The sequence below is a fragment of the Malania oleifera genome, chromosome 13, assembly GCF_029873635.1.
Source record: "Malania oleifera isolate guangnan ecotype guangnan chromosome 13, ASM2987363v1, whole genome shotgun sequence".
NCBI lineage: Eukaryota > Viridiplantae > Streptophyta > Magnoliopsida > Santalales > Ximeniaceae > Malania > Malania oleifera.
The window spans coordinates 78,342,810-78,397,182 of record NC_080429.1 but is presented as its reverse complement, the minus strand read 5'-3'; the positions used below and the strand labels follow the sequence as shown (position 1 = coordinate 78,397,182).

Genomic DNA, 54,373 nt, shown 5'->3' with positions numbered 1-54,373 from the left:
TTTCTCTCTAACTTTCTTTTCCCCTTAATCTCTTCCCTTTCTATCTCTTATTACCTCTTCTAATATAAATCTTCCTACCTCCACATTTTCTTTCTCCTTCTACAATTTCTATTATTTTTACTATCCATATCCTTAGATTTTTTATGGAAGTTGACATAATAAGTCCATTCATAACCAATGTTGTAACACCCCGACCCCGAGGGGCCTGGGATATTAACTCTTTACTACTGATTTACAGTGGAAGCAAATAAACTCGATTCTTATTAAACTAGAGCGCTAATTATTCATGTTACAATCACTTATTTCAAAAGAAGAAAATTACACAAACGTAAATATCTGAAATCATACTAATGTTTCTAAGTAAATCTTTATTTTTCTAATCCCCACCCGCATGCTTGCTAAGCCTGATTTCCGACATGTCCTTCAGAGTTATCTGAAATAAAATATGATTGGGGTGAGACGACGCTCAGTAAGTAAATAAGATTATTATTAGTGTGTGGCCAAAATGAGTTTTTAAAGAATTTCGTAAAATAATATTTAATACTATAACTTCAAGACTGCTTTTAGAATAAACATAAATTTAAAAATTCCTGCATAAAACTTTTGTTATCAATTTTAACAGTAAATTTTTACAATCATATACTATAACTGTTAAATTAAACTTTTAACTTTAAAACTGTAAAAATATTTAATGATAAACATACATATACTTTTCCTTATACGTTTTCCTTAGATCGTCATTTAAGTACCAAAATGATCCTTTTCACGTAAACTTACACTTTCCCTTCAAATCATCAGTAACTTTGTACACGTAATTAAATATGTATAAACATATATTGTAAAAACCACCCTTAGGCCTGTTTGCCGTAAGTCATGTTTATCCCCATGACTGGGTTGTGCGGTCCGAAGACTGGACTTAGCTGGCTGGCCGACCAAACTAAATCAACGTACGTAAACTTTAAGTGAGATTTTCCTTATTAAGTCTTGGTCCGGAACCAGGTGTGCACTCAGGAGAAATCCACTAACATAAATAACCACTCTGTAAACAGTGTGGGTGCACTCTGATCCGTATAAACTTTAAGCTGCGGTACCGAGCATCTGTAACTTTGAACTTTCGTTGTCATAAGGGGTTTGAAAATCATCTTATTATAATTTATGCAATTTAAAATAATATCGTGAAAATCTCATCTTTACTCATATTTACATAAAAAATGTAACGTAGAAATAAACTCATGCCACACAATTTTTGTGTTATAAATATATATAATTTTATTTTTGAATAGAAAGAAATGCTGAAAATTTACCCGAGGGGATTGGAACATTTCTTAACCCAAAAATAGATGCAAGTATATTAAAGATAGAACTGGTATAATTAAATATGCGTAAAAATAAACTCATGGAAATTTTGTGGAACTAAGTAACATAATTAAAATTTACGTACATAATAAACTCGGGTATGAATTTAAAATAAAAAGAAACTAACATAATCAAAATTTACTTACCCTCTTCTTTTACCGTGTGCTACGAACACAATAACTATCTTTAAGCAATGAGATCGGAAAGAGTGGGTGAGTGAGAACTTACTCAAAATTCTCTCTCCACCACAAATTCTTTCACTCACTAATCCTTCTCTTCCTTGGAAAATTGTTGTGAAAAATGAAGGTTGAGAGCTCCCTATTTATAGGAAAATTTTGGGGAAGAAATGGAATTTATAAAAGTGTGGGGAGATGGGTGAAATTATAATTTTTAAAAATTAAAGAATGGGCAAGGTATGGGTTGAGTATGGGATAGGGATGGAGGCCATGTGGGAGTGCTTGCCACCATTCCCACTAAATAATTTTTTTAATTAATTACTTACCTAATTAATTAATCAATAACTTAATTAATTATTCTATTATTTTATTATTTTTTTTTAATCATCATTATCATTATTATTATCATTGTTATTAATTTTAAACTACTTTTAGTATTTATTTATTTTATTATTTATTTTTGAACAAGAATTAAATTTAAATTTTAAAAACTCATGTGGGCCCCACACAACTTCGAGACCCGAATGGATCCTACGTAACTCGAATAACTCTTATACGATTTTATGCATCCTACATAGCTTTGAGACTTGTGAAAACCTCCATACGGCTTCGAGACTCATGTGGGCCCCACACAGTCTTGTGGGCCCCGCATAAGATACCTATATTATTATTATTTTATCATATATTTCTACAAATTATATCAGTTAAAACATTATTTTATGTACTTATTTACGTATATAAACAGTGTCTTGTGGCTTCGGGACTCATGTGGACCCCACATAGTCTTGTGGGCCCCACATATGATACCTATATTATTATTATTATTATCTTATTATGTATTTCGACAAATTATGTCTGTCAAAACACTATTTTATGTATATATACTTATTTACGTGTACAAATAGTGTCTATCCTATTTATCCTATGAAATTCCATTTTGACCAGGCCGACCTCCAGGGAGCGACTGAGCCGCAATGGTCTCTGAGCACTCGCTAAGATAAGGTCTTTCTTAGGCATCAAATATGGAATCAAGGATCCTACAGAAAAACACTTCTGTATTGATATTAACTTAATGACTATTTTTATTATTTTATTATTATTGTACTTTAATCATATATATATATTTTTGGGTCATCACAAATGTACTATCTACTCATTTAAATCAATACCAACACTTAAAAGGGGCTTGATTTTTTTATAAAACAAGTAGCTTGAACAATAAGAGATATTTCGTAGACAATGTAATGGAGCAATCTAAATGTGAGCTGAGATAAAGCATGCTACATAGGAATGATTTGAATTTCCTAACCACAAACAATGTGTTCATTTTTTTTTATTGAAGTTGACATAATAAGTCCATTCACAACCAGTCCACTATTTACCCATTTAAATTAACACCAACACTTAAAAGGTGCTTGTTTTTTTATCAAACAAGTAGCTTAAACAATACGATATAGTTTTTAGATAATGTAATGGAGCAATCTAAATGTGAGCTGAGATCAAGCATGCTATATAGGAATGATTTGAATTTCCAAACCACAAACAATGTGTTCATTTCAACTCTTTAGTTTGAAGTGGGATAATCATGTGACTATATTTGACTACACCTTCAAATTTTATTGCTTAGCCTCTAAAGTAGATATCAAATAGAAGGAATGCGTAATGTTTGCCTTATACTGGCAAGGGATGAAACAACCTCCAATTTTAAAGCTTGTAGCCTCTTTACAACTTAAGATGCAATTAAGGAGGACAACCAATCCATCCTCCTAAGCCCTTGCTTAATTTGAGAGGCACACAATGATGGTATATTTATTGATTCCTTCCATATTTTGGGGGGAGGGGGGATGATGTTGGACAAATGGCAATATGGTTAGACAAGTTTAAGCCTAATTAGAGGCCCAATATCAAGAAGCAAAATTAAGATGATCATATTATATTTTAATTAGTATTTTACTTATTTTATATCAAGGTGAGGCTAATTTTAATTATAATGTCTTAGGGAATTTATTGTGATATTTTGTTATAACTTTCATAAGTTCTATTTTATATAAATTATCATGATTTAATAGAGCAAATTGAATAGGATTTAACTAATTATATTCAAGTGGAATTAGTATTTTCTCCAAAATTTTCGGTTTTTTTCCCTCTTCCTTTCTTACTTTCTCCTCCTAGCCATGCCCTACCATAGGGGTTATTATTTCACTTCCTTTTTTTTGTTTCCCTTTTCATTTTTAAATGTGGATATAAAATTACATGAAAAAAATTATATAAATATGAAATTTGCAACACAAGCCGCTATGTCAAATTTGCTATTTGTATACATTATGTACTATAATCCAAAAACAAACCCCAACTTTGAAGCCATTGCTTTAGGGTAAAAAATGTTTTGTGTTTCCAATGGACTTAATCTTGCCAATTTGTACCTCCATATATATTAAGCCTCCTCCCAAGAACTTTCTCTCTTTTTTGTTCTCCTTGATCTCCATAAAATTGCAAGACTTGGGAAAATTCGATATGGAATTTTTGGTGGAGGGACATGTGGACCACTGCAATACTCAAGAATAAACAAATTTAAGATACAATAAAATGTATTTGACACTATTAAATACCAGCAATGAAAAAAAAATGTTTATACTACATTTGGGAGTATAACATTGGAGACTTGGAATTAGATTTGTAAGGAAGTTAATAAATTTAACACAATTTTGTTTTATACTTTTTCCAACTCCTCACAATTACAAAAGCTAAAGCTTGAACTACATGCCTCCAAATGATTTGTTAGATGTTCTTGCAATGCATAAGGGGTATCAACAGACTTGAAAAATCAGCCCTTAAAGAGGAACAAACCACAAAATAGAAAGTCAAATATGTGAAATTTGCCATCTTACTTATGATTTATATAAGAAAAAGTGACTTACTTGAGTCATAAGTCACATAAGACCTCTTTTAGTCATCCTAAGAACTCCCTGGGTCAACTGTTTTATCTTTGTTACAAATTTAATTGTCACGGAAAATGAATCATTTCTTCCTACTACTCTAAACACTTGTGATTAATTAATTTTCAACTTGTTTATATTGTAAATGCATGTCGTATAGTGTGGAAATCCAATAGTTACATGCTACAAGTATGATAGGAATAAATAACTAAGGTCACCTAATTAAGTTAAGGATACATAATAGTTTGGGTCAAATTTGGGTCAGAGAGATTATCCACTATAGGCTATAATGGTCCTTTGAAGGAAGTCGCACTTAAAGGGTAGTGTCCTAGAGGCTTTGTTCAAATTAGTATGGTAAAAAAAAAGTATTTGTGATCAAGAGTTTATACGACATGCAAACCAATTGCTTGAGCAATTTTGGTTAGTAACCAAATACTCAAACCTATATTGAGTGATATAATGGTGAACAAAACTACCCTTACAAAAAGAGTTAAGTTCCATAATCAAGGATGAAGGCACACAAGTAGCAAATGTCTCCTTACATGGTATGTCAATTATAGATGGGGGTCTAAAAAGTAATTCCTTGTCAAGATAGTCACACTTAAGAAAAGATTAGGGATGCTAAGGCCATTATCTACCCCATAAATAGGATTGATAAGAGATTGTTTATGCTTTTTTTTTTTGCCACATCTTATACTAGAAATATCATTTTGCCATTTTATCCAATCTCTTAGCTACCAAAAAATCACTCATCAATAATTGTCTTCTTATTTTCCTCTCTGCACTTATACAAATCTTTCACTTATTTCATTCCTTTGCTATACTCTTACTTGGTTTCTTCATTTGATTTATTTTCTATCCTTTTACTTGGTTTCTTTATTTGATCTATTTTCTCCCATTTTTATTTTATCTCTCTATTTGCTTGACAAATCTTCTTCCTTTTCTTTTCTATTCTTCATATTTGCTTTTTGTTCTATTTCTTATCAGTGAATTGGACCTAGTCCTTGATTCTCCTTGATACATAATTTATATCATCTATATTCTCAAAAAGAGGTTGTCTACAAAATCCTTTTTAGCATGCTAGTGGAACTAGCGTTGTTCCAACTTCTAGAAAGATTTACAAGAAATTCAATGGGATTCCTATTTAAACCCCATTCAAGTGACAGAGGCGAAAAATAATCAAATTAGGCAAATGATTTGAACTTAATACTAATGCATTAAAAGGTTGGAATCCATTTGTTGTTGCTCCTAACTAACTCAATTACAAATGTAAGCCTTACATAATTATCGAAACATATAGTAAAAGAGAGTAGCTACACCACCTTCTGTATAAGCTGAAAAGCAAGAACATTCATGTAAACTGTTATGGAAGATATAAAGGTTGGCTTGTAATCTATAAATGAGATCCTCCATGGAGGAACCCCTAAATACAAGCATCTTGCCAAAGGTGCATAGGCTAATGACTCATTGCATATGCCTATGACTAGAGTAATAGTAAAAACATGTAACAACGACAATCCCCCAAAAGCCCACACAAACATTTAAGAACCCTATCCTCAGTTGTTACTTGACCTCATTATCCACTTCCATAAACATGAATGCTAGCATTTGATTTCATGGTTATTCATTCAAGGTGTTTTTCCTAAACATCATGAATCGGTTTACCTAGCAAGGTTCTCTTCACGTGCATGGTCCTAAAAAATGTATGAATATTGCACCCTCCATTGTAGAGATGTGATGTAAATTAATCCATTGCAATAGATTTTAAGGGGTAGATGACCAATTTTGCGATCCTTTTATACAACTACTAGATGAACAAATTGTATCACCTTCGTTACCAACAAACTTGTAATTGCTAAGCGCCGAGAGACGCAATATTGCTAGTGACGATAACCAACCTAAGTAAGACTAACCTTAATGTATTTAAAAAGAGAGGGGGTAGTGGATGCCTTACAACAATTGAGAAAAAATGTATGCTAGTAGCTTGCTTGCCCTATTAGAAGCCCTATTTGAATATGGTGGATAAAGCACCGAGCACATCATTTTCTCATTGGGTACAAGGTGCTAGAATACTAGTACTTAGGAAAGGATAACAAGTCACCAACAAAGCACATTGCTTGATTTTTGGAGTTGCATTGTAACACCATCAGAAGTGATTGCTTTAAAAGTAAGATTTTTGCTTACTCCTTAATTAAAACCAAATTTTGGTCGGTATATAAACTTATAGCGTATATAAACTTATAGCTAGGCCGATTTCACTTTTCCCTTATGGCAATTCTATTCATGTCCGCATGCCCTTAGGATTATTAGTAGTTTGTATGCATATTTTCTTATTGCACCCTAAATATTCGTCTTCAAGGCATGGAGTCATCACTTATGCTTTCCTATCTCCCTATGCATAGTGTAATAGTCTTGGACCCGATGAGGTATTGTCTACTTTGGTACACTAGCCTCATGAGTTTGTCCTATAAAAAGCATTTCACATAGTTAGAGCCCAAATCATCCTTATAAGTCTAAGATCTCCATAGTACACATCCGATGTGGGACCGTGACATGCTCTCACGTCCGATCTGTGACGCCTTTGTTAGATTGGTTTATACCTCTATGTAGTATCCACCCACATGATCGTATCCCCAGGGTGGCTCTGATACTAAATGTAATGGTCTTAGACCCAACTTTAGTGAGGTATTGTCGGCTTTGGTTCACTAGCCTCATGGGTTTGTCTTATAAATGATGCCTCACATAGTTGGAACCCAAACCATCCTTGTAAGTCTAACATTTCCTTAGCACACATTGGAAACGGGACCATGACACATAGCTTATTATGGTGTACTGAGTATAGATACGTAGCTCCATGAAAAACTCCTTAAACTTTCATTATAATGCCCATTAGAATAGTGTTTAGTACTTCCAAATTGGCATTATCATCAACTTCCAAATGAAAAATAGATTTGCTTAGTTATATGATCCAAGGCTATTAGCACATGAGTGTTTAGGGATTCGACACTCAATAGGTGATGAGATAAATATATGTGTCAACTTAGAGTTTACCTATCTCTTTAAGTTTAACGAAATCCCCACTAACCTTTTATTTAACCTAACTAGAGTGAGATCACCTAATTAACTACCATTTATAAAACTCTAAGTAAAAATTAGGTCATATGGTAGTGCATTTGGTCTACGAAACTAGGTCAACTCTACAAGTATAGTTAAATATGGGGATTGTATTAGTGCCCCTATCACTAAATGGTGCCTTGAAGTATGAACATTGATAAAATTGAATTAACTTTTTCTTTTTTATTATCTTACCTTTCCATTTGTTATTAACTTTCCTTATTATCGTCCCAGTAGTCTAGTTACACAATAAGGATTATCTCACCATAGGAAATCCTAACAAGGCACTAGTAGGCTCATTTGGGGAGTTTGTCATTGAATTCATTTATATCATTATTCATTTACACAAAAATCAATTCAACAAGTAATTTGCACTAAGGATATTAGGGTCAACATGCTATCATAGTTTATATAGTCATTCTTCAATTTTACGTATCCTTTTTAGAAAATGAGGATCATATTACCATAAGAAAAATCACAGTGGAACACTAATGTGCTTATTAAAGGGATTTGTCATCACATTGATTTAAAGAATTGTTGTCATAATAAATATTACATTCAAGATAGAAATGAAATTGTGAATTCAAAAAAAAGAAGAAGAGGAAATCAATATTATTGGAACATTAGGCAAGATGATTTTCACTTATTTTCATTCCAACTTCACCTTCACATTTTGAAACTTCAAATAAACTACCCATTTAAGGATTTGAGATCTAAAAACTAACAAATCTAAACAAATGAAACCAATAAAGCCAAAATATTTATAAAAAAAAACAATATTATATGTATAACTTTTTTATTTATCTAATTTTCATTTTTAAATTTTTTTTAGCACATCTAAACAAGCAAGATAAATAAATAAATGCAAGATTCCTATAATTTGTAGATGTCAAATTTTTTTTTGTTAATTTTTGTTCTTTTTAGCTTTAAAATAATACAAGAAAAAAAAAAGCAAACAAATTTAAAAACAAAAAAAATTAAGAAAATGAAGCATTCTTCATTTTTTTTTTGTACTTTTATTAATTATGACATAAATAAAAAATAATAATAACAAAGTAGCCTAATGATGATAGAGGAAATAAAATTAACTACAATTTTTTTTTAATATTTTTTATTTTTTATTAATAAAATAAATGTAAATGAACAACAACATCAACGATGATAACACATAGGATTTTCTGCTTTCTTTTTAAATTTTTTTAAAAAATTTATATAATTATAATGAAAAAGGAAAAAAAATTAATAAGTGACAATGAATTTTTTTCAATTTTATAATAATCATAATGATAAAAAGTAACAATAAGATACAAAAAAAAAAAGCTTTTTTTTTTCATTTTTTAAAATCTATCTTTTTTTTCTATTTTCCTTTTTTTTGTTTTTATAATAAGAAAATAAAGACCCAATAAAATAAAATAAATAGTAAATAACTAAAAAAGGAAAAATTAAATCAATAGAAGTGGAAAACACTATTCATCAGCTTGTTCTCTCCACCTCATTAACTATCCTCCAAAAATGTTCACACATACACTTGCATAAACAAATGGTTACACATAGCTTGATGGCTATCTTACAATAAAGGAGGAAATATATATATATAGAGTGAGAGAGTGAGAGAGAGAGATGGGCAGAGAGAGATCTATAAGTAGGGGAAGTTTTGCAAGTTACTGGAGTGTTTACAGTGTCTTAGTATTCTCTTTAAAGCGATCTCCAAAAAATCCCTTAAAAAGTCTCCAAAAAGCTCTTTCCTTCTTCTTTATTCCCTTATAAGCACTATATATAGTGCTTGGAATAAAAAGGGATAGGGCAATAAATATTATTGATAACTTGATCCCCAAATTTGAAAGATACCCTACTATATACAATCTCCCATTCATTTCACAAAATTTTACTTTATACATTCCTCTTATGCAATATGTGATTTCAAACACAATTTTCCTTATGTCTAATTGTGTCTTTGACTTTGTGCATGTTTGCAGAGGGATGAATCTAGATACAACTCGTTAGGTTGGGGCTAATGATGCACAAGGGGCCAAAAAAATCTATTTTTAGTAAATTTTCCTTGAAATAAAATGCAAACCAATTCCTTAAGGTAGATAATTAGGGTCTAGAATTAGCCAAAATGAACATATACACTCATACCAAGGCCATGGACTCAATCCACTATGAGAAGTAGTCAATATTAACTGCCAAAAATTCCTCTAGATAGTTGATTTATAAAACAGACTAAAGATATATCCATACCCTAGCAAGAAAAGGGCATAGGGTTGGCTATTAGAATCAATGTTGTTTTTGTGAGCTAGCTATGCTTTTATATCATTAGTCAGCACCATGCATTTTTGAAAAAGCCTTCAACATCTTTTTATAGAATTTTATAACATTACCCCTGACCAAGAGTATGTAGTTCTACCCTTGACTAAAAGTGTATAGCCATGGGATTTAACTATGAATTATTCTTGTGTATGTCTTCATAGATTTTCTAGAAGACATAATATGCTTCCTCCAAGGACGAGTTGGAAAAAAAAAAAAAGGTGTATGATTGCCTATAAAGGCTATTTCTATAGAGTACCAAGCTACTTTATGAATGCTTTTCCCCTTACCTTATCCTTGTCTAGAAGCAACATTCCGTCATTGATGTGAAGATATGATAGGGCTTGGAGGTGGTTTGACACACCTAGACCTCAATCTTGTAATGCTTTTACTCATGACAATTCCCAAGAAAATTGTGGGTTACAGTCCTATAATTGTAGATGTGGTTAGCTTGGAAAGTGGATATGCCTTTGAATTCTCAATCCTTTGGATATGTGAATTTCAAAGGGTTGGAATTAAGCATCATCTTTATTTACCTCTCTGAAAGATACTTCCTTACTTTCGAAACTTATATTTCAAACATCTACGACACCTAGTTGACCACTAACTTCGAGTCATTAAAGACCTTATATAGGTAGCACTAATAGACCAAGTTAGGTGAATTTGGTCAATATTAATTCATACTCAAATTCAATGTTCTTCACTTTGAACTCATGTTGCAGTATATACTCCATGTTGCTCTAGTTAGAAGAAACAAAGATCAATCAAATTTGCATCTTCTATGATAGAGGATCTATTTGTACAAAGAGTCCATACTAACTTTTCCCTAGTCTATTGCTCATCTAGGATTGTGTAGTCTACTAAAATTTCATAAAAGAAATAACCTTTTTATGGTCAACCTTGACTTCTCTACACATAAAATTCTCTTTTCTTAAATACCCACTTGATTAGCTTTAAGGAAGTCTTCGAGTTCTCCACACTTGCTTGATAAGCTAGTCTTTTAAGAAGATAATGGTGTAGGTTTGAAAGTAGCACCTCAACTTCCTCACCAAAATGATATAGGAATAAGTCAACTTTTGTACATGTTGGTTTCTCAATTATGGCCCTTTTAGCACAAGAGTAACAAAATAGGCAAGTTGATGATGTTATTCATCTACCCTTGCCGGGGTAAAACTAACAACAAAGCTAGAAATTTCCAAATACAAGTAGAGGCATTCACCAAGCTTAAGTTAAGTTAGTAAAGGTGATTATAAAATAATCTTTTGAGATCATTAAAAAAGCATTCTAAAATTGCTCTATTTATATAAACTCTAAGACCTTTTAGACTATAATAAAGAATGGAAGGCACATTTTAGCAGCCTCAGACATAAACCAACTTAGAATTGGAAATTTATCTATGAGATTCTACACCACATGGACATTTTGGGATGATCTTATATCCAAAAAAGCTTCCACTTGCTTTGAGTTTACTTTAATTCCCCTTTTTTGTAGCCATATATATAATACAAAAACCTTTTTAAAGGAAACATCAAAGGCGTATTTAGCTAGATTAAGTTGTATCTATAGCTCCTTAGCTCCTTAAGATGGTCTTGACATAAATTTTCGTGACTTCCAATATGGACTATCAAGATTCATGTTAATACTCTATCATAGGTGGCTTCCGTAGAAAGACATGGCAGTAGTAGGTCCCACTTAGAGTGACATGATGTCTTCTTCATATACTTTGGACTTGTGAGAATATTTTTGTAGCCAAATAGGTATCCATGAAGCTTAATAACTTGCTTTTAGGGATTATGTCCACAAGCTAATCAATCTTAAGCAAAGGGAAGTTATCCTTCAAGTTGGCTGTTGAGATTTGTAAAATTGATGTAGATTCACCATTTCCACTAGGTTTGATAGCTAAAACAACATCAATGTATCAATTAGGTAGCTTATCTCTCTTAGGAATCTAACTCTTAATAACTTTTAAACCTCGTTATAAATTAGATTAATTGCATTTATTGGGAAGGTTTGCTTCTATTGTTTATGGGTCAAGAGGTTGGATCAACATTTATCTTCTACAACAATACTTGAAACAATACCGAGTATGTAATTCATAATACATACATAGAAAATTTTTTTTCCCAAAAAAGAAACAAAACCAATTCCTCTTTTAATGAATATAAGTTGGAATCAATTAGATAGTTCTAATTAGATCATACATGTTTAGTCTGATTTGGCTTCAGTTCTTATGAAGGCTTTTTATAGTTGATGCTTCATTTTTGGTCTCCCTTTTTGTTTTTCCCATGTAACACTATCTCACCATCAACTAGAACCCAAAGATCCTTAGTGCTATGTTGAGTAAGGCAGAAAAAAAAGAGAATAAAAATCAAATGGCATCTCCTTTAAAGAGTTTAGATTGAGTCAATCTAGATGTTATTACATGCGGAGGGAGTTTAAACAACTAAGAAGTCATCCATGATATTGACCTTCCTTTTGGTAGTGCCAAATGACACTAGTAGGAATATCATTTTTGGGGGTTTGCTTTACGTCTCTTGTGAGGTTGGGGAGAGGGGTCATAACTCGCTAGACTTACGTGTATCTTGTTAAAGATATTCTAGTACAATACACCCATCAAAATTACGTTGTCAACAAGAAACCTCTTCACACCTTAGTATATAATCGCCAAAATCATCATTGACATCAAGATTAGGGAATTATAATCCTTAGAGGCCTTCATGTATAAGAACAATTAAGATGATGAGTCCCCAAGGAATTGAGATGGAAAGCTCCGTCTTTACATCTTGGTTCCTTAACTTGAAGATTTTTATTTGTGGTGTTTCATGCACATGGGGAATCTCCTCCTATAGGTCCTGTAGATATCCCAAGATGGTTTTTATTAGGTTTCCTATCTTCCTCTTTGAATTGTCCTATAAATCATTTTATGAACTTCACTAATTAGGGCTTCTATTGCATCCTTCAAACGTTGGCAATCTTTGATGTTATAATTGTCTAGTTTGTGGAATTAAGAATATAGATTACAATGCATTTGTGTAGCTAGATCTTAGCTAGTTGGATTTTGGCCTCCAAAGTTAAGACTTCCTTAATTTGCATCAATATTTAGCCTTAGAAGTGTTTAGAGGCATGAAAATTTTAAATCATTTCTCTACATCATTTTCTTATTTCTCCCCCATCCATTCCTCCTTCTAAAGTTGTGAGTTCCTTTAATGGTTCTTTTCTCTTATTCATCTTTCCTAGCTTAGCTTTGTGCCTATCCTATATGACCTCTTACATGCTGCAATATTTCTCCACTCTCTTCAAGAGATTAGACAACTAATTTGGGAACTTCTCTAAAATGGAGAAACAAAAGTTGGGAGGTCAAAGACTATACATTTGAACATCTTTGGTGTATAAAAATAGAGACTTGGCATTGAAGAGCATTATCATCTCATAGGGATTCTATTGGTTCTCTCGTTTAACCTTTATGAGATTAAAAAAAGGGTTTTCATATCCTTTTGTTGCTAATGAAAAAGTTAATGAACAAACCACTAATCAATTACAATAATGAAGATACTGCATAGGTTTAAAGTTGAAATACAACATCGAAGTTGATTTCTTCAGTGTCAAAATTTATGGACATCACACCACCAACTCTCCATAATGGACCATGTAATAAGGCTCCAAATGTCTACATATCATTTATGGGATCCATATCGCTAGTTAAAGGCTCCGTGATTGGTATTTGAAAACCTTGTAGTAATGTTTGATGGTCTTATGGGTGAATGCATTTCCTTTTGCTAAGCATTTCCAATATCTTCTTTGATTGCTTTTTTTTTTTTCTCAAATTCTATTCTTTTTTGGTTTTTATCGATTACATGCTCATTTGGGAGGGGGGGGGGGGGCGGGGAGGAGGTTTTCCAAAAATTTAATAGATATCATGACCATCTTAAGGATTTTTCTCTAGCTTGTAGATCTTGAAGAACATTTTGAGCCATTCTCTATTATTGATGGGAATTGATTCAAGCTAGTAGAGTACACATTCATAGATAAAAACCTTCTCTTTTTATATAGCTAGAATTGCTCTAAGAGAAGCATAGTGTACCCTAGAAGGTATATAGTTTTATTGGACTTGGTTGTCCTAGTGGCACTTGAAGGAGAAGATTGAGGATGGTCATTTTTATATTCAAAAGGATCATCTAAATGTTTCAAGAAGAATAAAAGTATGTCGTGATTAGGCGTTTTGGTTTCCTAAAACAACACCAAATTATTGATGCAATTTTCACTCAAAGGGTAGAATGCTATGTTGAGAATTCCACTTGTGACTTTGTCTCACATTGGAAAAAATTGAGTAGATGATGAGTGCTTATATACATGGTTGGACCCAAGACCCAATAGGCTTAAACTTTTGAGTCAAGTTAGTGTTCACCCATGTGTATCAAGCTCACCTATGAGTTCCTCTAGTCCTAACAAGTGATATCAGAGCCGACGGTTCATAACGTTGGGTGTGGGAATGTGTGACCGAGGCTAAGAAGGTTCATCGAAGCTGCCAAGATGGATCCAAATTGAGTCAAGACGTGAAAGGTAGGATTGGTTTGGGGCGCCATTTGGAATACAATCCAAGACACGTAAGATGGCCCACTTGAACAACTGTTGGAGAATTGAACTTACTTCTAGAAAGGAGACGATTTTCATTCAAGGGAGAGTAGTTGGAGCTCATAAGTGAGGAGGAGATTATTGAGAATTTCACTTGTGAGCTTGTCCCACATTGTAAAATTAGAGTGCATGATGGGTGTTTATATACATGGTTGGGCCCAAGACCCAATAAGTTTAAGCTTTTGGGTCAAGTTGGTGTTCACCCATATGTATCAAGTCCACCCATGGGCTCCTCCGGTCCTAACAAGTGGTATCAAAGCCGATGGTTCGTAACTCTAGGTGAGCGACATTGTAAAAAGTTGAGACGTGAAACTAATTCTCCTAACGTGCTAACAGTTAGAGGACCAAGTGTGTGGCCGAGGCTAATAAGGATCATCTAGGCTGGGGATGGATCCGAATAGGGTTAAGACGTGAGCGGTAGGATTAGTTCGAAAGTACGTGAAATGCAATCTGATGCACGTAAGATGCCAATAATAAGGCTCACTTGAATAGCTGTTGGAGAATTGGGCTTACTCCCAAAAGGGAGACGATTTCCGTTCAAGGGTGAGTAGTTGGAACTCACAAGTGAGGGGGAGATTGTTGAAAATTCCACTTGTGACTTTGTCCCACATTGGAAAAAATTGAGTGGATGATGAGTGTTTATATACATGGTTGGGCCCAAGACCCAATATGCTTAAACTTTTGGGTCAAGTTGGTGTTCACTTATGTATATCAAGCTCACCCATGGGCTCCTCCAGTCCTAACATCCTATCCATAACAGTATGGCATGGGTGATAGAAGTCTAAACTATGGAAGTAGCCTTCAATGTTGAAGTAAGAAATGGTTTACGGAGATTGAAGAGAGCAGATAAGAAAATCACGATGGGCTTACTTTTCCTTGAGGCCATGTTTCTTTAAAGAGAGATGAACACTCATCAAAGTTGTGCTTAGTTATTTTTTTGAGCAGTTATTAACAATGAGATACTAAACTACTATTAGTGGCTCTTTGATATGCCAATTGACTCAGGCTATATGATATTCTGGTTAGTTATAGAAATTACTCATTAATATTATTTTTAATTTTTAATTAAAAATAAATTATTATTTATTAATTTGATTACTTGCTTTCCTCAAAAAGCAGAGATAGGAAACAATACTAGTTCTAATTCTCGAAAGCTCTTGTGGGGCAATATTTTATCCAAAGATCATACATCTATTTTTTTTTAATCAGAACTTAAGTTTTATTTAGTTCAAAAAATGAAATAAGGATGAAATGGAATAACTGTTAATTGCATATGACAATAGTAGGTTTTTTTTTTTTTTTGAAAAAAACTATTTTAAGGCAAATGAATATGCAAAAGTTAGATAAAATAGCATAAGGATTGACATTTACATATAAAATGTGAAAAATTCTTTGTAGATAATATGTAATAGTTATTATCTACGAAAATAATTTATTTATAAAAAAAAATATGGCAATATTTGAAGGCAAATGATAAACAGGGAGTGGAAGAGTATTTCTATTTATTGCTTCTATTTTAATTATTCAAAGGTGTCTAGTATATAAAAAAGATGAACAGTTAACCTAGTTCTCAATTTTTAAAAATAGAATGAAAAAAAAAAAGTGAACACTAAATTCAAAAAATTGAATATAAAATATAGAATATTCAACTAAATAAAATCTAAAAATTATAAATAAATAACAATGTATAATTAAAATAATAAATAAATATTAATAAGAGAAATTTAGTATCTCAACTCGAATGATCTAATCACATTATTATCCATTTTCTATCATAACCACTTGATAAATGTGAAGATTGATTTTATTCCGACCAACATGACTAATACCAAAAAAAAAATTATGGTGAAATCTTAGACTAGCTATTTCTAATTTATTTTATACTAGTTAGAATAGCATTGACTTCATTACGTACACTTATTTTCTTAGAATAGTGAAAAAATACTTTATAACAAAGTATATTTTTTACCCAATAGTTTTTTTAAAAAAGATTTCTCATCTCATTATATTATGGACCAAATGCATTGCATGTCAATATATTGATTGTATCACGGAAAAAATATGTAGTTATGTAAATAACAAACACACATTTTGTACGCACACATTATACACTAAATGTAAGTACATACTGTAGTTACGTTTCATAATCTCAAACTTAGGTAGCGTTTGGGAGTATGAATTTCATTCATTGAATTTAGATTTAGGTAAAATTGGATAAATTTCAATATAACTTTACACTATATCTTATCTAAATCTAACACAACTCTAAATACAAGAACTCTCTAAAAATGAGATTATTATTATTTTTTTTAAAAGGAGAAATTTTAAATTTTTAAAATTAAAAATTTTAAGTATTTAAATCTATAAATGTTGGCACCAAATGATAAAGTATTTTAGACATTTAAAAATTTGAAGTTTTCAAATCTATAAATGTTGACATCAAATGATAAAATATTTTAGAAATAATGAGGGGGAAAATTCTTACGGCAATCTTGTGATCTCGATCTGCGAGAAGTCCATGTTAGTTGAACAGCCAGGTTGAGGTAGCGCAGTGGACTTCTGCATTAATGGTGGGGGTTGCTTTATGGCGAGAACTTTACAATTAAAATTAGTGGCAATATTGGTGTGGGCTATCGCCAACCTGCTACAACCAGAATCGAAGAAGCAACATGAGAATCGCCCACCAATTCTTCAAGAGACCCAAACACAGTCAAGCATATCTCCATCAGCAATCAAATTCCACTAACTATTACCTAAGCAACAACAGCTGTGTACTAGTAATAATATATAATTGCCAAGCAACAAATCCAATAAAGGCAAAGTAGTAAACAAATAATCTAATAAATTATTATTATTATTACATAGGAAAAGTAACTATTCATAATAAATTCCTTTATGAATTCTTGGGATATATTCCTATGCATTTATATATATTTATATAAATTTATTAATATTGTATTTTTTAAGCCTTTAAAAAAAAAAACTTGCTATATTATCAGTGAAGATTGTAGCTCATGAAAAAAATAAATAAATTAAGCATATGGGTATGGAGGATTATACAAAGTGGCAAATATGAAATATGTAAGGAAATAAATGTAATGATTCATTACTTTCTCAATTAGTTGCTTTAGAAATTGACTTTTTTAAATTAAGAAAATATATACTAAAACACTTTTATTACCAAACCTAAATGATTAAATAGTTAAAGACTTGATTATTTAATTGATGCAGTTATCTAAATTTAACAATTTATCAATGAAATGATATTTTCATATTGAAAGATAAATATATTATTAATTTTAAATTAATAATAATTTAAATAAATTTATTTTTATTTAAAAAGCTAATGATATTTGACACATTGTATGATTTTTTCTACTAATAATAGTAATCATACAATAATAGCAACAAAATATCTCAAACCACTGCATTGACATTGACAACGGCAAAAGGCTAGGAGTTTGTACCAACTAAACTAGGGAAGGATAAAGACCCCCTAAAATCTAAACCATAGATTAGCTAGTTGAATCCCATGAAGAACTTGGACATCATCACCAGTATGATAATAATTTTTGTTTTCAAAAAGAACTGCTCGATGCAGTTTGGATGTTCGACTAATCCACTAGGATAATGAGTCGTTACTATACCCTTCTTCACTTAAATATCAAGGTATTATGTTAAATAGAAAATGTAATGATAATAATAATAATAATAATAATAATAAATTCCCTTATTTCACATAATTGGCAAAGGCACAAAACTATGTCTATTGTTGTTTAGGAGTTTGTATCTCGTACCTATATATATATATATTTGGAACAAGATGAAATGAAGGGGGCACTTGATTGGAAGCACCATCAAACATTTCAGAATGTGATACTCATTCTCACATTTTATTTGGATAGGAGAATCTTACATATCAGACCTCTTTGCATTCTTAGGAATGAAAGATTCTCATAGAATGTGGGCATCTCATTCACATCCTTTCCTATGGATAAATTTAACGAGAATCTTATTTTTTTGATCAAATTGGGCTTGATATTTTGGCGAGCTAGACAAGAATGCCCCCATAATCTATTATTATTACTCCATTATTCTACTTAAAATAACAAATTATCAATAAAATGTATAATAATATAATATAATTATTAATGTTTAGAGACCATGTCACTTCAATTATTTTGATTAATTATATTATTTAAGTGATAATTTTTAAAATTTATAATTGCTGAGAATTTTATAGCATGGATTTTTTTAAGTAAATGTTTTTAGTAATTTTTTATTAAAAATATAAATTATTTTTCATATATTGAAAATATAAATGTCGAGTCTATAATGATAATTTTCTTAAAAAATCTGTTGAGATTCTCCTATTCAACCAAATATTGACATGGGAATCATGTGTACATTACCGTGAATTTTATAATATACACCAAGAAAAAATATTCCCATTAAGTAGATATTCCCTTCCAAGTAAAGAAATTCTCAAATATGTTATTCCATGCAAATTTTTTAATTCCACGAACCAAATGGTACTTCAAAGAAGACCTTTTCACTTTGCACATTAATCAACTTTGAAAGAGATTCAAATATCATTATTTATGAAAAAAAAATTTAGAGTTAAATCATAAGTAAATCCTAATACTATTTTAAAAATCTATTTTAGTTCATGTACTCTTACTTAATGCAATTAAGGACTTGTACTTATTAGTTTTATTCAATTAAAATTGTCATTTAGAACAATTTAATGGTATTTTTATGAACTGAATGATAGAATTAAGGGAAGGTTTTCTATCTTATAGATTAATCAATCCCACTCGAGGAGCCCGATTGTTATTGGTTGAAAAAAGTATATATTAATTTTTAATTTTTTTAAGTTGATGCTAAAAATCCACTTGGAGCCATTTTAATGTGTAATACACCAATTTGACATTTTATATTTATAAGGGTGATTCATTGATTTTTAAAATTTAATTAGAATGACAAATAATTGCATGGCATAATAAGTACAAGTCCTTTATTATGCTAATTAAAATAGATTTTAATTAATAATATAAAGTTTTATAATTTTTTTTTAAAATAATAATAAAAAGAAGATAATATTGATACTTCAAAAGTATGAATGACACTCGATCACTATTTTTTTTAAAAAAAAAATTATGAAGTGGCCAATTTATTTCCTATTTTCTTTGTCTTTTTACTTATAAAGTAAAAATAAAAATCTAAGTAAAATTCGAAGCCCCGTTTGGAAGCACTTAAAAAAAAGTACTTATAAGACTTATTACTTAAAATAGGTACTTTTAAAAAAAAAAGAAGTGGTGTTTAGGTTGTATTACAATAAACACTTATTCTAAAAAGTACTTTTCTAGAACCACTTTTTTGAAAACTATTTAAGTAAAATTTAAGAAACAATTTATATAAGATAATTTTTTGGTTATTTAAAAGTGAAATTGTTCATAGGTCGGGTCAATTTTATAAATATAAGAAAATTTAGTGACTAATTTATAATCTAAAAATACATTAGAAGATAATCATGTGTTATTTTATTATGTATTATAATATACTAAGTATTTAATAAAAGATAATACAATTATGGAATGAAGAAGAAAAACCATCTATTAATTTAAAATAATGTTAAAAATTAAAAATATTAATTTAATTAATAACATTATTTCATCATAAAGTAGTATGATAATCAAACAATATTGTTGTTAATAAAAAATAATATTGCATTATTTTTACTTAATAAAAATAAACATTAACTAAAAATAATAGTTAACATAATTATAAATTAAATTATTAATTAAAAAGTAATCATATATTATTTTACCATGCATTATAACCTATTAATTATTAATAAAATATAATTAAATTACGTAATAAAAAAACATCTATAAATTTAACTTAACATTAAATAAATTTAAAAAATTTAATTTATTTACTAATACTAATTTAACATAAATTAATATCATAATCATATGTCATAAATATACATTAGTAATAAGATTATTATTAATTAATAGATAATATTATATTATTTATTTAAACAAATATTTAAATTTTAATTAAAAATTAATATGACTTTCAGTTAAATTTTTAGTTTTAAAAATATTAATATTTTTATTTAAAATATATTTTAAAATATATATTATTTATTATAATTTACTTTTAATATTTTTACCCTTCAGTACTTTCATTAATGGTAATAGTAATACAAGTGGCACTGTTTAGAAAAGAGAAGGCTCCAAAGGAAGACTTGCTACTTTAGCATTATTCAGCTAGCAATTATAAAACTATTGGTTGGCCACCCATGCACTTATGGTGGAGCCCATATGGTCTCTTCACCGTTGATATTCTGCCACGTGTGCTCCTTTTGGTTAATCAAAATGGCTCTGACATTAAGGTAGAAAATTGAAACCTGAAAACTTCTACACGAAGGACTCACACTCTCTTAAAGGCCAATGAGTAAGCGCGTGTAGTAATACTCTTTTCAAGCGCGTGCCCGAGGTATTCTCATTGCAAATAATCCGAATTTACATTAAAAAAAAAACAGTGTTGACTGTCATTTCTGCGCCTCGCTCACAAGGAAGCTCCTGGCGATCGAAATATAGTTCATTCTAAAGTCATAATGATGAAGAGGGAGAGGAGGAGGATTTGAATAAACTTACTTGTGGAGAAAGCTCTGGTCATGGAGTCCGGCGACGAGAGCCGAAGCTCCGATCTCCCTGACGACGGCGGCCAATCGCCGGCCATCCCGGTCGCCTTCGGTGACGACGATCTCCATCTTCGTCTGTCACAGAACCGTACCTTCTGATTGAGTATTGATACGATCAGTTGCAGAATTTAGGATTTGAAAATTTGAATTAAGCTATTAATAAATCTAACTCAACTGGCGAGTTGAATTTGTGAGATGATATATATGGATCATTAATTGATATTAATGCGAATGTGAAATTAAAATGGAGTTGATGCTGCAATGAGGAATCTTACGAAGGGGAAGTGGTTAGTGCAGATGTCTTTGAAGGAGAGGGCTAAGTGGAAGCCATTCAGGCGGAGGAGCCTGAGGCGGTTGCGGTGGCGGTGTTGGCGGTTGCTGCCTGAGGAGGAGGAGAACACGTGAAGGAGCGTAACCAAATCACCGTAGCGAAGGAGGTTGTGCAGAGCCCATCGGAGCGCTGTTCTCGCCGCCTCCACATCCTCCACCACCACCACTATCTTTCTCTCCTCCATTCCTCTCTCTCTCTCTCTCTCTGTACTATGGCAAGCTGCGCTTGTTAAATCTCAATAGAACAATTTTCTTGTGTGGTCGCCTTCTCTAGTTTCATTTAACCTTGTATTGTCTACATTGCCTATATATATAAAAGGAGGGCAATTATTTTTGAAGGGGCCTGAGCTATATACAATAGCCCTTTTTCCTTTTTTTTTTTTTTTCTTTAATAATTTTTTTAGGTTTAATTAGAAGTCCATACTAAACTTGCCGTTCCCAATATAGTTCGTCTTTCATCCTATATTCCTTCTCACCCTTTTCCGAATTCAAATACAAGACCTTCAACAAGGATGTCTTAAGCTTTGCTATTGAGATGTCTTCTCCAAAGAGGCAAGCTATATACAATAATTAGTGCGTGCAATATCTCTTATTTTCTTGAAGAAATTATTTACATTACATAATCATCTTATAATTTAAATAATTTATTAAATCTTTAAATTTTGAAATATTTGTAATTAATGAATATGTTAAAAAAATTTAAATCACCTAAAATTTAAGTAAGTAATTAATTGCATATAATGCGACGTAGTTACGCTTCAAAATTTAATGATTGTGACTTTTTAAAAGGGTGATTTAAAAAGAAGTTGATGAAAAAGAGTTTTTTATTATTGTTTTAAAAATATGAAAAAATTGTTAGAAAGAAAAAATTGACTCTAAGAGTTTTGTAAAAAAGTTGTCAAGTGCCTAAAAATATTTATAATTATTAAGTAAATATATTTTTTAAAATATAATTAATGCCCTTGTAATGTTTTTTTAAAAAAAAAATAAAAACAATAATAAACTTGAATAATTTAATTGAGAAAAAGTTAGCTTTTAACTTTTAAAAGTTTCAAGTATATAACTTTAGAGGTTCATCAAAAAAAGTTAAAAGTTGACTTTTAAAAGTTATAAAAGTTATTTGTTCAACCCAGTTTTTACTTTTAAAAAGAATAAGTGAAGGTAAAAAGAGGGACCAAATTCACCCTTAGTCATATTAAATTGGAAAATGTAAACAACATGAACCCGCAATGATACAGGCCCACATGGCAGCACTTGATTGGGTTCTAGTCAGGCATTGCCACCTAGGCTCGTCTCATCATGGGTGCATAACATGACTAGACCTAGTTGTTACTTTTAAAAAGGACTAGAACAGACTAGATTGGTTGAATTATGTCAACATCTAACATTTCTTTCACTATATTTTCTAGTTCTACTTTCTAAAAATAAGGATAGCAATAAGAATGAACATTAGAAGGGACACTACCTGGCAATAGAGGAATGCGGTGATCATGTGATCTCTAAGGTGGCAATTCCTATGATTCCACAAATAGGTTAAAAAAAATGAAATAAGAGATTCTAGCCCTTCATCCTAGCCAAACTGATGTTGTAACTACTCTAGCGCTGGAAGTTGTACCAAACAACCATGTCATTCCTTGTTAAGGAGCTTTGTAACGACCTACTTATCTTATCATATATTTAAACATAATTAATAATAAATTCAACCCGAACCCATGGGTAACGGGGACACATCTGACGTTCACAGCGGAAACCTAAGTAGCAGTAAATTTAAATAACATTCTCCAAACCACAAAATACATAATACCAGAGTTAATTATAAACCATCACGTTTCTGTATTTATATACAATCTCCAAAATAACCAAAAATACCAAAAAGTATTCCTAGGATTCTACAACAAAATCTGTTGATCTTAGTTCAACACTTACCCTCCTAGCGGGATAACACCAACCTAACTCAACGGCGGCCTCGCTCCGTCGGTTTCCTGAAAATTATTTAAGTTCTGGAGTGAGACACTTCTCAGTAAGGGAAAATAAACTAAATACAGTTGTGTGGCAACATGAATATTTGATGCAATTATACATATATAGTACATTTCATATACCTGAAAACATTCATCATAGCATACTGAATAATCATATACTTTTGTACTTTTTTAATAAATCATACAATTCATAAAATATCTGATATAACTGATAATACTGAAAATTCACTCAGGATGTATAACTAACTGATGTCATGTATTACCCCTCATGACGGGTTGTGCAGCCTGAAGGCGGGACACGACAATGGCTGCCCGACCACTGTCGAGTCAAGAATGTCTGTAAGTACGATGGGCCCGCCACACCCTAGTCTGAACTGTCAGATGGACGTCTACAACTCTACACTGAAAGTCACATCAACTATCCATCCCCCATCCCCTTGTGGGGTGGTTAGCACAAGTCTGAACATAGATATCTAATTTGTATAACAACGGTATCGTGCTCTTGTAACTAACTGAACTATCATTTGGGTTCTGATAACATATAATACATGATAATATACTTTTTTAACATAAAAAGATTGATAACATTTTTTGTAATAACATACATGCATATATACGGCCTTGGCCGATTTCTTTTATATCTGCGGCCTTGCGCCGAACATTTCATAAATACGACCTTATGCTGAAATCATACGTAAAACACGACCTTGCGTCGGCCATTAATCACAACTTTGCGCCGAACATTTCATACATATCATTCTGAATAAATAATTCATTTATCATGTATTTTGAAACTATAATGTACTGCAATATTTCACAATTCCTGAAAACATACTTTATTCATAAAATTACCATATCATAATACTTCCCACATAAAATAAAATTCATGCCACACATTACTGCATAAAACCATACATTATATTCTAAAATCATAATTTCTGGCATTTCATACATATATATATACATTTTAACATTATAGTAGTATTTTCTCAAAGATGCATTTTCTCTATGATATACAAATATAATACATGTTTTCCTGAAAATTAATTTACTGATAAATAATAATAATTTGTATGGAAAATAACTGTTTTAGTTTATTCCTTACCTGAAACTGAAAAGAAACCCCTTAAATGCTCTGGTCCTACACCCGTAGGGTTCCCCGTTCAACACCCTGAAAACGACAACTCTTAGAACTAAACTTCAGTATTTTTCCGTGAATATCATTTCCTATAACTACGGTAAGACCAAATTTTGCATAAAAAGTCTTACCTTAAATTAGGGATGAATTTCAACTCAGTCCCACCAACGATCCGCTTCGGCAGACTTGGAGAGAACTTCCCCAGAAGCGTCGTGGTGGTCTCAAATTGTCGATTCGGTGAACGGCGAAGCTGAAATCGAAGAGAGAAGAGAGATAAATTGTAGAGGAGAGAGAGAGAGAGAGAGAGGGTATTTTCTGATTTTTTCTGCGTAAAAACCGAGTTTTAGGCTATTTATACTATGGGATTCGTCGGTGAGTGACGTGACCTCGTCGACGAGGTCAAGAGGCAATTCGTCGATGAACTCTTCCCTTCATTGACGAAATTCAGAGTTGCCCAAAACTCCCTTTCGGTATCTTCTCGTCGATGAAGCGCACCCTCATCGACGAGCCCAAAGTGCAACGTCGTCGACGAACGCTTCTTGCTGCCTCCTTATGTTTCTGTTTCCCATTTCCCTTTCTCTTATTATTTAAATACCATTATTCTTTGGGTCATTACATTCTCCCCTCCTTATAAAATTTCATCCTCGAAATTTACTATTCATATAACTCATCCCTTAAGGAAAAACGGTCTACTTATTTTATTACTTACCCTAACTTATGATAGAGGAATACTGTGGTTACATTTCGAGTCCTGGGAGATTACATATATAACAGAAAATTCCCCCAAAACTAAAATATTACTTACTAACTAAAGTATTACATGTACCTGCATAAGAAATACTACATATTTACTTACATTTCCTAATTATATATGAACTTCTTGGAACAATTACGGGTACTTCTGTCTGATCTGTTCCTCAGATTCCCAAGAAGCCTCTTCTATTGCATGATTCCTCCATAAAACTTTTACCAGAGGAATCTTCTTATTACGTAGTTCCTATTCTCTTCTATCTAGAATTTGCATTGGTACCTCCTCATAGACTAGTGAATCACTGAACTCTAATTCACCATAATTGATAATATGAGAAGGGTCTAAGACGTATTTCCTTAACATAGAAACATGGAATACGTTGTGCATCCTGGATAACATAGGTGGTAAAGCTAACTTGTAGGCAATCAACCCTACTTTCTCTAGAATCTCAAACGGACCAATAAACCTAGGGCTAAGTTTACCCTTTCTTCCAAACCTTATAACCCCTTTTAACAGAGCTATCTTCAAAAATACATGGTCACCAGCATTAAATTCCAAATTCCTACTGCGATTATCGGCATAACTCTTCTGTTGGCTCTGAGCTGTACTGATTCTAACTCTGATGAGCCAAACCTTATTATATGCCTACTACACAAGCTGTTAATCTTATTGGTCACACCCGATTTTTATAATGATTAATACTCTTGGTATTTAATGTCTGTCAAGTTTGTGTGCAGGTTCATAATAACAAGATCATTTGATGGCACATGAAGACTTGAAGACTGAAGACCCTAAAGACTATCTTATTGTTGTAATGTTATTGGGTCTGTAATAGTAATTAGGATATGGTCTGTAATAATCTTTGCATGTCATGCATGTAGGTTTGTATGCTCAGAAATGCCATAGATTGACCACAGAGACCGAATGACCTTAGGGAACCGGTCGATTGACGCCAGGTTTTTTGACGTATTTAAAAAGGCCTTAGAAAGACCCTAGGTCCCAGCACATATGCACAAAATAAGTCCCCATATCACCTGCATAATCAGGGGAATCAATTGGTTTAAAAATTGACAAAATAGGCAAAATTTGTGAGAGGTCGGGCGACCGAACTTGTCGTGTTCAAAACACCTCAGGCGGCCAAACCGCTGAGAAGTCAGCAGGTTGACCAGGTTTCGGACGACCGAACTAGAAATGAGCGCATCGCCCTCGAGCGACCGAACCTTTAGAAGGTCACTTTTCACCAACTCGAGTTGTCGAACTTTTCAGTTCAAAATAGACCTCAGGAGACCGAATTCCTCAATTTGGTTAACCGAACATATCTTTAGGCACCTGAATCGCGCACCAACACTTTCTGACTTTGGTTCAGCCAACCGAGCCCTAACTCGAGCACCTGAACCTTCAAGAGTGGCTTTTATCACTAAGTCTGGTCGGGTGACTGAACCTCGGTTCAGCCACCCAAACCTTGTCGGAACTGAGGTAAACATGGGTTAATTTGGGTGTATATTTCCTAAGCATTTTAGACTTTTCTAAGAATACCCAACAAGTCCTAAACGGTTATAATTTTACCCTAGCCTATAAATATGGGTTCATTTGTGAGGATTAGTAAAGATTAAGAAATATCATTAGCCAAAAATCTCTCAAACCCAAAATCCCATTTTGGTTATAATTCTTCCAAACACTCTCATACCTTCATTCCATTGATTAATCTTTGCCTTGTGAGAGTTCTTGCTTGGGTTATTGCTTAGTGTTATTGCTTATACTCCAGTTGTTTTTATTGATTGATTGTTATTGTTTTTGGAGAGTCAAGCAAGAGTTCTCCCACAGATTTTTATTTGATAAATCTAGTGTTGGGAAAAACTCATTAGCTTAAGGATCTTTGTATTGTCATTGCAAAGATTCCTATAGCTTGATTTTGTTGTGCAAATATATTTTTTTTTACAAGCTATATTATTCTTTCAAGCAACTCTTGCGCACATTACATTAAAGAAAATATTTTGAGTTGTTTTGAATATTTGCAGCGTATTTGAAACCCTGATTATTATTGAGATTTGATATATACTGTTTCAAAGAAATAGCTTGATTAGAAAAATTTTGAGCATATTAACGATCATATCTTGTTGAGTATAACTTGCACAAAAATATACATCACTGAGCTTACATTTACCTACATTATTGATGTGTGGTTGATTGATTATATTGCGCATATTGGGTACATATCTGCTTTACATGAAAACATAATCACTGTACTAGTTGATTGGAATACTGTTGTATTTCCAGGCACGGGCTTGAAGAGGGAGACTAGCCCTTTGAAATAGTCTCCGATTGGCTTTGACCCGATTAGGAAAGTTAGGTGCGCCATTCTCGTAAGGCGTGTTGGTTGAGGTCAGCCCTGTGCTAATTGACCTGGTTGTATTTGGTGCCGCTCCACCCATTAAGTGAGCCATTAGTGGAATCCTCGGGCTTGCGAGCGAGAGGCGGGGACGTAAGCCTAATTGGTCGAACCCCGAAAACATATCGTGTGTCTATTTATATTTTCGCACTTTATATTTACCGCACGTGTATGTTATAGTGTGAATGATGTGCATGATTTAAATTTCCACATATTATCTACACATTTGGAACTGCATAGACAGACCCTAGGTTGTGAATGTACTGTTGTTGAACTAGCTAAACTTAGGATTAAATTTTAAATTCCAATTCACCCCCTCTCGTGGGAATACACCAAAGCTAACACAAGCTCTGGCCCCACAACTCACTGCTCACCCATCTTGTCCCAATGCAAAGGAGATTGAAATCTCCTATCGTATAAAGCCTCAAATGGTTCCATGCCAATACTGGCTTGATAACTGTTATTATACGCGAACTCTACCAGTGGCATGAACTGAGTCCAACTACCCCTAAAATCTAACACATGCTCGGAGCATATCTTATAGTATCTAAATCGTCCTCTCAGTCTGCCCATCTAACTGAGGATGGAATGCCATGCTAAACGATAGCTGAGACCCTAAAGCTTCCTGCAAGCTTCTCTAGAACCGTGACGTGAAATGCGGGTCTCGATCTGACACTATGGACACAGGCACTCCGTGAGAACGGACTATCTCCTAAATATAAATCTCCGCCAAACGGCCGAGGGAATAACTGATCTTGATAGGGAGAAAATGGGCGGTTTTAGTCAACCAATCTACAATCACCCAAATCGCATTATGGCCATGCAATGTTAACGGCAGCCCTGAGACAAAATCCATAGATATATGATCCCACTTCCACTCTGGGATAAATAGCGACTGCAACTGACCTGATGGCCTCTGATGCTCAGCTTTTACCTGCTGGCACGTCAAACACTAGGTTACATATTCGACAATTTCCTTTTTCATACTACTCCACTAGTAAAACTCTCGCAGGTCCCTGTACATTTTTGTATTGCTGGGATGAAGTGTGTATAAAGATCAGTGAGTCTCCTCCAAGATGGTCTTCCTGATGTCAGCATCGGCAGGAACACATAACTTGGAAAGGAATCACAAAGTTCTGTCATCTGACAAACAGAATTCCCCCCTGACTAGTCTGCACTCTGACCATCACCTCTGTTAATTCTGGGTCTTCCTTCTGAGCAGCTTTAATCCTTTCCTATAGAGTAGGTTGTACCACTAAATTGGAGATACTTAATGGAGGATCACTCTCTACCAACTCTATGCTGAGTCTCTCCAGATCCATCATGATTGGATGCTGGATCCCCATAACCGCCAACGCTGATTCCCTAGACTTTCTGCTCACTGCATTAGCTACCACATTTGCTTTTCCTAGGTGGTAATTGATGGTACAATCGAAATCTTTAATAAGCTCCAACCACCTTCTCTGTCTCATATTTAGTCCCTTTTGAGTGAATAAATACTTCAAACTCTTGTGGTTAGAGAAAATCCCACACTGCTCGTCGTATAGATAATGCCTCCAAATCTTCAATGCGTGTACCACTACAGCCAATTCAAGATCATGGCTAGGGTAGTTCTTCTTATATTCTTTCAATTGTCTGGACGCATATGCCACCACCCTACCATGCAACATCAATACACGACCAAGTCCCTTCAAGAACGCATCACTTAAGATAGTATAACCCTCACCCCCTGACGAGATGATCAATACTGGTGCTGTGATTAGCCTCTGCTTCAATTCCTGAAAACTCTACTCACAGCTGTTGTCTCATTCAAATCTGGCATTCTTCCTCTTCAGTCGTGTCAGAGACCCCGATAAAGATAAGAATCCTTCAACGAAACGACGGTAATAACCAACTAACCCCAAGAAACTCCTGATCTCCTAGACGTTCCTCGGTTTAGCCCAATTCACTATCGCCTTAATCTTATTAGGATCCACAGAAATTCCGTCTCCTGAGATAACATGCCCCAAAAACACAAATTTCTCGAGCCAAAAGTCACATTTGCTAAACTTTGCATATAGCTTCTTTTCCCTGAGCATCTGCAAGACTTGCCTTAAATGTATCTCGTGTTCCTCATAACTCCTCGAATAGACCAGTACATCATCAATAAAAACAACCACAAACTGATCTTAATATGGATGAAAAATCCTATTCATCAAATCCATAAATATCGCAGGAGCATTCATTAGACCAAATGGCATAACAAGGAATTCGTAATGCCCATATTTGGTCCTGAAGATCGTCTTCGATACATCTTCTACCCTTACCTTTACTTGATGGTAGCCTGATCAGAGGTTGATCTTAGAATACACCTATGTACCTTGGAGCTGGTCAAACAAATCATCGATACGGGGTAGAGGATACTTGTTCTTGATTGTCACCTTATTAATATCCCTGTAATATATGTACATCCTCGTAGACCTGTCCTTCTTCTTCACGAATAGTACTGGAGCTCCCTATGGAGATACACTAGGTTGTATGAAACCTTTATCAAGTAAATCCTGCAACTGATCTTTCAATTCTTCCAACTCTGCCGACGCCATTCAATACGGTGCTTTAGAGATCGGTGTTGTACTTGGAAGTAGATCAATAGAAAAATCTACCTCTCGATCAAGTGGCAAACCTGGTAATTCATCTGGGAACACTTCGGCAAACTCCTTTACTACTGGTGTACTGGTGAGCTTCACTTCATTCCTTGTGTTTCCTTTACGAAGGCCACAAATCCCTGACAACCACTGAGGAGGAGTCTCCTCTCCTGGATAGATGAGATCATCTGAGGTAGAGATTGCACTCGTGAGTGCTAGCCAATCCATGTCGAAAATGATATCAAACCCATGCATGTCCAACACTACCAAATCAGCAGATAAAATCCTCCCATGAATATCAATGGACAACCCCGGAGCATCCTATTACACCTCATCGCTGACCTAGTCGGTGTAGTCACTAATAATTCAATATCTAATAATTGTATGTCTGCCCCACATAATTTAACATATTCCAAAATGCAAATGAGTGTGTAGCCTCTGAGTCAAATGGTGCAATAACTTTAAATGAAAACATATTAATCGTATCTATCACCACGTTGTTGGCCGCCTCAGCATCGCCTAGCGTCAGAGCAAAGACCCTTGCTGGAGCCATATTCCTTTGCTGGCCTCCACATAGTTCCTGATAACCTCCTCGAGCAGGTCTAAGAGCAGAAGCAGCACCAATCTGAGCTTGACAATCCTTTATCATATGCCTTGGCTCCCCACACCGGTAGCAGATACCTCGCCTGGCACGACACTCCCCCAGTTGTCTCTTCCCACAAGTCGCGCAAGTTAGAAGTGGCTGCATACCCTGGAAACCACAAGTCCCTGTCTCCTGCCTCCGGTCTCTATAGTAGCCACCTCTCTTCCACGAACCACAACCAACTCCCTGCTGAGGATTAGAAGGTGCGGATCTCTTCTTCTGCCTCTGCTCCTCAGCCTCCAACTGCTCCCCAACCTCTGCTATAGTGGCCTTATCAACCACCTTAGAAAAAACTTGCAATTTTAGTATCGAAACCTACTTATATATTTCTCTCCTCAGGCCTCTTTCAAACTACCATACCTTCTTCACCCCATCTAGAATAATGTACGGGGCGAAGCGAGATAGTTTGATGAACCTCGCTGCGTACTGCTGCACAGTCTGCTATCTTTGCTTCAGATGCAGGAACTCCCCTATCTTAGCTTCCCTAGATGAAACCAAAAAATACCTGTCGAAAAATATCTCCTTAAACCGCTCCCACGTCATCTCCACAGGTACTGTCCTCTACTGCTCTAAGAGTTTCACCATCATCCACCACCTTTCAACCTCTCTGGTCAGTTTATAGGTAGTAAACAGCACCCTCTGCTCCTCCGTACACTGTAGCACTGCAAACACTTTCTCAATCTTCTGCATCTAGTTTTCAGCGACTACATGATCAGTTCCTCCTGAGAAAGCCGGAGGATTCATCTTAATGAATTTCTCGATCGAGCTACCGTGGCCTACCGACAGACCACCTTGTTCCCTCGAGCTTCTGGCGATTTCCAACATAACCTGTTGTGCCACACTACGTAAAACTACATCTAAATCACTACCCGTAGTGTCTGAGGGCACAGCGCCCTTATTTCCACTAGCATGGGCACTACTACAACTAAGATCCATCCTGAAAAACAAATAACTTAACTTAGAAGCCCTATCACCATATCATATCATCCAACTAGTACAATACTTTCTTAATTAATTCATCACTCCTGATCTTAATTCAAGGTTAAATCCTGCAACCTAGATACCCAACCCGACAATAGCTTACCATGACTTTCCTGAAATCGTCACCTCAAGAAAATCACACAAACCACCATGGAAGTCTTGCATCTAGACTATAAAACTAGACCTTAAATTCCCTTATCCTATACTCTGGTATTATTACTGCTGCACTTTAGAGTCTACAGAACCTAGTATCATAGGCTCTGATACAAAATTGTAACGACCTGCTTATCTTATCACATATTTAAACATAATTAATGATAAAGTAAACCCAAACCCATGGGTAACGTGGACACGTCTGACATTCACAGTGTAAACCTAAGTAGTAGTAAATTTAAATCACATTCTCCAAACCATAAAATATATAATACCAGAGTTAATTATAAACCATCACGTTTCTGTATTTATATACTATCTCCAAAATAACCAAAAAATACCAAAAAGTATTCCTAGGATCCTACAACAAAATATGTTGATCCTAGTTCAACACTTACCCTCCTAGTAGGGTAACACCAACCTAACTCAACGGCGGCCTCGCTCCAACGGTCTGTCTGGGTTTCCTAAAAATTATTTAAGTTCAGGAGTGTGACACTTCTCAGTAAGGGAAAATAAACTAATTACATCTATGTGACAACATGAATATTTGATGCAATTATACATATACAGTACATTTCATATACTCGAAAACATTCATCATAGTATACTGAATAATCATATACTTTTGTATTTTCTAATAAATTATACAGTTCATAAAATGTTTGATATAACTGATAATACTGAAAATTCACCCAAGATGTATAGCTAGCTGATGTCATGTATTACCCCCCATGACGGATTGTGCAACCCGAAGGCAGGACCCGACAATGGCTGGCCGACCACTGTCGAGTCAAGAATGTCTGTAAGTATGATGGGCCCACCACACCCTGGTCCGGACTGTTAGGTGGATGTCTACAACTCTACACTGAAAGCCACATCAACTATCCATCTCCCACCCCCTTGTGGGGTGGTTAGCACAAGTCTGAACATAGATATTTGATTTGTATAACAATAGTACCGTGCTCTTGTAACTGAACTGAACTATCATTTAGGTTCCGATAACATATAATACATGATAATATACTTGTTTAACATAAAAAGATTGATAGCATTTTCTGTAATAACATACATGCATATATACGGACTTGCGCTGATTTCTTTTATATCTGCGACCTTGCGCCGAACATTTCATAAATACGGCCTTACGCCGAAATCATACGTAAAACACGACTTTGCGTCAGCTATCAATCACGACCTTGCGCCGAACATTTCATACATATCATTTTGAATAAATAATTCATTTATCATGTATTTGAAACTGTAATGTACTGCAATATTTCATAATTCCTAAAAACATACTTTATTCATAAAATTACCATATCATAATACTTCCCACATAAAATAATATTCATGCCACACATTACTGCATAAAACCATACATTATATTCTAATATCATAATTTCTAGTACATTTCAACATAATAGTAGTATTTTCTCAAAGATGCATTTTCTCCATGCTATAAAAATATAATATATGCTTTCCTGAAAATTAATTTGCTGATAAATAATAATAATTTGCATGAAAAATAATTGTTTTAGTTTATTCTCTTACCTGAGACTGAAAAGAAACCCTTTAAATGCACTAGTCCTGCACTTGCAGGGTTTCCCGTTCAACATCCTGAAAATGACAACTCCCAGAACTATACTTCATTATTTTTCCATGAATATCATTTCCTATAACTACGATAAGATCAAATTTTGCATAAAAAATATTACCTTAAACTAGGGATGAATTTCAATTCAGTCCCACCAACGATCCGCTCCGGCAGACTTGGAGAGAACTTCCCCAGGAGCGTCGTGGTGGCCTCAAATCGTCGATTCGGCGAACGACGGAGCCGAAATCGAAGAGAGAAGAGAGAGAAACCATAGAGGAGAGAGAGAGAGAGAGAGAGAGAGAGAGGGTAATTTTTCTGCGTAAAAATCGAGTTTTAGGCTATTTATACTATGGGATTCATCGACGAGCCACATCACCTCGTCGACGAGGTCAAGAGACAATTCGTCCACGAACTCTCCCCTTTGTCGACGAAATTCAGAGTTGCGCAAAACCCCCTCTCTCTATCTTCTCGTCGATGAAGCGCACCTTCGTCGAAGAGCCCAAAGTGCAATGTTGTCGACGAGCCCAAAGTGCAACATCGTCGACGAATGCTTTGCCTGTTGCCTCCTTCTGTTTCTGTTTCCCATTTCCCTTTCCTCTTATTATTTAAATACCATATTATTCTTCAGGTCATTACAAGCTTCTCCATATGATGGCTTGAAATTGTAATGACATTACCACAACGTTTTTATTCAAGAGTCACTCTCTAGTAGTTCATGGCAAATTTAGTAAATATTTTAGAAAAATTCCAAGTTATATCATTTGAAATTTTCAACCATTCAATATCTAAAACCATTGCATAGTCTTCTAATAGCAACAAAAGGAAATCTACATACAACCCATGATTTTGTATAGTATGTTTAACCTTCAAACACTATAGGTAAAGGTATCTGCAACCTTAACAAAAAAAAATTCATATTGTAGGCTAGCCATTTAATAGTTTTAGTGTCCATGAAATTATTAGCGCTACCTATATCAATTAAGATAGTAACACGTCGGTGTTTTAGGAAGCCATTCATTTCATGATTTAAGGATTAGCATACTCAAGGATCAATTGGAACTACTTAAGCAGAAGTGTTTTTTTTTTTTTTTTTTAGTGACGAATTTAATAAGTGTTGATTAAGTGCTGAACTAGAAAGTGTAGAAAGGTATAAGTGGTGTTTGGTTGTATTTAAAATAAGTGGTATTTGGATACTTACTATTATAATAGGGCACTATATGATTATATTTTAACATATTTTAAATTAAAAATAATAATATTTTTAATTAACAAATTTATTAATAAATTTTTAATTATTTATTAAAATTTAAATATTTATGTTAAAAATAATATAAGATTATTATTTTTAATTAATAATAATATTGTTATTAATGTAATTTATAACATATTTCTATCATATTAAATTATGAAAAAAATAATATTATTAACATTTTTATAATTAAAATATTAAATGATAATTATATTAATTTTATAATTAAAATTTAAATATTTTTTATTGACTAAAACAATATAGTATTAATTATTAATTAACAATAATCTTGCTTATTAATATATATTTATAACACATAATTATCACATTAATTCATGTTTAAAATAGAATTAAGAACTAAATTAAAATTTTTAGTTATTTAATGTTAATTTAAATTTATAGATGACCCTTTTTAGTCATTCCAAAATTTAATTATATTTTATTAATAATTAATGGGTTATAATGCATAATAAAATAATATATATGATTACTTTTTAATTAATTATCTTGTTAATTCTTATTTTAAATTAATATTTAAAATAATTAATAATTTAACTAATAATTTTGTTAACTGTTATTTTCAATTAATATTTAAATATTTTTATTAAGTAAAAATAGTATTATTTTTATTAATAATAATATTTTTTAATTTATATTTATAACATATGTTTATCATATTAATTTATCTTTAAATAGTATTAGTAATTAAATTAGTATTTTAAAATTTTAATATTAATTTAAATTAATAGATGGTACGTCTTCTGCATTTCATAATTGAATTATGTTTCATTAATAATTAATATATTACAATACATAATAAAATAATATATGATTATCTTTTAATGTATTTTTTAAATTATAAAATAATGGTTAAATTTTATTATATTTACAAAATTGGTCCCACCTATGAATAGTATCACTTATAAGTGACCAAAAAGTTATCTTAAATTGCTTCTAAAAATTCACTTAAATAGTTTTAAAGAAAGTGGATTTTGAAAAATACTCTTTGCAATAAATATTTGTTGTAATACAAGTCAAACACTACTTTTTTTTTTGTAAAAATGTTTATTTTTAAGTGATAAGTGTTATAAGAACTTTTCTTTTGAAGTGCTCCAAAACAGGGACTCAGCCAAAGCATAAAATGAAGAAGTGATAAATCCATTATTATCATTAGATTTCATACCTTCTTGATCTGAAAAAAGGGGAGTCATCCTCAACTTCTTCCGACTCCTTCAAACGTTCAATCATCAAGTTATCCATTTCTATAAAGATGCCCTCTATGCCATATCTCATCACAATGCTAGCACAAATGTAACGCCTCAAACCCTTAAATCTGGGTCCGGTGCGTTATACTTGATAATCGATAAATGAAAACATACGCAGCAGAAAACATAATCATAATCTCCATAAATATAATATCATAATACCAGAGTTTACTATTTCTATCTATAGTCCATATTAACCATCCATCACCTGCATTTCCATATGTGCACATGTCTCCAAAACATTTCAGTATTCACAATTATTCCATCCTCAACAGACTTAAAACATAACAACATAAAACATAAACTTAAACTTAAACTTTATACAACCCCATAGTATATCAAAAATATATCCTTTCTCTACAATTCTCAAAAGACTATAAACCCTTGAGCTCCCTAAGTTTGACCTCGAGGATGTCCTGAAAAAGAAATAATCATATTCGGGTGAGACACATCTCAGTAAGGGAAGAAACAATATATTAAAACAGCGTGTGACTAACATGATGTTATAATATCATTTTATTAACATTTTCAAAACATCATCATAAACACTAAAATCATTCTCTAAACTTAATCAAACACATGCAAAGGTTTAACCCACGAGATTACCTAAGGATAGGGGTGATTACCCGCCCATACAAGTAGAACACCTCTGCTATGATACTTAGGCAACCCTAAGGTCACTACTGAAGCATACCAAGGCACTCACCTTACTCAGTAAGCCCTCAAGCATTAGATTGATCTCATACTCACATAGTTCAAGAAAAGTTTACTGGCGAAGGCCCCAAGGATAGGGAAATCTACCCACCCATACAAGTAGGTTCCCCCTACCCTAGTATGTTATGCAGTTACAGCAATATCTGAAATTATTAGCGCACTCACTTTTCTCAACGAGCCCTCAGGCGAAGAGTATGCCTGCCCAATCATAACATGTTCTACATACATAGTTACCTCTAATATCATAATACATTATTCTTTCTGTCATTATTCGATCCATTCATGTTCATAACTTAAACATAACATTACATTTCACTTTAATTGACTCATTTTATTCATATCATTCACATTTCACATTTCATTCCCTTATCATTTCATTGCCATTACATTGCATTTTCTTTTCTTTCATTCGTACTACAGCTGGTCTTTAGCCATCATCTGTTAGTCTACAATTCCTTTTAACTGTCATCAGTTAGTCTACATAAAAATGTGCTAGAATCTACTAACATGGCTCCTTTTAGTTATCTTCCATTTACATGGTTGCATTAACATACACAAACAACATAGTCCATATTATATTTTATTCTTGATGCTTTGCTTACTTACCCTGCATCTCATACATTTAACATATATTTACACATAATTTACATTAACTCATGCCACACAATTTAACAGTAAAATTCATACATATTTCTTGTAAAATAAGTCAACCCATATTTAATGTTTATATACTGAACATACTTTTCATTTCTTACATAATTTGCCAGAAAATATCTTTCACTTTCATCAGTTTATTTTCACATATACATAGCTATATAAGCAATCCTAGGCTTAGAAAACATAGTTTTACATGGTTGGCATTTAAACCCACATGGAAACATATATATACTTAAATAAAACATAAACCCATTTTAATTCATGAAAAGCTGATTTAATATATAATTTCCCCTTACCTGATTTTTTGACTACGCTTGGCAGGATCCCCGAACTGATACCCACAGCGTTCACTTGGACCTTGAATCCAAAAATCTTAGTTTAATTAAAATTTGCTCCAACTGACTCAAATTTAAAGAAAAATGCTTATTTAATACTTCCTAAGCTCCAAATAACAATATTCGTTAAGAAATCCCAAAATAACTCACTTACCTTAATTTTGAGATGTTTCGCAAACCTCTCAAACCAACTATCAGCTCCTATAGCCTTACAGAGAATGATCCTACGAACCTCATGGTGGTTCCAGATCGTCAAATCAGGTCAAATCTAGTCCGAAATCGAAGAGAGAAGGCTGGAAAACCATTTTAGAGATAGAGAGAGAGAGAGAGAGAGAGAGAGAGAGAGAAAAGAAGGTTTGCGAATTCCCTCGCTGAAATGAAGAAAACTCTATTTATAGGCAGGGCTTCATCGACGAGAAACGTGGGTTCCTCGACGAGCCACTATAGAGACTTCGTCGGCGAGAAGATACCTTCGTCGATGAAATTCAGAGTTTCAAAATTACTCTCTCGGGAACATAATTCGTCGACGATCCCTAGAAGGACACTCGTCGACGAGAACACGACATTCGTCGATGAGGCTTGTTGTTCTTCTAAAAATCCTTCCTTCTTCCCCTTATTATCCATTAATCCATTTCATTTATGATATTTCCTAATTATGTAATTAGTTTAAATTTCAGGGTCATTACGTTCTCCCCTCCTTAAGAAATTTCGTCCTCGAAATTTTATTAACTAATCATGCTTTCGCATTACTTGAATTCATTTGCTAACTACAACTATAAGAGCTCAACATACATATCATCATATAAATCATTCCATCATTCTTCATCAGATTAAATCATCATTATCTTAAATATAATTTCATACCTGCTTCTCTGATGGCATCCTTTTCAGCTCGAAGTGTATACAGTCAGGGTGGAGCACCCCTTCCTAATGGTACCTACTGTTTTCCCCGGTCCTGATTCTGAATAGATACTATTGGCAATGGTTCCTAGCAATCTTTCTTGATATGCCCTTGCTTATCGCACCTGTAGAAATTCGGAGTGCCAAACCAGCATTCGCCCCTATGTCTTTTATTACACCTCAGGCATATAGAGTCCTTTGTCTTTTTTCCTTTCTTCGCCGATCCCTGATTGGCCTCATACTGAAAACTAGATGGTGCAGGTCTCTTCTTTTGCTCTAAAGACTTAGTGCTGCTCTAGATACTCTTCTCCAACATCGAGGCCTTATCAACTAGTTCTAAAAAAACTTTGTACCTGAAACCCAACCATCAACTCGTAGATTTTGCGCCTCAAGCCTTTCTCAAATTTCTTGACTTTCCTTACTTCATTTGGAATCAAAAATGGAGCGAAACGCAACAATTCCACAAATTTAGCCGCATACTCCGCAGGAATCTCTCCCGGGTAAGAGCTATTTTTACCACCCTCTGATCCTTTAGTAGCTTCGTAGAAAGCCGCCGCATTTTGCCTCTCCAGTCATCTTGAAAGCGGCATAACGGACCTTTTGCTCGTCTGTGCAGTCGAGTACAGCCATAATATCTTCTATCTCCTGTACCCAATTCTTTGTAGCCACTGGATCAGGTCCTCCTATAAAGGCTAGAGGGTTCATCTTCATAAACTCCTTAATATTGCAGCCCTGTCCTGTAGGTGGACAGTTTTGTTCTTTTGAATTCTTCTTCATCTCCGCCTTAACCTGACGGGCGATACCCTGCAGTACCTTAAAGGTATCTATTTCTTCCTCGCTAGAAGTCACTGAATCCTCTATTCTTTCAGCCTCTACATTCTCATTTCCAGAATCCATCCTGAAAATAGGATAGAGAAGAGATAAGAATTCCATATCATAACCTCAAACAACATAATCATTAAATTAAATCCAATAAAAATCCAAAATTTTCATATAAGGACCAATCTCACAGCTAAGAAACATCATTGTCGGTGGATTTGTCGTGGTTTTTTGAGACCATTGACTGAATCAAAAAATCACAGAAGTCCGCCAAGGAATTTTTGCCTCCAAGTTATAAGACAAAATCCTATACTTCCCTACACCATACCTACTTCTCAACACCTAACCTACTCATCTCCGATTTTCATCCTAACTCATTCGTATACTCTAGTATAAATCATTCCTAAGTTCTCCAAAATCCCAAAATCATTGCTATGACACCAAAATGTAATGCCTCGAACCCTTAAACCCTGGTCTGATGCATTATACCTGATAATCCATAAATGAAAACATACGCAACGGAAAACATAAACATAATCTCCATAGATAAAATATGATAATACCAGAGTTTACTATTTCTATCTATAGTCCATATTAAACATCCATCACCTGCATTTCCATATATACACATGTCTCCAAAACATTTCAGTATTCACAATTATTCCATCCTCAACAGACTTAAAACATAACAACATAAAACAAAACTTAAACTTAAACTTTATACAACCCCATAGTATATAAAAAATATACCCTTTCTCTACAATTCTCAAAAGATTCTAAACCCTTGAGCTCCCTAAGCTCAACCTCAAGGATGTCCTGAAAAAGGAATAATCATATTAGGTTGAGACGCATCTCAGTAATGGAAGAAACAATATATTAAAACAGCGTGTGGCTAACATGGGGATATAAATATCATTTTAATAACATTTGCAAAACATCATCATAAACACTGAAATCATTCTCTGAACCTAATCAAACACATGCAAAGGTTTAACCTACAAGATTACCTAAGGATAAGGGTGATTACCCGCCCATACAAGTAGTACCCCTCTTCTTTGATACTTAGGTAACCCAAAGGTCACTACTGAAGCATACTAGGGCACTCACCTTACTCAGTAAGCCCTTAAGCATTAGATTGATCTCGTACTTGCACAGTTCAACAAAAGTTTACCGGCAAAGGCCCCAAGGATAGGGAAATCTACCCGCCCATACAAGTAAGTTCCCTCTGCCCTAGTACGTTATGCAGCTACAACCACATCTGAAGTTAGTAGTGCACTCACCTTTCTCAACAAGCCCTCAGGCGAAGAGTACACCCCACCCAATCATAACATGTTCTATGTACATAGTTACTTCTAATATCATAATATATTATTCTTTCTATCATTATTCGATCTATTCATGTTCATAACTTAAACATAACATTAAATTTCACTTTAAGTGACTCTTTCCATTCATGTTGTTCACATTTCACATTTCATTCCCTTATCATTTCATTGCCATTACATTGCATTTTCCTTTCTTTCATTCGTACTACAACTGGTCTTTAGCCATCATCAGTTAGTCTACAGCTCCTTTTAGCTGTCATCAGTTAGTCTACATAAAAATATGCTAGAATCTGCTAATATGACTCTTTTCAGTTGTCTTACATTTACATGGTTGCTGACCGGTGCAAACTGCAAGTGCACAGTATCGTAGTTTTATAATATAATGATGTGTAGAGTATCGTCCTCAAGGATTGATGTCTTAATTTTACCAAGTACCGAAATTTTACTAACCTTGATTTTATTTAGAAAAATTAACAATTTTAGACTGCAAAATTTAAACAAAGCTACTTTAAATAAACTATTCAAGAGAATTTAAAACTGAATACCGCGTATCAAATTGATGATGGTGAAAACTTCTAGGAAACCGATTTCACCTAGTTTCTCACTATGCTTTACTCATTTAGCTAATTTAACTTCGTTTTCTCTGTTTGTTAGCAAATCGCCAATTTTTCCAAAACCCTCTTTCGATAGTCAATCGGAACCTATTCTTGTTTATTATTTAACATAAGAGTATGCAAATTAATAACATAAGAACGCAGTAAGACCCTCGATTTTTTATGCTACGTAGGTTCATACAAGTCTTTCGATCTCTATATTTACCTACGCTGAATTATCCAAGATCTATCCTATAATCCCCCCTTTCGGTAGCAAATCATAAGACTAAAATCATTTAATTAATGGTCAGTTAATTAAAAGCATTAGGCACAGAATAACTCAAACAAACATTAATGAAAACTATTTCAGATTAGCATCAAAGAGCAAGCATAGTTCGAAACTGGCTACATCGTTTTCCTAGAATTCAAAAATTTAGTTCATTCCGAAAATAAAATCCAACATAATAGATTTCACCATATTTTCTTCAATTTGGAGCGTACGGAAAAGATCAACACTCGCCGCACCGCCGTCGCGTGTCACAAACACCCCGAACACTGCCGTTGTTCGCCGCCTTTCGATTCTGAAAAGATAGTATTTTTGCGTGCTTCCAACTCTCCTTTGCTAGCTGTGTATGTATCTTCACAGCACCCCCAAAAGAAAACCACAAGAAAGCTCTCCAAAAAAATAATTTTTCCAAGAAACCCTATGTGCTTTGGCCTCCCTTCTCTTTTTCCCCAAGAAAAATCCTTTTTTTTTCTTCCAATGGTGCGGCCTCTCTTCCTTCTTACAGCCCCAGCGCACGCTGCTCTTATCTCCTCTCCTCTTGCACACAGCTCCTACACAAGGAAACCTCCTTTGACTTTTCCTTTTTCAATCCTTTCCTTTTGCTTTTCTTTCCTTTCTTTTTTCTTCTTTCCATTCTATACCCAGCGCACACTGCCCTTATGAGATGACCCAGCTGCATGGCTGGGTCACATCTCATTTTTTGATTTTTTGATTTTTTGATTTTTTTTTCAAAGGTACATGAACTGCCCTCCTCTTTCGAGCCCACTTTCGACCCTCTTAAAGCTCGTAACTCTCAAAGCTTAAAACATAAAAGATGTAGAGCTCTTTTTCAGCTTTTCCCAGAATTTTGAATCATCTCAATCAGAGCTCGTATAAGAAAGTTACGCCAAGATTACGAAAAATTGTCGAAAAAATCCATTAAACGGCGTATGCTAACTTCACGTCTGATTTCGACCTTGATGCTGCCAGTATTTTGCAAAACACAAAACACAAAAATTGTATATTGTTTTCTTATCTTTCTACAGAATCTTGAATCATCTGAATCAGAGGTTGGATGAGAGAGTTACGCATAGATTGCAAAGTACTGTCGGTTTTTTTTTTAGCTTCCAACAGTTGCTCTGCAATAAAAAACACCAAAATTTCATACATTACTCAATAAAACCCAAATTTCATAAATAGAACACAATGTTAGAATATTGAGAATAATTAGGCATTTAAATACAAAATATCATTTGCAATGCATGAATTAAAGCACCTAATTACGTAATTTAAACGCGTAATCAGTTGCATTAACATACACAAACAACATAGTCCATATCATATTTTATTCTTAATGCTTTGCTTACTTAGCCTACATCTCATACATTTAACGTATATTTACATACAATTTACATTTACTCATGTCACATAATTGAACAGTAAAATTCATACATATTTCTTGTAAAATAAGTCAACTCACATATAACATTTATATACTGAACATAATTTTCATTTCTTACATAATTTTCCAGAAAATACCTTTCACTTTCATCAGTTTATTTTCTTATATACATAGCTATATAAGCAATCCTAGGCTCAGAAAACATAGTTTTACATGGTTGACATTTAAACCCACATAGAAACATATATATATATATATATATATATATCTTAAATAAAACATAAACCTATTTTAATTCATGAAAACCTGATTTAATATATAATTTCCCCTTACCTGATTTTTAGACTATGCTGGCAGGATCCCCGAATTGATAGTCGCAGCGTTCACTTGGACCATGAATCCAAAAATCTTTATTTAATTAAAATAAGCTCCAACTAACTCAAATCTTAAGAAAAATGCTTATTTAATACTTCCTGAGCTCCAAATAACAATATTCGTTAGGAAAATCTCAAAATAATTCACTTACCCTGATTTTGGGATGTTTCCCAAACCTCTCAAACCAACAACCAACTCCTACAGCCTTGCAGAGAACGATCCTACGAACCTCGTGGTGGTTCCAGATCGTCAAACCATGTCAAATCTAGTCCGAAATCGAAGAGAGAAGGCTGAAAAACCATTTTAGAGAGAGAGAGAGAAAGAGAGAAGAAGGTTCGCGAATTCCCTCGCTAAAATGAAGAAAACTCTATTTATAGGCAGGGCTTTGTCGACGAGACACGTGGATTCGTCGACGAGACACGTGGATTCGTCGACGAGCCACTATAGAGACTTCATCGACGAGAAGATACCTTCATCGACGAAATTCCAAGTTTCAAAATTACTCTCTCGGGATTCCTTCGTCGATGAGGAACATAATTCGTCGACGATCCCTAGAAGGACACTTGTCAACAAGGACAGGACATTCGTCGACGAGGCCTGTTGTTCTTCTAAAAATCCTTCCTTCTTCCCCTTATTATCCATTAATCCATTTCATTTATGATATTTCCTAATTATTTGATTAGTTTAAATTTTCGGGTCATTACAACAAACCCTTTGTTGTTTGCTCTTTAAGTTCCTTCTAAGTCATTCTTTTGGTTGGAAGATTGCGAGGTGTAGGTGGTGTGATAGTGTTATTGACATTCTTCTTGCCAATAGTCTTGCTAGAGTGGTGTTGTTCTTCTCCCAAATTCTTTTCTTCTAATTGTTCAAAAGAAATTGTAGCAGTTACAGTATGTGGTTGAAATACGACACACTTTGACCTCACATTGAATATCGAGTAGGAGACCTTCACTAAAAGTACCAATGAGTTGATTTTCATTCCAATCTTTAATCTTTTTTGATAGCCACTCAACTCATGTTTGGTACTCCAAGATAGTGCTAGTTTGGTGTATTTTGGTAAGCTTGTTGTGATATTGATTGAATATTGAAAATGCATAGTGGAATAAAAACAACAAGTAAATGCAACACAACTAGAACAAGAACAACACAAAGATTTACGTGATTCGACAAAGCCTACATCCATGGAAGCAATGGCACACAAATTTCACTATGAAATTATAATGTACACAATACACTTCTCCAAATGAGCACTTTCATTCAAATATATGCCCAGAATGACATATATAATAGTTTCTCGGAGGTTTCCCTTTATTTACCCAACCACCCAACATTCAAAAATTCAAAATTCAGAAAAAACTGCTCACATCCCAGGCGCCTCTCGTCGACGAGTTCAGGGCTTCGTCGACGATCCATAGAAGACCATTTGTCGATGAGAAAAGGCTTTTGTCGATGAGTCCAGATCTCTGAAATTTTCCTGCTCTCGATATTTTATCATCAACGAGGATAGGAAACTCGTCGACGAGTCCCTGCTGTGCAACCCTTCTTATGTTTTTCTTCCTTCCTTGTTTATGAAACTTCAAAGTATAAGAGCCACCATAAACAACAATCTCCACCTTGGCGATTATACGTCCTTTAGGAGAATCCTAAAAAACATATGAACTGCTCCATCTTGAACTTGAAAATGCTTGGTTGGGTATGTCTCCGTTCTATCACTTGGAGACATGGAGTAAGTCCAAGAAATGCTTGAACTTTTCTGAAGTAATTGATTTCGTCAGAATGTCCACTGCATTTTCAGACATGTGAACTTTCTCCAACACAAGCTCACCCGAAGCAATCAATTCCCAAACCCTGTGGAACTTCACATCAATGTACTTGGTTCTAGCATGGTATATCTGATTCTTCGTAAACTAAATGACACTATGACTATCACAATGCAGCACCACTCCATCTTGTCGTAACCTCAGCTCTCTAACTAAACTAGTAAGTCATAAAACTTCATTTGCAGCTTTGGCAATTGCCATATATTCCGCCTCAGTTGTGGACAATGCTACCAGAGATTGTACCATGGATCTCCAACATATCGGTCCTCCTACAAGGGTAAAGACATAACCCGTTGTAGACCTTTTGTCATCCATATCTCTAGCATAATCTGCATCTACAAACTGCATAACTAAAGGACAACCCTGTTGTTTGTCAAACATGATGTCATAATCTGATGTACCCCGCAAGTATCTAAGTGTCCATTTTATAGCTTCCCAATGCTGTCTTCCTAGATTAGAGAGAAACTTGCTCACCACGCTCGCTGCATGAGCCAAATCTGGTCTCGTACACACCATGACATACATCAAACTCCCCATAGCACTAGCATAGGGGACCTTTGGCATGTCCTGGATTTCCTCATCCAAACTTGGGCAATCTGTAGTAGACAACTTAAAATGATTTGCTAGAGGTGTACTCACCGGTCTTGCATCAACCATACTAAACCTCTCCAAAACCTTATGCACATAACCGCCGTGAGATAACCATAATCTCCCTGCAGTCCTATCTCAGCGAATCTCCATCACAAGTATTTTCTTAGCTGAACCAAGATCCTTTATGTCAAATTCCTTATACAATAGGTCCTTTAACTGATTCACCTCAATTAAATCTCTTGCAGCTATCAACATATCATCTGAAATTAGGAATAGCTTCCCAAGAGGGGGGGGGTGAATTGGATTCTTTTTTATTTTAATAATTTTTGAGCTTTTGCTTATGATACCAAGAAAAACACAATTAATAACTAATAATCACACTTGAAAATACTAAAATTTAAATTCACAAGCCAATCAATGAAACCAAAACAATTCAACCACTCAACCAAGAATATTAGTACTTTTGTCAATTTCCCTGTAATTGTTTACCACCTTTTTTGAGTAACCTCTTCGTATGCACTTCTTTTGATCAAGATTTCCGCAGATTCACCAACATACTCCCTTTTGGGTTTCTGCAAATGGTTAATCAAAACGTACTTTCTAAATATCAAAAGTCTTTGTTTATGTCTAACTTTTAAAACCTGCAACCTGCACTTTGAATCATACAACAAACAGCAGTACAAAAAATAGAAAGTAAAGAAGAGAGAAAGACACAAGGTTTTTACAAGGTTCGGCTTCAACACAACCTACGTCCTCGCCCTTGGCAAAACACCGAAGGGTTCCACTATAGCAGTTCCGTTACCGGGTGGAACAACGCTTGTTTATAATCACTCCTTGGCCAAGGCTAGAGCCCACCTTCTCCAAACAATATACCCTTGTTTGGTCAACGATCCAACAACCCTGAATCGTCTATGAATAAGAACCAAGATGAAGAAGATTTTGTATACAAGAAAACACTCTCACAGCAGAGTAGGTTAGTACAACATTTAGCACAATAATACTTCAAAGTAATTCAAATATAAAAGAATTTGAAGCTTAATACTCAATATAAACCACCAAGTATCTTTCAAAACTTGAAAGAATCTGACTATGAAAGCTTTACTTCGAAGTTTGAATTAGTAGCAATTCAGTAGTTGAACACAAGAGAGTTTGAGAGCCTTTAAGAACTTTGATTGCTTGAAAAATTTCTTGGTGTCTCAAACCTTTGAAGTTTGGGGTTATTTATAGATGTTTAAAAGTAATTCCTTACCCCCAAAGTATCCTTGAAGTAGTTTCCAAATTTTTCAAAATAATAGTGTCCAAAAACTTCATTTAGAAAATCTTCCCGTTGAGAGTTTTTTAAGCCAATGTTCAAGTGGCAGTCACCAGCCACAACTTGGTAGCCACCTGTCATAGAACAAACTCACAACACAAGACACTAGCAGTCACCTGCCAGAACCAAGGAAGTCGCCTGGCCAGGCGCCTGGCATGTTCAGGCAGTCGCCTATCATGCTACTGTCTCTATGAAAAATCCTTCACTTAATTTGGCAGTCGCCTGCCACAATAAGACAGTCGCCTGGCCCTTCTATTTTTCAAAAACTTTTCTTTTTCAAAACCCTTTCTTTTCATTGATTATAAAAGTTTTCTTTAGAGATTTCTCAAAAATATATTTATGAATTTCTTGAGAGCTTCAAATCAATTTATACTTGAAATTAACTTGAAGTACTTACATTCAGAACATCCTTAAAAAAATTAATCCTTTGATCTTCAATCTTGTTCTTCCATCATCTTTGAGTTTTCGATCTTTTCTTTGAGCTTTCACCAAGTTATCTTTAATCCTCATGCTCTTCAAAATCTTTTTTTAATCCATAAGCTTTATCATGCTCTTCAAGATCTCTTTTTAATCCATAAGCTTTATCATCCTCTTGAGTTTTGTCACTTCCTTTAAGCTTTGTCTTTTTCCTGAAAAACTTTCACTTGAACCATATTAAACATATCATGATTTGTTATCATCAAAATAAGAATTGTAAGCTTTATTAGGCCAACATCATCGATATACAATAACAAGAAAATAAGTGAGTCATCATCAAGTTTGTTTACATATATGCAGCAGTCATACTCACATCGTTTGTAGCCATTTTTTATCATATAGGAATCAAACAATTTATACCATTGCCTTGGAGACTGTTTCAACCTATAAAGAGATTTCTTCAACCTGCAAACTAAATTTTATTTTCGTAGTTCAATAAATCCCTCCGGCTGTACCATGTAGATTTGTTCCTCCAAGTCACTGTGAAGAAACGCCGTCCTCACATCCATTTGTTCCAAATGAAGATTATAATGGACTACTAATGTAACAACCCTAATAATAATGGGATTTAAATAATAATAGGAGGGGAAATGGAAACGGTAACAGAGGAAGGAAGTTGACTTCGTCGACGAACGCTCACGTTCGTCAATGACATTGCATTTTGGAAGGAAACACCAAAAAGGAATCATCAGAGCTTCTTCAACAAATATAGGGGATTCATCGACGAGGGCTTAAGAAAATTCATCGACGAAGATTAAATTTCGTCGACGAAAAAATACTGAGAGAGTTTTGAGCCGACTGAATTTCATCGACGAAGACTAAATTTCGTCGATGAAATTATTGAAGGATTCATCGACGAATGACGTGGCTGGTCGACGAATCCAGTTCTATAAATAAAAAAATCTGGATTTTTAACTTCATTATCAAGCAACCTTCGCCCTCTCTCTCTCCTCTTCGGTTCTCTCTCTCTCTCTCTCTCATCGATTTTGGGTCGGATTTACGCCGGTTCAACATTCTGAAGTCACCACGACACTCCTGGGGAAATTCTCTCCAAATCTGCCAGAGCAGATCATTGGTGAAAGCAAGTTGGAAATCATCCCTAAGTTGAGGTAAGGCTTTTTAAGCCAAATTTGATCTTACGATAGTTATAGGAAGTGATATACACATAGAAATACTAAAGTTTAATACTGGAAGTTTTCAATTTCAGGTTATTGATCAAGAAATCCTACGGGGGTTAGGCTAAGATATTTTAGGGGCTTTCTCAGTAACCAGGTAAGGGAATAAACTAAAGCAGTTACTTTTCATGCAAATTACTATTATTTATGAGTAAATTGATTTCCTGAAATAATGTATGATATTAGCATATTATGGAATTAATGCACTTTTGGGAAAAATACTGTTATTATGTTGGAACGAGTATATACGTATGAGATGCCAGAAATCATGATTTTCAAATGCAATGAATAGTTTTAATACAACAAATGTGTGGCATGAATATTATTTTACGTGGAGATTTGATATGATAATGATGTAAATGCAGTATGATCTGAGAGGTTATGAAGGTATACAGTACATTATGATTTTTATAAATGCATGATAAAATGATTATTTTTAGAATGACGTATTTATGTATGATATGATCGGTGCGAGATCGTAATTATGATACGATCGGCGCGAAGCCGTAATTATGATATGTTCGGAACGAGGCTGTAATTATGTTATGTTCGGCATGAGGCTGTAATTATGATATGTTCGGCACGAGGCCGTAATTATGAAAGATGCTATATAATCATGTACTATATGTTATCAGAACCCGAATGTTAGTTTAGTTCAGTTCAGGAGCTCGGTACCGTAGCTATATAGATTAGATATCTATGTTCAGATTAGTGCTAACCACCCCACGAGGGGGTGAGAGATGGATAGTCGGTGTGGCTTTCAGTGTAGAGTTGTAGATGTCCACCTGGCATTCCGGACCAGGGTGTGGCGGGCCTATCGTACTTACAGACATATTTGACTCGGCAATGGTCGGCCAGCCATTGTCAGGTCCCGCCTTCAGGCTGCACAACCCGTCATGGGGGATAATACATGACATTAGCTAACTATTCATTCTGGGTATGTTTTCGTTATTATCAGTATAACAAATATTTTATGTATGATACGACTTACTAGAAAATATGAAAGCATGTGATTATTCAGTATGATATGATGAACGTTTATGAAAATATGAAATGTACTATATATGTATAATTGTACTAAATGTTCATGTTGCCACATAACTGTATTTAGTTGATTTTCCCTTACTGAGATGTGTCTTACCCCCAACATTAATTAATTTTTTAGGAGACCTTAAGTGACCGGTGGGTCGTGGCCGTTGTTGAGTTAGGGATATTACCTCGTTAGGAGGGTAAGATTTTTGTACTAGGGTCAGAATTATTGTGTTTGGCCCTATAGTTATTTTGATGTTTGTGAGGATGTATAAAAATATAGTATTATGATGTTGTAGTAAACTCTAATATTATGCTTGATGAATGGATGGTTTCAATTTTATGATTGCTGCTACTTAGGTTTCCACTGTGATTGATAGGTGTCCCCGTTACCCACGGGTTCGGGTTGACCATTTTATCTATTATGTGACATTTTATATTTAGAAATTGAGGTCGCTACAACTAACCCCAACACAACTCTAATAGAAGTATGTCGGACCACTAGAAAAAAGATCTCATCATAGTCTATCCCCTTCTTTTGTGACTACCCTTTTGCTACCAACCGTGCCTTGAATTTCTCATCTTCCTTTTCTGATATTGGTTCATTCTTCCTATAAACCCATTTGCAGCCTATCGGTCTTTTTCCATTTAAAAGCTTCACCACTCCTAAGTTTGATTTTTACATAGTGACTCCATCTCCTCAATCACTGCTCCCATCCATCTATCTTTCTCCTGACCGTGCACTACCTCTTGAAATGTAGTTGGATTGTTGCAAATAGTAAGAAAGGCATCCGACACTAACTCTTCAAACCCATACCTTGGCAAAGTCTGAATAGTGCGTCTGGATCTTCTTAACGGAATATCATTGACTTTCTGGATTTCCAAGCTAGAGTTCCCTACAACCACGAGACCATGATCATTTCTGTTGCCCTAAGCTTCCAACTCCACCTGCACGAAATGTTCATTACTACCCCAACTTTCTGGCTCATGTTTCTATTCATCACATTCTTGAGTACACTTCATCATAACCTTCTCATCAAAGACTACATCCCTACTAATCTCCACCTTGTTTGCTAATAGGTCTCATAGCTTGTACCCTTTACACCCATTTGATTCCCCAAAAAGATGCAACGATAAGGCTTCATATCAAGCTTAGACCTCTCCTCACTAGACACGTGGATATAGGGTGGACACCCGAATACTTTCAATTTGGAATAGTCTACTACATTTCATGTCCATACCTCTTCCACCACTTTACCCTCTAGTGATGCCCTTGGTGATTGGTTTACCAAAAAACAAACCATACTAACTACCTAGGCCTAGATTTCTTCGGTAGCCCTACATTCAATCTGAGACATCGAGCCCTATCAGCAAGAGTCCAGTTCATCCGTTCTGCCACACCATTTTGTTGAGGTGTCCTACGAGCTATAAAATGTCTCTTGATGCCTTGCTCTACACAAAACTCCACAAATCGAGAATTAGCGTACTCGGTCCCATTATCCAACCTTAAACATTTGATTCTCCTCCCCGTCTAGTTCTCCACGTCAGCCTTCTAAATCTTAAACTTGGTACACATATCTGATTTGTGACGCATGAAGCAAACCCAGTGTAACGACCCAAAGAATAATGGTATTTAAATAATAAAGAGGGAGGGAAATGGAAACAGTAACAGAAGGAGGCTGTCGACTTCGTCGACGAAAGCTCCGCGTTCATCGGCGACATTGCATTTTGAATATAATAACCCAAGGAATTTTCTAATGGCCTCGTCGACGAACACAGGGGATTCGTCGGCGAGGGTACAAGAGGGTTTCGTCGACGAGGGCAAGTTTCGTCGACGAGAAGATACCAAGAGAGGATTTTTCGAAGTCTGAAATTTGTCGATGAGGGTGCAGATTTGTCGACGAACTTTCTACAGGACTCATCGATGAGATGACGTGGCTCATCGACGAAGGCCGCAGAATAAATAGTGCTAAACTCATTTTCTTGCACAGAAATTCACCCAATTCTCCCTCTCTCTCTCTCTCTCTCTCTCTCTCTCACACACACACACACACACACACACACACAAAATTACGGCTCCACCTCCATCTCTCTTCGATTTCAGCCCCGTCAGTCACCGAATCAACGATCTGAGGCCACCACGACGCTCCTGGGGAAGTTCTCTCCAAGACTGCTGGAGCGGATCGTCGGTGGGACGAAGTTGGATTTCATCCCAAAATTAGGGTCAGACCTTTTAGTCAAATTTTGGCCTTCTGGCAGTTGTAGGAAATGATGTAGGCAAAGAAATATTGATATTCTGTTATGGCGAATGTCGTTTTCAGGGTGTTATGTAGGAAGCCCTGCGGGGGTAGGACCGGTATACGATAAGGGTTTTTAATAGTCAGGTAAGGGAAATATGCTATGCTAGGCAAATTTAGTATGATTTTCAGTGTAGTATATATATTTATACCAGATTATTATTCATAGCAAGAATTGATACAATTTATCAAGTATATTTAATATGTTTTAAATTACTGTGTGGCATGAGAATATAGATATAGTACAAAAGTATGTTTTACAGTATTTTCAGAGTATGTTATATAGAATATACAGATAGTGAATATGTTTTACAGCATCTTAGAATACCATGATTATACAGATTTATAGTTTATTATAGAAATACAGTTGATATAGATACAGTTTACTGTACCATGACATATAATTTTACAGCTCATTTTCAAATTACAATTGATACAGATACAGTCTATCACAGCGTCATGGTTTATACAGTTATTACAGAATTATGGTAAAATGGATAGTTGTATATCGAGATGTATTATATAGTATCAGACCCTGTTGGACCATACAGTTATAGAGCACGGTACCATAGCTATATACAGTATATAGAGTGCAACCACCTATTCAGATAATACGTGGTATAAAGGTCGATCATATAGAGCCCACGAGTGGACAGACTCCCCATCAGATATAGGTTGAGGAGGGCTGATCATACCTATGGAGTATAGTGATTTATTCCTAGTTGGCTAGCTAGGGTAGATCCCGCCTTCGGGCTAGACAACCCTGTCATGAGGGGTTAAATCATGACACACAATTATCTACAAGGAATTTTTCAGTTATTACTATGTTTATACAGATTATAGAGACAAATATATATATATATATATATATATATATATATATATATATATTAGAAGTATTTTGAGTAGAAACCTAAAGTATAGAAATGTTAAGCAATAGGAGAAAGGTGATGGTTATATTACTGGTATTGTATTTTACAGTTTCAGTGATACATGATTATATAGTAATAGATTTTCATAGTATTGTAACTTATTTGCCACATACTAGCAATAGCATATTTCATCTTACTGAGCGTTGGCTCATCCCATTACTTTAACATTTTTCAGGTGATCCAGGTAGGCGAGTAGACCAGGCTCGCAGATAGAGGGGCCTTAGTACCGCCCTGTCAGTAGAAAGTGAGTATGTTTTTGGAGTATTTCTATATAGCCCTAGCCCAGTTGAGGGTATTTTGGGGAACATCTGTACATGTATATTTTAGGATCATTTTAACACTCTAGTATTGTATATTTTGGATATGGTTATATGAATTCAGCTTCTTGTTGCTTAGGTTGACAGTTTGGTATCATAACATTATAAATGTTATAGTATAAAATAAAAAAAACCAAGTTAAATAGCAAGTCATTACAATTTGGTATTAGAGCCTAGGTTTCTAGGTTCTATAGACTTTAGAGTGCAGCAGAAACAATACCAGAGTATAGGAAATTATTTGAGGATTGTTCTGTGTCTGGGTACAGGATTACCGTGGTGGTTTCTGTGTTTTTTCTGGGGTGACGATTTCAGGAAAACCATAGTAAACTATTGTCGATTCGTGTGTCTAGGTGACAGAACTGAATATTGAGTTAAGGTCGGGAAAGTTAATTTTCAATTGGTATAGGATAGGTATGTGTAAGAGATCGGGTGCTTAAGTGTGTTTCTTGTTTTAAGATGGACCCAGGAAGCAGCGACACGAATGCTGGGGAGGATAAGCTAGGACCTTCCAGCATAGGTGGAGGAGATACAGATGTTGTACTACATAGTGTCACTCAGCAGGTGATGGCTGATATGGGCAGGAGCTCTGGGGAGCATGGCTGTTCGATCGAGCAGTTTACATAGATGAAGCCCCCATCCTTTGCTAGAGGAGATGACCTGATTGTAGCTGAAAATTAGGTCCAGGATATCGAAGAGACACTGG

General features: G+C 34.4%; 1 protein-coding gene across 1 annotated transcript; it reads right to left on the bottom strand.

Annotated features, from left to right (window-relative positions):
* Positions 1 to 3,820: 3,820 nt before the first annotated feature.
* LOC131146477 (uncharacterized) lies at positions 3,821 to 21,827 on the bottom strand. Its single transcript, XM_058096109.1, has 4 exons — positions 21,512 to 21,827; positions 21,190 to 21,311; positions 17,007 to 17,162; positions 3,821 to 4,078 (listed from the first exon to the last, which is right to left on the bottom strand). Exons 1-4 carry the CDS (start codon positions 21,749 to 21,751, stop codon positions 3,967 to 3,969), a joined length of 630 nt encoding a protein of 209 aa, XP_057952092.1. The 5' UTR covers positions 21,752 to 21,827; the 3' UTR covers positions 3,821 to 3,966.
* Between the last annotated feature and the right edge of the window lie 32,546 nt (positions 21,828 to 54,373).

Bases quoted from the DNA above. Each gene is read 5' to 3' on its own strand.
- LOC131146477 (XM_058096109.1), bottom strand. From the start codon at position 21,751: ATGGAGGAGAGAAAGATAGTGGTGGTGGTGGAGGATGTGGAGGCGGCG. The intron at 21,312-21,511 runs GTAAGATTCCTC...GTTCTGTGACAG, and splicing joins GCACTAACCACTTCCCCTTC to ACGAAGATGGAGATCGTCGT. The intron at 17,163-21,189 runs GTAAGTTTATTC...TGGTTGTAGCAG, and splicing joins GACCAGAGCTTTCTCCACAA to GTTGGCGATAGCCCACACCA.